This window comes from Diadema antillarum, unplaced genomic scaffold (assembly GCF_040938485.1).
Source record: "Diadema antillarum isolate AM-2024a unplaced genomic scaffold, OU_Dant_1.0 seq00000720_RagTag, whole genome shotgun sequence".
Lineage (NCBI taxonomy): Eukaryota > Metazoa > Echinodermata > Echinoidea > Diadematoida > Diadematidae > Diadema > Diadema antillarum.
Window position 1 is genome coordinate 449,796 of NW_027271624.1, and position 72,089 is coordinate 521,884.

The 72,089-nt window shown below is 37.5% G+C and overlaps 2 protein-coding genes and 1 long non-coding RNA gene across 4 annotated transcripts; 1 reads left to right on the top strand and 2 right to left on the bottom strand.

Annotated features, from left to right (window-relative positions):
- Nucleotides 1-11,175: 11,175 nt before the first annotated feature.
- LOC139738071 (uncharacterized) lies at nt 11,176-31,084 on the bottom strand. The gene is made up of 8 exons (XM_071648733.1): nt 31,055-31,084; nt 28,160-28,229; nt 22,191-22,313; nt 19,168-19,518; nt 17,868-18,113; nt 15,818-15,898; nt 12,139-12,498; nt 11,176-11,384 (listed from the first exon to the last, which is right to left on the bottom strand). Exons 1-8 carry the CDS (start codon nt 31,082-31,084, stop codon nt 11,176-11,178), a joined length of 1,470 nt encoding a protein of 489 aa, XP_071504834.1.
- A 423-nt stretch (nt 31,085-31,507) lies between these two features.
- LOC139738094 (uncharacterized) lies at nt 31,508-34,696 on the bottom strand. Of its 2 annotated transcripts, none has more exons than XR_011711416.1 (4): nt 34,593-34,696; nt 32,730-32,819; nt 32,080-32,166; nt 31,508-31,594 (listed from the first exon to the last, which is right to left on the bottom strand). It is a non-coding gene; the product is annotated as an uncharacterized lncRNA (long non-coding RNA). The 2 variants fall into 2 exon arrangements; XR_011711417.1 differs by having other exon boundaries at nt 32,730-32,816; nt 34,593-34,674.
- Nucleotides 34,697-35,314: 618 nt separating this feature from the next.
- LOC139738095 (uncharacterized) lies at nt 35,315-42,880 on the top strand. The gene is made up of 4 exons (XM_071648757.1): nt 35,315-35,442; nt 37,660-37,751; nt 39,944-40,231; nt 42,530-42,880. The coding sequence occupies exons 2-4, from the start codon at nt 37,679-37,681 to the stop codon at nt 42,790-42,792; spliced, it is 624 nt and encodes a 207-aa protein (XP_071504858.1). The 5' UTR covers nt 35,315-35,442; nt 37,660-37,678; the 3' UTR covers nt 42,793-42,880.
- Nucleotides 42,881-72,089: the final 29,209 nt, after the last annotated feature.

A 72,089-nucleotide genomic window follows, 5' to 3' on the forward strand; every position in this document is an offset into this window, starting at 1 on the left:
CTTTTCCATCTCTTGCATCTTCCTTATGGGATTATTTCGACACCCTAGCATTAATTGGTCTATAGTTGGCGCTCTTCATCCTGTCGGTCTCGTGAGCCTCTTTTACTTAGTGTTGGACACTTTCGTGAACTTTGTTTGCGTAAGTATCGGTCTCGTGAGCCTTTTAAGCGTAGCGTCGATCTCGTGAGTCTTTTCTGCATAGTGTCAAACTCATGGGCTATATAACTTGTGGGCTTATTTCACTTGATATCGAACTCGTGGGCTGTATAATTAGCGGACTGTATGACTTGTGAGCTGTACGACTCGAGGGCTGTATGACATGAGGAATGTATAATTCGTGTGATGTATGACTCGTGGGTGTCGGTCTCGTGACCTGCATCCGAAAAATTAAAGGACAATTTCACCTTCATAGACATGTGAGTTGAGTGAATGCAGCAATATTAGTAGAACACATCAGTGAGAGTTTGACGAAAATTGGACAATCCGTTCAAAAGTTATGAATTTTTGAAGTTTCTACTTAGTCACGGCTGGTTGAAAAGACTACTATAACAGCTTGTGATGTCACACATGTGTACAACGATATAACGAAAGAATAAAGAAAATCTATTTTTGTCGCATAACAAAAGAACACTCGACTTCTCTCTTTCAAAAGACAGGGGGAATAATATGACCCTTAATATACGTCTATTACAAATCGACGAAATGTGCACTTTTTTTCAAAAAGGAACACTGTAAAAACATCGGTGTTAGATTTAACACCATGGGTGTTAAATTTAACACCGATCAAGTGTTAATAGAGGACCACACCCACAGGTGTAGAAAATGCACTGTGATGGTGTTTAAAAGTGTTCACCTGACACTTCGTGGTGTTAATTTGACACTATACCTGGTGATATTTCGACACTGTACTGGTGTTAATTAAAAAATGACACCACATGGTGTTGATTTGATATTTGTTGGTGTTAATATCAATGGTTTAAAATCCGTCCAGCTTCAATAAGAGACCACACCAGCTGGTGTTACTGTGGTATAAATTTATTTTCAAATTTTTTTTCAAAAATCTCGTTTTTTAATGTAAAATCCTTGATCGTCTTGTTTAAATTAAAAATCAACAAGAAGTGCAGTTACTAAGAAACTCTTCAAAAAACAGTTTTATATTTGGAAATGAGACCCGGAGGTATTGATTTAACACCATAAATGAGCACCGAAAATTTAACACCAGCTCGGTGTTCACTATTTAACACCGGACTTTTTGCAGTGAAAGTTTTGTAAAATTCTCTTTTTATTTTCCTTAGAATTGTTGTACGCATGTGGTATCACACAATGTAGTAGTCTTCTCATCCAGCAAAGACTGCGTACATACTTAAAAAATTCATAACTTTTGAACGGATTGTCCGATTTTTCTTAAAATTTCAGTAATGTGTTTTACTGATATTGCTGCATTTTCTCAATCCTTATGTATATGGAGGTGGACTTGTCCTTTAATAACAGAAAAAAAATAGTCATGATGATCACACATGAGTTCTGGCATTATCAACAGATATGTTCTGAACGGAGCTATTATTGATGTTTTTTTTTTTTTCAAGATATTTTCAATCTCTGCCCAGGGAGGGGGAGAGGGATTTCTGTCCCACCTCACTCAACTGGTTCGACATTAGAAGGGAACTCTGGCTGACAAACAGTAATTCAGTGAACTCCCGTATTAACGAAGTCCTCGGGACCGACAATTTTCTTTGTTTGTATCGAAATTTCGTTAAAACCAAAAAAAAAAAAAAAAATAAATAAATAAAAATAAAAAAGACACAGAGCGGATAAAGTTGTCGTTTTGATTTTTATTTCGTTGGACCGGAATTTCGTTATAACCGTGTTCGTTATAACGGGAGCACACCGTCATATCAGTTTGTTCTACATTAATATGTTGGGCACAAGATTATTATTATCAGGATTATTGAGGGGCTTATAAACAATGTATGCAATGTACGTGCAATTATTTCTGCCTTTGCATGCATCCAGTCTTTGCTGAGTTAAATGCGAAGGTAATCAGAAAAGCCGAGAGGAAAGTGCAGAGAATGCATAGTGGATGTATGATTCATGGATGTCGACTCATGACGTGCACCCACAAAAAAAAAAAAAAAAAAATGGAACATGCTTGTATGTAAGCCTTTTCACAGAACACCAACAACTATTTGAAAAGAAAATATGCACACACGTGGTGATACATACATCTGACGACTTTGCCATATTATTCTCTGGAACGTCTGGCATGTCTGGCAAGAAAATTGATCGATGCACAGAGTGCGATTGTCACTAAACACTTACTATCGACCTGCTTGTACGTTATCTCATTAGAAGTCCATGATTTCGTGACATCATGACCCCTCACGCGAACGAACAAAGCATAGAAAAAACGATAAACATTTCAGAACAAATATTGTTTCGTTCGATGTGGTGTAAAGTTTGCTAGTGTTTATCAGGGACTTTGTTCTCTCCTGTTCTTTCTCACAACTATCTTTCATATTGCTATCCCCTTCTTCTTTGTTTTTCTTTCTTAGCATCATGACCGTGTGTAATGACCGTGTATGTTTTGTTGCGTGAAATAATTTGTTTTTATTGTAGTTAAGTTAGGCGATAGTTGGCTGAACGACTAATAATGTAAGCGACAAACAGAAGCTCTGCAATTTATTACAATTAACATGATCTCGTATAACACCCCAGCTATAGTTACAACGTCACCAGCGAAAGCGGCGTGTTAGTTTCATCATAACGGTTTAGTCTTGTGTTGTTAAATTTAGGGCGAACATAAGCTGAAGTTTTAAGCAAATTGAACAGTGACAGTAAGTTGATCAAAACCAAAATGTTAATGTAGTATCTTCGACTAAGTGGAGCCAATCAAAGGTCATTTCCAAACCTCATGAGGGAATTATAGCATTAATAACATAATTAGCATTGTTAAAAAACGGCAGAAGTTATCTCGAACCTACCTTTAAAAATATAATAGCATAAAAGAATGTAATGTAATGATGACTCTATGCAAAAGACATTTTTTTTTTTGAATTGAAAAAAAAAAAAAGGCAACGAAAGCTCCTTTTTCTTTGAGGTTGGCGTTCCGGTAAAAATAATTACGAACCAAGATCATCCAAAAGAGAAAGAAGGCATAAATTAACATCTCGACCTGTCAGGAACATTATGAAGAAATCAAAATGTGGCTATGTGGTCTACCTGCTATTCCTATACGTGATTGTTAAATAATATATGTATACAATATAAACATGTTATATGATATGAAGAGTTTGTTCGCAAAAACCAATAAGTCAATTTTTGAAGATTTTGAAGTACGGTCTCTGTCATAAAGTACAAAATAACACCTTTCAAATGATATATTGGTCACTGCATATAAAGGTACATTTTTGAAGTTATGGTCAAAAGAAGCAAAATTTTTCTTATTTTTCTTGTTATTTTTCTTGACCTTTAATCGCAAATATCTCCATTTTGGCAAATATGGACTTATCTTTTTTTGCAAACAAACTCTTCATATATGTATATAGATAACAAGATCATATAGTCATATAAGAAAGGAAACAATTTTTCAAATTTATATTTCTCAAAGAAAATTTTGATGAAAATTAATTACACCATAAAGGTAAATTATGATACTTGGCTATCAACGTACAATGTAGTAGATCAATATAAAAGGTCAATAATTATAAAGGGAAGCTTTACGCATGGGTGAAGACATTCATTTTTGGCCTCCAAAGCATTGATGTACATATATATTTTAGTTTGGGATGAACATGATGTGCTTTAATTAATATTAACATCAGGAAGGTCAAGTGTCATTAGTATACGGCCCTGGTGAAAGTCAGTGCCGTACGGCACGGGTGAAAGTGAGTAGATAGCGCCCTCTGTTGTTATCGAGTTACAGATAACGGATTGCCTTTGACCTGGGGGAAAAACCCTGGGAAAACCCCACTTCGGAGCCTATACTGTGGACTGTGTTGGGGAAAACCACAGAAGGTCAAAGATTACATACTAATCAGTGCTTGGAATCGACATACTTTTACCGTGCTACCAATTCGTTGATTTGGAGAGGGACGGTTTTAACTTTTTCAGATTCCGTTGTAATTGCTAAAGTGATAGGCCCTAATGCTCTTTAGTCTTTTTAGTGAACAATATACACAATCGTGACAATGCGGAATTGAAACAAGCTGTAAAATATATCGTCAAATCAATGTACTGCACTAAACATATTAACTCCATATGAAAACGAGCAGGTGGTTACATAAGATCTAGAGCCAGATTGTGTTAATAGTCTAAAATTGAAGTCTCTCTCTCTCTCTCTCTCTCTCTCTCTCTCTCTCTTAACGAGTTTAGGCAATAAAATGAGATGATGTCAGTGGCTAGTTTATTTCATAATCACGAGATTCTTTTGAGCATTACTTTCAGATGTTGGCGATGTAAGCGGCAATGTTCAATTCCTTTACAACTTTGACTTCCTTATATGAGTTAAGAGGTGGTCAAATACGCATAGCTGAATAGCTGATTATGTGCAAATTAATATAATACGCATAGAAAAGAGGAATGTATGAAAGAGAATAGACTAGGGCGTAGTAGGGGAATTGAATGAGGCTTCCAAATAAAATAATGTACTGAAAAACCTATACAAACAAACTAAAATTGACAAAACTAAACATAAACAGCCTTTTTAGTCGAGTTCATGTGTAGTATACTACCTACACTTACCTAGTAGTCGGTGAGTGTCGTACTAGCGTTTCGTCACTGACTGCTATCAAAATGACAAACACGGAACGTCTGTGAAGGCCTGGGATCGAACAACGCGTTTACTAGCGTATCGATTTAGTTGAGCAAGTTTAGGCTTGCATACAGTCGTTTTATGGCTAAAATCTGAATGTTATTCTCACTCTCCGTCCGTCCCTCCCTCCCTCCGTCCCTCCCTCCTCCCTCACTCCCTCCCTCCCTTCGGTCTCCCTCTCTCTCACCGGTAGAGGATTGTATACATAGTGAAATAATTTGGGCTACTTATTATTGGACATAAAACATGGATTATGAAATCAAATTTCACTCTTCCATAATATTTTACATATTCTGCCCCCCCCCCCCGTTTTAAAGCAAATATCAAGACGCACATCTGTGTTGAATTAACAACAATAACCATCAGACATCCACGTAAAAGGACACAGTTCAGTTGTAGGCCCTACACACACACATACATGTCGGCCTACATAATTATTCCATACACACAATTACAGTCACATCAGAAACATTACTACCTTGGCACTATCCGGACTGCCACATTAATATTTTCTTTTTGACATTTTGACTTCAGGCAGGGCAGAATCATTCTGGTATATTTTATTTCGATGTCACCAAATTGTGGTCTCTTGTATTTTTGCATTCTCCTTAGGCAACATGCACTGACTTTGGTACGAAGTATCTTGATATTCTTGTTATGAAGTCACAAGTCATAACATAAGTTCAGATATAATTACTGCTTTGTCATTAGGTTCTTTCACAACATCAACTTGTAGGTCTGTACCATTTTCATTGTCATATCAAAGTTCTTTTTCCCCCCACAAAATGGAGAAATAGCAAAATAAACAAATCATCAGGAGAAATGGAATCTGAACTGACGATAGATCTGAACATTGATTATCATGAGTATCGTGGAGTGTGTACTTTTTTTAAGTGTTGAAGGGTAGGTGCAATGAAAGTTTTCATCATGAGTATACCTCTCCTTTTTTTGGCAATTTGGGAGTATAGTAGAAAAAAACGTAGGATTAAAGGATAATACACCACAATCACAAATTTCAAAATTGAAACATTTTACATCAATTCATGTGATAATACCTCTCAGATATCGGCAAGTACTACGGCCTATATCACCTGCCTTTGAAATGTTTATCACTGATGAGTGATTTTTGTCAAAATGTCATGAAGATTAAATGGCATTCGACGTGAAATTCCTCTAAATGTCGTCAAGAAATACATGTGTATATTAAGTTTGTATTAGATTTGTAAATACATTTGTATTGCAGTATTATGTCTTTGTGAGCAAATGTTGCATTTCAGCTTTTTGGCTGAGAGAACACTTATCTAATAAAAGATACCATAGCACCTCTTTTCATTCCAGGGAAAATGACTCACAGTAGTCAATGTATTGTAAATACCTAAATTTAATCTGCCTTCAATGGACATGGATCGAATTGGATTCCAGAGGCTTTTGTGTGTGCTCGAACAGTGCTTGCCTGCATAGACCCTTAGTGGCCTGCAAATTATAGCAAGGCTACACAAATGCACTGTATCTCAAATCATTAATTCGAATCGGGATATTTCGCTCTGTTATCATAAATGGGAATCAGTGGCTATTAAAAACATAATTTCTGATTTCTTCGTATCTGAGTGTATTTCATGTGTTGAGGGTTTAGCCATGTTAGCAGTGAGAATAACGCAACCGTTCCGGTTGTACGAGATTTATGTTGTCGTGTGTTTCATACTACACATGCCAAGTATTGCACCCAAGAATGTTAAAAAACAAACAAACAAGACATCGTAACATACAGCAATTTACTCAATAATATTCAATATGCACCGCATCATACATTTATTGATTTACAGCAAAGATAGAGCAGCTATAAGCGTTGTGTACAGACAAAAATGGCAGTACATAACATGAATCATTTCAGTTTTAGAGTAGGTATTTCTTGAAAGCTGCAAACTCAATATTTAGGACTAAATGCTATGCTTTTTTGATATCTCAACAAAGGCAATCACAATCCACAGACTTGTCTTGCTATCATCTAGCGCAATGTAGACAAATGCCCGCGTGACCTATGTAAGAGGTTTCACCTTTTAAAAGCTTTCTTGACAAAATAAAACAGCTCGTTCAAATACGTGAAAATATTTCCAATCTGTATCATATTATCTGAAAGACAATACACCTAGACTCCGCTAGACTGAGAGGTATTTCAGCAAAAGAAAGGAATTGCCGAAGAGCCGATTTCTGATCAGCGTTTTTACGCCAGGGGGCTAACATAAACTCCAGCTTATATTTTGTCTGCTATTATACGATCCAGGATCCCGGCGACATTTTGCTATACAACAATAGATAAGTATCTTTTTTTCATATATGTATGTAAATACAATTGTATTATGATTGAAAATGTACATGTTCAAATGTTGTTGCTAATAAAACTTCAAACTTCAAAAACGTCAAACTTCAATCATGTATGTATGCATTACATTATATTCCATAGACTAACCAACTCAAATTTCGTGTTGTTATAAATAGACTTTGATCAGAAAGTAGAAAGTTGGTGTATAATCACAGTTTATGTTAATCACGGTTGTTCATTATTTGTACACCTCTCATATTGTTGTATGATATATTAAGTGAAATATTAATAAAAAAGTATGAAAACTAAATGGCGCTGGCGCAATGCATGTTGTAGTACACGAATAGGGGATGAGGCTCTACTGCTAAGTGGACTTTCATACCGAAGGACCTCGGTTCGAGTCTTGTCCGGTGCTTTCAGTGCAACCTTGGCCAATATCCTTTGACGACAGTGTCTCTCTCGATCAATATGCATCAATACAGTAGTTGGCTAGTAGAACTCGGATAACATAAAACAATACGAACGACCCTCTGCATGAACAGGCAGTACATATAATAGTAAACGCTCCACGAGGCCATCTGTGCTTGGTGTATACCATGACATTCATTATCAATGTGCCTTGAAAATGTTGACTCATTCGAATACAAAATAAATCAAATATACGTAACAGTCAAGTTAGCATAAATCAAGTACTGCTGAATTCCTTGTTGCATTCAAATTACAATATTATATCAAAATCACATAATACAGTACATACGTAAAGCGCCATTCGTAATATACTCTACGTCATGTACTATGCGCGAGCAGAGATTCAAACTTTCATTCAAGTCGAGTCTAGGCAGTGTTATAAATCAAGTACTATTCTCTGTTGATATTCGATCTTTACGCAACAATATTGCTTCCTATAATGTTAGTTGTCAATACCTTTGCCGACATATGTATTAGCGTTACCACTGAGCCGTGCTGGGTAAAAGTTGTATTCAAACTTTGTTGAAATATAACATCAGTATACCAGGCGTAACTTACAATCCCACTCAAATCAAAATCACAGCTTTCAACATGCAGAGGTGAAAGCGTTTCCCTAGCATTTAGACACTGACGTCATATTATATTGACCGTACTCGAAAACTGCTTCGCTAAAAGTGATCAATTAATCAAACATAATAATTATAGGCCTACCTCATTTGAAGTTTGAGAATAAAATCTGACATCCCGAAGTTAGATTTTACGCCAGATCCATGCCGTTAGCTCTGAGAGAATTCTCGGGTAGATTTTGCACTTTATTGTGTAAATTCGTATGACATAAACCCAAGACGTTGTCAAAGTAGTAGTAATCGGACCGGGAACGTTTTTCAAGGTGAGGGGCAGACTTTATTTTATGAGAACGGGGACTTATATCGACCCGTTTTCAGAATGGGGGGAAAGGGGGTATTTTACTGTCACTTCTCTCCCAAAATCGGCTGACAAACAGGAAAAGAAAAACAATCTGAAATTAGTTTGCTACCACTTTCCTCCTAAAATTGGCTGAGAAGCAATAATAATGAATAGATAAGTAAATAAACTACATAATGAATAAGTAATTAATTGAATGAATAGATAAATGAATAAATTGCCTGCGGCCACTTCTCTTCCAATATTAGCTGACATCAATATATATAATTATATATATATATATATATATATATATATATATATATATATATAAATGATTATATGATCATATATATGATATATATATAAATGATCATACATCATAAAGTCTTCGCGCCGGCCTGAGTTATACATCGCTGACATGACAGAAAGGATTATGCTATGATACACTGTTTCTCAGTAAGCCAATACATTGGTTACATCATTTGAACCTTGCAATTCGATTTCACAGAAAGCCACAGACATGACATTGTCATGTGGATAAGAGCTTCTAAACTAAGTACAACCAAAATCAAATTATTATTTACCAATATTTGTCTGCCTCATAAATGAAAAAAAAAGTGGAAAGACACACTAAACATGATGTTTAAAATATGCTGTGACATAGACATGGTAAAGGATAAACAAGAAACTACTGAAGGCAAAAGAGGATAATAATCTCTCAAACATTAAGTCCTTCTCAGATGTTCCTGTTATTATACCGTATATACCATTGTGTCTACTCTCTCCTCCTTTTATGCCAGCTCTTCTAAATTTCTTACCGGTATATGTACACAATTCTTGCAATATTTTCACGCTAGGTTGCATTTTATTATTACTCTTCCATCATGGAATCCAGTTCTCCATCATCTATCAGAATACCATTTGTGTATACAGTAAGGGTGCACCTTCCAAGCGAGCAAAATTGCCGTATAGCCTATATAGGTGTTATGCGATGCAACTGCTTTGAGGTACATTGTTTTCATTGTTTTTATGTGAAACGAATCGAACGGAATGACTACGTCCACGCTGCGCCGGAAATACCAGCACAGATAAACATAAATGCCCGAATTCACACAAAGGTGGTACCAATGAAACCATGGTTAAAACCATGGACAAAAAACATGGAACGCCAAGTGTTGCACGGAATATTTCGTTACGAAATTGGTCATTTCATCGACTTAATGACCGTTTCGTTAACGAAATATTCATTTAGTCATTTAGTCATATGCCATTTCGTTACAAAATAATCATTTCATCGACGAAATGACTGCTTTCGTAATGAAATATTCCATGTGACACTTGGCGCTCCATGGTTTTTGTCCATGGTTTAAACCATGGTTTCATTTGTACCACCTTTGTGAATTCGGGCCAAAGAGTCAATGTGAATTTCGAATCTTTATTTGTTAGTGAAAGGTGTGTTAGGCTCACTTTGAGCCCTCAACATTTTGCTTTCTTAATACATGTTGTTTAAAATTAAAAAAAGTTGTCCTAAACTGACATAGTCTATATATTAACATGAAGTAACTTTAAGTAATGAAGCATTGTGCACTTGATAGGAATACTAGTACTACAGCTTCACGAATCTCAGAGCAGTCAATTTCCCAAAGCCGAAGGCTGCTATAAACTCATAAACTAATGAAACAGCATGCATGAGGAACACTAATGTGTTTTTATGTTTTACTGGATGTCGTTTGAATGTCGTTTATCTAATAAAATGCATTGTATATTTTTCAGAAAGCATGTGAAAAAACAAATATCCTGATATGGAAAACGAAATAAAAACAATGATTGAATAAGAAGTTGAATTAGCTCTGAGTGAACAATATTCAATTTAGCAATAGGGAAAGTATGCATACCACATGTTATAGAAAATAAACTGTCTTGCTCAATCAAATGATTCCTTATACACATTCTGGGTTAAAGTGCAAGCCTGAGCATTATTTCAGTTATACAATGAAAATCTCGTTGCTCTTATCCGACCAAACACAAATCATGCAGTGTTACACTATTTACTGTCGTGCTCGTATGCCACATACTGACCGATTGGTTACTACATGTATATATATATATATATATATATATATATATATATATAGCGTTATTGTACATCATCATGATTCTGATTACCGTGATATCATTCAGGTGCAACATACAATAGACAGAAATTGATGGTTGGGATTAAAATTCAGCAGTTGACTGCATCCAGTGAAGTTTTTTTAAAAATATCATAAACGTATCTAGATCAAAGGTTGGTACGTAATGAAACAAACAGAGAAATCTATGAAATTAAGTACCAAACAGAAACATTGAGAAATCAAACCAAATACTGTGCCATCATTTTCTCATGGTAATTTTGATAACTGCAGTATGCTAAATGAAAGTCATACGATTTCTGCAAATACCATACTCGCGTTTGTAATGGCAGTCTACTATTCAAATACACTGTATAAACATAAAAGATGAGATGTACGTATTCAATCAAGATGTCATCATTGTACATAGTGTACTTACAACACTGCTTAGATGCCTGTGATGTTTTGTACGTTTGTGCTTTAATCATTAAAGAAAACGTTGATAGTCACAGAAGATACAATATTCCACGAGTGGTATGCAGTGTCAGACTGATAGATAATCATATCTTCTCTAGGTATTCCTGCATGCTCGTCCAGTCTTCATCACTCATCTCAAGGTTTTTGTTGTCTGCTAGACTCCCACACAAGACAACGAGCTTTGAAAGCTTAGACGCGGTCGGCTGGTCTTTCCGAAATCTTGACATCAGTATCTCCCTGGCTTTTATGGGATACGTCATATCATGCACAATCACTGCTATTCTTTCTTTTCCTGCAGAAACGAGGACGCAAAAAATGAAATATAGAAATAAATAAAACAAATCACGGCAAGGTTGACTGCACCCTACTGGAAAGAACACAGTGTCTTCACAGTGTCTTCACAAAGTCGACTATGTGAAAACCCTCGAATTTAACATTGTGTGATGATAATTTCACACACACAGTGGTGTGGTTTTCACAGAGTGTTCACGCAATGCTTTGTTTTACACTGTGAATTAATGACTCACATTGTGTTCACACTGCCAAAACGCTTGAATTTAACAGTGTGAAGAGATTTCACACTGTGTTCACAATGTTTTAACACTGTGTTCACACTGTGTTTCTCGCAGTGTTTGACACTGTGTTCTTCCAGCAGGGCAATATCAATCTACTTTGTTTATTCTTGTTTTTACTTCCTTGCTCTCTTTATCTCTTCATTATTTTTATTTCACTTACTCATGTGTCTATCTCTTGATTGATTGATTGATTGATTGATTGATTGAAAAAAATCATTCACTTACCAAAATATACTACAAGTAAAATACATCTCTATATGCATATCATGTACATGGCAGAAACAGGACACACAGATACACTGTGCTACGATAATCAACTGAAACAATCAAGGAAGAAAGAACCATTGATAAGACCCACATAGTGGCAGGGGACTGTCAATTGGACTCGGATTCCTCTACAATAAAGTTCACAAAGACACAAGTAAGGAACGTTTGAAGCCATGCCAAGGTACTGCAGATAACGTCTCTCACCGAAAAAGCTGGAGCAGTACTCTAGGTATTTGTTGTAGAGAGCATTGCAGACATCAGTAACTGTAAAGCCCCCAGTTTTATGGGAGTGGCAGAGCACCATTCCATGGCTGGATTTAACCGCACTCTTCTCAAACTTGAAGTCGTCCAGTCGGACGTCGGGAATCTTCAAAAAGCGAGCCTCAACTTTCTTATAATTCGACTTGGTCGACGACAGTCTTGCTATCAATCCAGAGACGACTCCCTCTTCTGAAGATGTGCAGACATGGATAATCTTTGGACCGAGGGGAGTACCGCGTCCGCTCCGTGCTGAAGTCGCCTCCTTGTTACTCATCGAGTGTGACAGACTGCAACTAAATGTATCTGTGATCGAGTCAGATTGGAAGAAGCAGAGAGACGTTAGAGAAAGAGAAGTAAAGAATCTCTCCTTTGTACCAATGTTCTGTGTTCCGTGTTGTTTATCGCAGGCGTTGACAAACTGCTGTGAAAACGTACAGCACCTTCGATCAAGAGTACATCATCGTGATCATTCCTCTATCAAAACACACCAGGCGAGGAGCTGTTCGCTGTCCGTTTCAATACTTTCGGCACTAATAATAACAGTGTGCAGAGAAGAGGACACGCGAACAAAGTTTCTTAAGTAAGCCGTCACGCGTACCGTCACCGTGACGATTTATTGAAAAAGAAAATAATCATTCTCCTCGTATTTGCGACTTTATTCAAAAGTTTTGTACGGTAAGGGTGTTTTGTAATGCAGCTGATTTATATGCTTTATATTTGAGAACATCTTTTTAATCACTGTTCCCAATGTCAGTGGCTTTTTTTTTTACATAACGTGGCTATCTATCAGTCCAAACCTTTTCTCAAAACGGAAGAATAACAGGCATATTAAAGATCAATTTCAAGCATTTTACAATCAAAAGAATGTACGAATACACATGCGCATGTCGAACGTCTTCTTGGCGGAATCAATTTTAAGTACGAAACAAAATCGTATAAAACATGGAAAATTCTAGAATATGAAGTCTAGAGTGAGGAACTTCTACTTCGTTTAGTTTGCAGTCAGTATTGGACAAAGAGAACAACTTGTTCCGATTCAAAAAGCAGGCAACTTGAAAGTAGTAATTGCCAGATTGCAGATCGCACTGAGCACTGGTAGAATGAAAAGAAATGGAGGAGGGAGGGTCGACGGATTTTTAAACATGTAAAGAATCAAAATTTTAGAGTGGAGAAGAAAAGAACGGGCTTGAACATGAAAGTAAAATAGATGAGGTTTGTCTTATGTACACCGCGCCTCAGATTTAAATATCAGCCCGAGGACTTAACAAAAAACTATATGAGTAATGCCCGAACCCAAGTTACAATCACTTTGGCTATTATCTCATATTTCCTTTTCTATTGTTAAGCATATAGTATACAGGTTTATTTCGTTTTGCAACTGCTTTGAAATTATGTCAATGGTGCCAAAAATAAATAAATAACTAAATTAAGAAAGAAAGAAAGAAAATATACAGTCCCTGTTTTGTTTGCTACGACCATTTCGACAATATACCCCATTGCCGGATGTGTGTATCCGCTATCGGAAAACATGTCATGAGTAGTAAGAATCTGCTGATATCATCATGCATAATGTTCATCTTTCTTTTGGAAGACCAAGGATTCTTTGCCAGTCTCAGAAGCTTAAAAATTAATCTTATTCAAAGTTCTAGCACGTACACCACGTAGGCTCATTACTCTGTTATGAGCCTCATACATAGACATACACACGCAAATCGCATGCACGCTGAGCAAAAGATTCCGTCATAATTCATTCAGCAATCAGGCATGACTGTAATCACTTTGTAGGAGGGCGAAGATACCTGTATAAGTGGACTTGGATGACAAATCTTCGCTCTTTGATCTCTGAAATACGGTACTCAGGTGAGAACCGGACTTGTCCTTCACTTTTGGTACTGTAGCACACCAAAAAAAAAAAAAAAAAAAAAGAAGAAAAGAAAAGAAGAAAAAAATAATAGAATAAATGAATATATGAATAAATAAATAAATAAATAAATAAACACACTAAAAAGACATTATAATATATAGTATCTTAGTATCAAAGAAACACAACAACACTCAAATACACATGCTATGTACTGGCTCATTCCTGTTTACTTACAATACACGTACTTTCTTTCGTATTTTTTTGTTGTTGGTAGCTTACATACTTTCAGTCAGAAGATTCGGAGTCATCCCGCTAGATCGACACCGACGAGTCACACAGCCCACGAGTTCGACATTGAAGACAGGTCCACGAGTCATACAGCTCACGAGTCATACAGTCCATGAGCTCGACACTAGGCAAATAAAGCCCATGAGTTCGACACTATATTATAGGTAAAACAGCCCCGCATGTGTCTGTCTCGTGGGCCTTGTTAGCTTATAATAGTGTCGAATTAATGGGCTGTATGACTCGTGAGCTGTATAACTCATGGGCTGTATAACTTGTGAGCTGTATGACTCGTTGGCTGTATGACTCGTGGGTGTCGGTCTCGTGACGTGCACCTTGGGGTTGTTTCTTGATGAGCGGTGACTAAACTGGGTAAAGAGATGGACAGGGACTCGTGTAATTGGTATAGGCCTATATTCCGAGGTGAGTTAGTTAGCTCAGGTGGTAGCTCGTCTAGCTGCCTCCCACCCAAGCGATCCGGGTTCGATACCCGAGTCTGGACTGAGTAATGTTGTGTGTAATCATACTGTCCCCTCTAGCAAGAGGCGAAACAATGTGTCCGTCGGATAGGACATAAAAATGGAGGTCCCGTGTGTGTTGGAGAGTCACAACTCATGCACGTAAAGGATCCCGCTTCATTCATTCATCGCAAAGCGCAGGTGAAGTGGCCCCCCTCACTTCCAAATACCAAGGAAGACCGGCTTAGTGTAGCCGAATATGAGCTACCCAACCATCTTCTCGGATGGAAAATAAACAAAACAAAACAAAACGCATTTCCTGACAAATTTGTTAAGACTAGCTTCACAATGTAAGTTCGTTCATTATCCTGTTATGTTATACACACACACACACACACACACAAACAAATATGTGTGTGTGTGTGTGTGTGTGTGTGTGTGTGTGACTGTCATAACAGGATAATGAAATGCATTTCTGTTTTTGTTTTGTACATTTTCCATCTGAAAAGATGACTGAATAGCTCATATTCAGCTACACTAAGCTGGTCTTCCATGGTTCTAGTTAGATGTAAGTCACAGTCAACCCATTTCAACGGGTTAAACATCTTGCTCTATGCGATAAATGAATGAAGCGGGATCTTTTACGAATATGAGTTGTGGCCTAATATACAAACACAAAGACACACACATACACACACACACAAACACACACACGCAAACGCAAACGCACTGATACCCCCAAACACTGTGAGACCGCAGCAGAAGATTTCATCGTAATCATGTAGTAATTTCAGCAGTACATGCACATCAGGGCGGATCCAGGAATTCCTTTAAAAGAAAGGGGGCGCCTTTACAAATCAAAGGGGGATGGCCCATATTTTCTTTTACATTCATTTTGTTTTAATAAACAAATAAACAGGGGAGCGAGTCCGGTAAGCCCCCGTCTGGATCCGCCACTGCACATACTATAATTATACAGGGTTGATCTTTTCCAGGGGAGGGTGAAGATGCAAACCTGTAGACTTGTTGGCATCTGGCTCGTCTTTGCTGATAGATCTCTGAGCTCTCTTTCCGAGCGATCGTGCTGTGTCTTCAACTTTGAAAAGTGTAAAAGAAAAAGAAGAAGAAGAAAAAGAAAAAGAAGAAGAAAATTCATTAGTGGCAACTGGATGCATTACAACATACAGACAGAACTCGCTCATATAGATATCTTGTACATACTACACATAATTATTATTCTGTGCTAAAGCTAAAGTTTCAGAACTCCATTTCAGCCACTGATCTCAGCCACATGGCTTTTTTTTTAATGCGCCTGCACTGTAGCTCAGCCAACGTTAGTCTCGTTTAAGCCGCAACACATGTGTAAATTGCATCCCTGAGAGGCTATGACAAAAGGACTAAACCGAAGAATGATTTCCGACAATGCAATATTGGCCACTATCTAGGCTAAGAAAAGGTTAAGAGGCATGACAGGAAATTGTACGTGTATGTACCTGATAATCATAATCTGAAGTCAAGTACATTCCCGACTGGCAATTGAAAAGAGAGCAGTAAAACAGCAATCGATCCGGGTGTTTAGACTTCCATATCATTGCGAATATCCACATTCTAATCAAAATCATGTTTAAGAAGTTTAAGATCTAGTCAAAATAAACAGTCTACGTCCGAAAGAAAAACCACCTAAACACCGCAGGTGATGTTGATTTGTGCTCGCCCAATTCAAGGAAAACTATGATACAGAATGATGAAACTAATTCCAATAAGATAATAGATTGGTAGGTCACTATAATGGTAAATGGTAAATGCTTCATCAAAACACTCTCCAATTATATAAAATGATAGCAAAATTAATATTAAAAAAATACGAAAGAACTGACGGAAATTCGAACCAGTATAGTGTCCAATAAGAGTCCGTTACATTGAGGGACTTCCCTTTAATAGCTCAAAATGCAAGACAATATCTTTCAGTAGTCAAGAAGACCAACTAATGAGTTTAATTGATCGTTTCAATTATTACAGCAATATTGAAACTAGCAATAAAAGTATAAGAACTTAACATTGCTTCTGTATTAAGCTTCGACCATGGGAAAAAAAGGAAAGAAAGAAATGTAAACGTTAATAAAGGACGAAGGACAAAATGGCCTTTGACGGATAAAGTGGATTATAATATGGCACTGTGATGTATTGATTTTGGCTAAATTCATTTGACAAAACAAAAATAGATCTGATATGAAAATGTGTACATGAAAATAGTGGCAAACTATTAGGTAATGGAGTTATTACTATAATTTGCAGAAATCATGATATGTGATGGTGATCGATATCACAAAACACTGCATGTGAAACGTTGAAACGCCGTATTTCTTTTAATTTTCAGTCCTCATATCATAGTGAAGTTTCATTATGCCCGCAGGTTAACTGTATGGAGAACATTAAAGGGAAGGTAAACCCCAAGAGCAATGTGGATTGAGTGAAAGCAGCAGCATTAGTAGAACACATCAGTGAAAGTTTGAGGAAAATCGGACAATCGATGCAAAAGTTATGAATTTTTAAAGTTTTGATGTTGGAACCGCTGGATGAGGAGACTACTAGAGGTTATGACGTATGAGTGGACAACAATACCAAGAAAATATAAAGAAAATTCTGCAAAAATCCATTTTTCATGAAAATTACAAATTCCATCAACTTGATATTGACATATGTTAAGGGTAGCAATTATTCCCCCTGCTTTCTGAAAGCGGTTGGTCCATTGCTCTTTCATAATTCTAGAAAAGCGAATTTTTGTTGAATTTCCTTTATATTTTCTTTGTATTGTTGTCCACTCATACGTCATATCCTCTAGTAGTCTCCTCATCCAGCGGTTCCAACACCAAAACTTTAAAAATTCATAACTTTTGCATCGATTGTCCGATTTTCCTCAAACTTGCACTGATGTGTTCTACTAATGTTGCTGCTTTCATTCAATCCACATTGTTCTTTGGGTTTACCTTCCCTTTAAACGTAATAATTTGACCTGTTATGAGAAGTTGCCTGTGCGTGCTAATATAATTCTAATGTACTCTTACTTGATTTTCCGGTGACCGATGTGTGAGTCGAGGGAGTACACACATGAACCTGTAAATATTGCACCAAACGATCCCAATCTGCGTTCTCGATGTCGCACGTTTTCTCAAGATCGCCAGCAATAAAGACAAGACCAGCAGTTGAGAAGGTGAGAGGTTGCCGTGTCTTGAAACTACGACGTCTGATTTGTCGAATATTGGTGGACTCCTTGGGGCAGTCGTGAGTAATGACTACCAGCTTGTTTTTACCTTTATGCGGAAGAATGAATTTTGATGAAATTGAATCAAAGTCCATTAAAACACTATCTATAATGCTCCTTTTTTTCACCGTATAGACAGCTGTAGAACGAGCGTTGACAGAATGACAGTTTTAGAGACAGTGTCACACTATAGTCATTAGGGGACAGAGCTTTACATTTTCTTTTTATAATCTAAAAAAAAAGAGGAAAATCTCACTCATCAGCCAGACAGCGGCTGCTTGAAAGCATAGCGTATGGGGCGATTCACACGCAGCATTGATAAAGTCTTATCACGTCATATACAAAAAAATTCTTTTTCGTTCAGCACGGGGGGGGGGGGGGGGGGGGGGAGGGAGGCTCCCTCGGATCTTCAATTCACCTGAAACTGAAGTCACCAAAGTACTCTTGTTCTAACTTAGCCCTATCGCTACTGGTTCTTTAAAAAAAAAGACTTTTAAAGATTCCTTACTCTGAGGGCTTTGGGGAGGTATTTAGAACCCCACATGGGGGGGGGGGGGAGGGGCGCTAGGGGTATGGTTTGAAGAAGTTTCATAAAGAATTAAGCTGATAATATGAAAGTCGTGAAGCATAAACAAAGATCTTGGACTCTCTCGATTCGTTTAAAAAAATGCCTGTCGTGGTTTCTGTTGCCTTGGAGGTTATACATTTGGAAAACGGATAGAGAGCTAGAGAGAGAGAGAGAGAGAGGGGGGGGGGAGGGAGAGAGAGAGATTTGTGATAGTTGAAAGAGCTCAGGGTGTCTATCAAATTCAAACTTTTTCTTTCAGTCAATTTATCATGTTCACTTCAACACTGCTGTTAGTCAGTGGAGGCTATCAAAGAACACAGCAGCGAGATATTATTCAGAAATAACGAAGCTGATGTTACATTGCTCACGAAAGGAAAATAAAATATGACATATTTCTGCACCCTCTAGGCGTCCATATTGTCATTCTAATCGTGAAATTCCTGGTGTTTGCAGGCGGCTCTTTCTTTTTGCACAACTGTATTGCCTGGAGAACCAAAAACTAAACAACAACGACAACAACAAAATACAGACTTACCACCGACCCACTGTTGACATTTTGGCAAGAACTCGTCATAGAGGGAGTCCGCAACATTGGTAATAGATAGGCGCCTGTCCCGGATGGAGTGGCATACTATTGCGATATCTGCAGTGCCTTTGAACTCGTACCTTTCCAACGCGCTGTATGGCAGTTGGTCAAAAGTGATCTCTGCATGTCGGAATTCTACCTTTAACTTCGAAAATAACCCGTCTATCCTTTGTTGGTCTGATATTGCCAATATTGTCACACGCGGTTTCCGCGTACGGCGCTCGACGGCATCGTCGCTTACGGGGTTGTCATAACGGGCAGAGTGGCCAGGCTTCGAACGAATAACTTTCTCTTCAATGTCTGTGAATAAAATCATAGTACACTGTACACAAATGCGTATTTACATCCACACAGGTTGAGACCGTACAAGTTTCATAAATTATAAAGATGTAAGTGAAGTTCAAATGACTTACTACTAGAGTGATATTATCGAAAGTACCAACTGATAGGCCTATGCCAAACTAGAAAAAGAACGTCACCACTAGCAGAGCAAAATAAGATTTGAATATCTCGTTGGATAATACATACATCTTGATAATGAAACAAACATATTATAAAACTTCAACCATTGCCATGCAGATACACGAGTGATAATACATGTACATTATTGACAACTGCGAACTGTACATTCACACAGGAATTCGCATACAGATACGCATACACACAAGCATTGACAAGTATGATACAAGTATCACGTATAGGCCTATATACGTGAATTTCATTGGTACTTTAAATACTTCTAGTCACTCAATACAAGATTTGTGTGTGTATGTGTGTGTGTGTGTGTGTGATATTAATACCAATTAACATTATAAGTAAAGAGACAGAACATAAGAAAAGATGCAGCGCTGAGGGAGATGTATGCCCTACACATCTTATAAATTACTGTCGAGAGAATCATTTGTGTGTGTGTGTGTGTTGCGTGTGTTGCGTGTGTGTGTGTGCGTGTGCGTGTGTGTGCAGTTTGAATGTACAAGCACTCTTCTTCATTTATTTAATGAAATCCTTCGGGAAGGCTAACGGTAAACATTTCTTACACATGCACACAATGTAGTGTGTAACCTTTTTGACTGAAGCGCAGCACATGAGATGAAAAGAAGGATAGAAAGAATAGAAAGACGAACTAAAGAGAGAGTATGCCTGAGCAAGTGGCTGAGCTGCAGCCACTTGCTGGCTCATATTCGCACATTGTCCACTTATCTATATAGGTGTCACAAAAAACATTTCCCACTTTTGATCCTTAATGCAGGGCTCGACACTAACGGTGGCCCGGTGGCCCGGGGCCACCAAAATTGAAAGTCGGGCCACCAAATTTCCAAAAAGGGCAAATTTGGTGGCCCGCCTCGGGCCACCAATTTTTTTTTTTTGGAAAAGTACGTCAATTAATTCGTAACTTTTTGCGTCGGAAATTAGCAGTTATATTTGTTTAAAGGATAGATGAAAAGGACTGAATGAGTGCCTGAGAGTGAGTGTTGCGAGTTTGTTGAGGTTTATTTATGAGTAGATGTATGTCCAACTTCCAATTCTTACTATGACTGGATAAAACTTAGATATTTGACTCATTAAAAAAAACCAGGACTTTTAATGTTTTTTATTGTTTTTTTTTTCGGGGCCACCAAATTTTTCTCTCGGGCCACCAACAATTTGAAATTGCGGATTTTGGTGACCCCATCGGGCCACCAAACAAAAAAGTTAGTGTCGAGCCCTGCTTAATGGTTCAAAAACTATACGTCATAATGATATTGATATGAGCAATAGCTGAAAAGTGTACAATTTTGTTGAACGTAATTTACAAATGATAGCATAAATCAGTTTTATTAAATTCAAGATTTATTTGTAAGTTAGGTTTCAGATTTCCCTCTGTTTTCAACCCTCTGCACATAATTTTAATTTTGCACGGGGGTCAATGTATTTGTGTGTATGGGAGAGTGTGGTGAACAATGGCCAGGATAGGAATGCTCTATTACATATTCATGAGAAATTCCACTAACACAGCTAGTATTTATTCATCCTGAAGTGTAGTGTATACAAGCACATGAAAACATGTGCTTATTTTTTCATGTGCATGCATTTTACCCTTTACCATGAATTTAGACTAGCAGTGCCCAGGGCAATCCATCATGACTTATTAATAAAGCATTCATGTGCCTTGGAGCAAGAGTCCAGAAGCCTAGTCAGCATAAAGGTGGTATTCCTGACCAGTATTAATGTCTATTGTTTCGGCGTCCGGGTCATTGTAAGCACACACTCCATACACATCATTGGTTCTTGTGTAAAGTTCAATTTTGTACAGAGCCCGGAGGGCTCAAATTTTACCACAATCTTTAACTTAACTTTGAAATTACTGTAATCATGGTCTTAACGAAACCGATTCATGCTCTCATATTCAAATCACCTCCAACTAAATTGTACACTATTCAGTTATTACTCATATAAATGACATCATTATTTGACGTATAGTTTTCGAAATATTAAGGATCAAAAGTGGGAAATGTTTTTGTAACACCTAGTACATCTAGGCCTACGAGTTAGAAATCAATTTCACCCACGTGGCGCTTTATCTAATACTTGTTATACCTCAACCAACATATTGGTGTATTGATAAGCTGTGCCTAAGAGGTAAATTTCATCCATGTAAAAGAGCTGAGCCTGAGAATGACTGCTGATTGGAAAATATTTGCTTTATTACATTCTTCTTACTTTGGTCAGTGTGATTATGTGCCATTCTGCGGCTAACTATACACAGCCCTTTCGCTGTACACGACGTCTGGTCGGAGTACTCTGCAGTATGCTTCTACTAATATTACATTTCAATGGAACATACAAGAAATGCATTTTGTGTTTGCTTCCACGACTAATTACCTTGAGGAATTCCACAGAGAGAGTTTAGCAGAACATCCCGCCATCATTACATATTCATTTTAGTACTTCAATAATTCAATGACATAGGCCGATAAGTTTATAGCCCTTACCACCATCTAAGGTAGAGGTGGAGATACCAGTAGGAATATTAATGGGCTGGTGGGCAGTGGGCCTATTCTCCGTGGTAGAACTCTTAGAACTGGTTTTCCGATGGGTCCGTGTTCTTTCTTCCTCTGATTACGTTGGCGAAAATTAAACACACAGAAAAAAAATACATAACAACTGTTCACAATACAAACAGGAACCCACACATGCATGGACACACGTACACGTACACACTCACACACACACACACACACACACACACACACACACACACACACACACACAAACATATCATTTGTAATTACACGCCTACATCATTTTGCCGTTGTTATGCTAGGTGTTACAAAAATATTTTTCACTTTTGATTCTTGATAGTTTAAAAAAACTATATATCAGATAACACTTACATTGATAGGAGCAATAGCTGAATACTGTACAATTTAGTTGGAGGTAATTTAAAAACGATAGCATGAATAAGTTTCATTGAATTCAGGATCTATCTTTAAGCTTTGTTCCAGATTTTGTTCTGTTTTCAACACTGTGTACAGAGTTTTAATTTTACACAGGGGTCAATTCGTGTGTATGGGGATGTGTGGTTAACACCCTGACAATGGTCCTGAACAATGGCCTGGATTGGAATGCTCTATTTAATATTCATGAAAGATTCTACTATTACTAGCTAGTCTTTATTCATTCCGAAATGTAGTGGATGCAAACACGTGAAATATGTGCTTATTTTTTTTTTCATGTGCATGCAATTTACCCTTTACACTTGTACCATGAATTCAGAATAGCAATGCCCAGGGCAATCCGTTATAAATTATTAATAAAGCATTAATGTGCCTTGGAGTAAGAGTCCAGAAGCCTTGAAAAGGTGGTATATTGTGGTATTCATGATTATTGCTCAGCGTCATTATAAGGGGGTCTAGGAACACTACCCCCTGGAAAACCACCCTCCGGACAACTACCACCCGGATAATTACCCCCTAGGAAAATTCCCCCCTAGGGCAACTACCCCCCGGACAACTACCCTCCAAGGGCAATTACCCTCCAGGGTAATTACCCCCTAGGACAACTACCCCCCGGACAACTACCCTCCTAGGGCAATCACCCCCAGGGCAATTCCCCCTTAGGAAAACCCCCTGGATAACTACCCCTCGGATAACTACCCCTGGATAACTACCCCTCGGATAACTACCCCCTGGATAACTACCCCCCGGAGAACTACCCCCTGGGTAACTACCCCCCGGAGAACTACCCTCTGGATAACTACCCCCGGAGGCGTTTTTTTTTTTTTTAAGACGACACAAATTGGGGCATGGCGCGTGTTAAACCTATGGGAAAAACGTTGGGTTAGGGTTTTTGGTTATGGTTATGGTTATGGTTATGGTTATGGTTAGGGTTGGGGTTAGGGTTAGGGTTAGGGTTAGGGTTAGGGTTAGGGTTAGGGTTAGGGTTAGGGTTTGATGGTTAGGGTTAGGATTAGGATTAGGGTTAGGTTTAGGGATAGGGTCCCCGATAGATTTTTAGTTTCCCCAATCTGTGCCGTCTAAAAAAAAACACGCCCCCGGAGTACTACCCCCTGGGTAACTACCCCCCGGAGAACTACCCCCGGATAATTACCCCCCGGATAATTACCCCCCGGATGATTACCCTCCGGATAACTACCCCCCGGATAATTACCACCAGGATAATTATCCCCAGTTAACTACCCCCTCCTCCGATAACTAGACCCCAGATAACTTTCACCCGATAACTACCCACTCCGATAACTTCCCATGGATGATTACCACGGATGAGTAGGCCTACAATTCCCCCTCCCCTATATAACTATCAAAAGGAAAATTACCCCCAGGACAGTGCACCACGTCAATTACCCCAACGTCAATTACTACCTCCCGGGTCATTGCCCCCCCCCCCCCAACTCTTACTTTTAATAAAAAGAATATTATTACTACAGGAAACGAAGTTCTTTGTATCATTTGCCAGGAATCACGGAGATGCCATACTGATACTTCATCTAATGAAAACAACATCTTAAGGATTTACGATTTGTATCGTTTGCATTTAGGACGAGCTTAATTTCTCCCTTCTGTATGTGTTCTTAAAAAACCCCCCGAAACTGTCCCTGCATATCCTACCCGGTAATCGAGTACATGTCAATGCCTTTAACCAAAACTATTTTCGCTAAATCTGTATTTTCTTTTACTGTTCCGAAATTTCGGATTTCTCTTGATAGCAGTATAAAAGAAGTTTTAAGTTTGAATGCCTTTACCATTGAACTAAAGACATTTTGAAGAAATGTTACACTTCACTTTTTGCAATATTTTTTTTAACCACAATCGTCTATCGTTTACCACAATTCCATGTAACACTTCTTTATTTTGAGGAGCTTATATCTCATGCCTCACGTGCCCTAGTTTTGACCCATATCTTCCTCTTCCCTCTCGCTTTTCTCTGTCCATGTACCGTGAAGGTAGTCTATTCCTGTCATTCATTACTCACCTTTCCTCTTTCTCTCATTACAAGGGATTTATCTCGTGTGTGTTCATGTGCAGTGCACTCCCGTTAGGACGAAATGTTACATTTTAAAAAGAGCATAAAGTTGTTTGTGTTGTCACTCTTGTCATGTTTAGAAAATGACGGTGTAGGATTTGGTTACAGTTCGCTATTCCAAAGGTTCTTTTTACTTAACTACGTTACTCCGAAGGCTCCTTATTCCGAAGTTTCACCATTCCCGGGATTCCGATGGTTTGTTTATCTGAAGGTTCGCATTTCCGAAGAATCATTATTCCGAAAGTTCATAATTTAGATTAAAATAATATATTGTTCATTTTCCGAAGGTTCGTTGATCTGAAAATGAAATTAGGTTCGTCATTCTGAAGGTTAATTATAAATCAAAAAAATGAGAAAGGTTCACTATTCAGAAAGTCCTTTGTTCCGAAGGCTTTTTTCATCCGAAAATGAAATAAGGTTCGTTATTCCGAAGAAAGTTTGTTAATGAAAAAAAAAAATGAGAAAGGTTAGTTATTTCGAAGATTTATTTATCTTAAGACGATTATAAGGATTGCAATCCTTAAGATTTGTTAGTGTACTCACCTTTTTCCACCATGGATTAACGATTCTTTTTGTAATGTTCCGATTAACGAACGTTTTGAATTCCTATCATTTTCGGACTAACGAGCCGTATAAGAATAAGAATAAGAACCATATTTTATTATCGGATTAACTAACCTTTGGAATAACGCCAAAATGTGCTTAATATTTCATTTCCGAACTATTACGGACATTTAGTTGTATCAGAATATGTGTGTTTTGTATTAAAGGACTTCGGAACAAGAAACAAACCTTATCTGAATTCAGATTATTGTATTACAATAACGCAAGTTCCCCTCGGAAACTGTGCGTGATACACGGAGTGAACGTACAATGATGTGAAGCGTTCGCTCATGCATGCAGAGACGCTATAAAAATGCTTGTTCCGCTACGCATTTTCGAATGCGATCCGCATTTCGTTGTAACGGAGTACATTTCTTTTGTTTTTCTTTGTCAGTGGCGCTCAGAAAAGACTTCGTGGTTACGAAATTTTGTTATAACCGTCTTCGTTATAAGCGAATTTTGTACCATAGACTTTAATGGCGATGATTTTGGGACCAGAAGTTTTGCTTCGTTATAACGAAATTTCGTTATAACCGTGTTCGTTGTAACGGGAGTACACTGTATCTTTATTTGTGTACTTCGTCTCTGTCTTAATTTGCTTTCTTTGCATTGTTTCATCAATTTTGTAACTGTTTTACTATCATACCGTTAACGCTCATTTCAGAATTGCCCTATCATTGGGCATTAACAACTAGTATATCAAGGATGCGGGAAGAGATTGTCACATCCTTGGTATGATCACCGCAGAGCATTACCTCCCTTGACAATTACTCCTTATTAAAATTAGGCTCCAAACAATCACCCCTCTTGCAATAACTTCCCCCCCCCCAGAAAATTACGTCTCTCATTGTCATTTTCGAACAACGTTTGCTATTTGAATTGAAAAAAAAAAACATTTTTCATATCGTCTGGTTTTGGTCGAGACCTAACTTCAGGTTTTTAACATCTTTTGGGTGAGGTGATTAGAAACCCCTTACGAAATATTAAAGAGCATGCTATTCCAAGAAGGATTCAAGTTTTTGTGAAAAAAAATAGTCTTAAAATGGCCGGGATAAAACAGAGCAGCCCTAATGTAAAAAGGATTCTGTCAACTACAACTCTTTAGATCTATTCAAAAAGAGGGTGCAGGACAAAAGACTTCGTTAACAACTAGGGGTGTTTTGTACAAAAAAAGAAAAACAATACCGTTAAACTCGTAATATTTTACTCTTTCTAATCAGACTAGAGAACTGGATTTCCCCTTAAAGTGTCGACAACATTTAATTTGAAAACTAGCACAATTCTACTTGTATGTAAAATAAGCTGTAATTTCACTCAAATGACAGATTAGGGCACCGTTTGATAAAAGTTGCCAGTTATGACATCTTGTTAGTCTCTAATAATTTCAATAAAACCATGGATTCTGCTTGATTGATAAGCTCGAGTCACTGACTTGTTACCATGGACCTGCTTTGCTCGACCTACAACGATTGGTAATTGTGTGGAACTGACAGCTTGTCAGGACTGATAACTTCCATAAAACCGTGCCCGGATCCTATCAGAAACTATGGCTTTATATCGAAGGGTCCGTCGCTAATGTTAAGGGAATATGAATTGCAGTGAAATCAACTCTCCTTTTCTTATGTTTATCGTCTAATGTGTTATAATGGTAGAAAATGACAAGCCAAAAGAGTAAATGATGACAGTGTAAGAGAAAGGTGCATTAATGTAGGGCCTACATGAGCTTAGTCTTCTGATATGGTATTATGAACTTATGGAAAAATTACAACGGGTGTATGGTAACTTGGGGGGGGGGGGGGAGGGTTTTCCAGTGGGTAAGTATCAGGAGGGGGCGGGGGGGGGGGGGCGGTTCGGGGTATGGTTATGGGGGGGGGGGGGTATCTCGGGGTGGTAATCCGAGTGGTATATTTATCCTGGAGGTAGTTATCCGGGGGGTAGTTATCCGGGTGGTAGTTATCCTGGGGTAGTTATCCGGGGGGTAGTTACCCAGGGGGTAGTTCTCCGGGGGGTAGTTATCCAGGGGGTAGTTATCCGGGGGGTAGTTATCCGGGGGGTAGTTATCCGGGGGTAGTTATCCGGGGGGTAGTTATCCAGGGGTAGTTATCCGGGTGGTAGTTATCTGGGGGGTAGTTATCCGGGGGGTAGTCATCCAGGGGGTAATTACCCAGGGGGTAGTTATCCGGGGGGTAGATGTCCTAGGGGTAATTACCCTTGGGGGTAGTTGCCCTAGGAGGGTAGATGACCGGGTGGTAGTTGTCCTAGGGGGTAGTTGCCCTAGGAGGGTAGATGACCGGGTGGTAGTTGTCCTAGGGGGTAATGGCCCTGGAGGGTGATTGCCCTAGGAGGGTAGTTGTCCGGGGGATAGCTGCCCTAGGGGGGAATAGACTTGGGGGGTAATTATCCGGGTGGTAGTTATCCGGAGGGTAGTTGCCCAGGGGGTAAGTGCCCGGATACGTTATAAGGACACCTTTATATAGGCAATACATATCAATGGTTCTTGTGTAAAGTTCAATATTGTACAGAGGGTTAAAAAAAAATGATCAAACCTGGAACTTAACTTTAAAATTAATCATTGATTTAACAAAACTGATTCATGCTTCTATGTTAGTCAAATCATCCCCAACTATTCATTGTACTCTATTCAGCTTTACTCGTATGGATATCAATGGCGGTATTATCTGATGTATGATTTTAGAACTATTAAGGATTAAAAGTGGGTTTTTTTTTCTGAAACTTGGTATCTACATTACTTTAGCTGTCTAGTCACATACTCCTATTTATAGGTTTGACTTATACCATATGTAGTTTAGTTTACCTGTGCATTTTGGCAGAGGTTTGATTTTTGATGGTAAGAGGTCTTTGGAGGTAGTACTGTGTCTTCCACCCTGAGTAAGGTGGTTAGAAATAAAGATACAAAGGTATAATGAATACATTTGTGACAACTGTGTACAATTCATACAGACAATACTCGCAGAGAGGCACACAATGACAATGACAATTTCTTTCTTATGCCACCAAAATGTATGGGTATTGAAGGAAATTAATTTGAGGAAACATCGTGCTGAACAAATAAAAATGAGGTATTTCATAATATGAATTATGAATATATATATATATATATATATATATATATATATATATATATATATATGGTGTCTAAAAAAACAACAACTATACACTTTTGCAATGGCTGCCGAATAAGAAATATATGCTACTGGGGGAAAAGGTTTATACGTATGCAGGGGCGGATCCAGGAATTCCGTAAAGAGGGGGCGCGTTTACAAAATTAAAGGGGGGTCGCACGCACCCCTCCCCCCATTTTTTTCTTTTTATTTCTTTTGTTTCAACAAAAAATAAAGGGGGGGGGGGCGTGCGCCGGTTGCGGTCCTCCCTGGATCCGCCCCTGCGTATGGATAGCTTTTGGACTCAACTTTCATATGACACCAAAAAGTCTAAAAATAATTTATGCTTGAATGAGCACTGCTCACTTTTGTAAAAGGTATGAAAATTAGGCTGCGCAGGAATTGGCCTTTTAAATTTGCGACAGAAGAGTCCGTTGGAGCTTACAAAACTGAAGTTGATATGACAAATTTGTGATCAATTGCGATCAGTTTTGGTTTGCTGAGTAAATAATAAACCAAACTTTCATGCATGAGTAAACAGCAGTTGCATTTATTTTATTGTAGCATTGCAAATTTTCCTGGTAGACTCAGTTGTGTGTTCATGTGAGTCAGGATGAGGTGATGGTATATCTTGCAATTTCCATGCTACACACTCCTATATTTTTTTTTTTTACATCTGTGACTTGAATGAAAACCTTCGCCCCACATTGAAATTGTTTTCAGATTAGTAGAATAGCTAATTAATTTACTTAATAACAAGTGGGGATTATGCAAATTCTTTATTTAAATACATTTTGTTGAAAAAGGAATGTCACAGCCAGTGGCGTATCTAGGGGGGGGGGGAGGGGGCAAGGGGGGCACGTGCCCCGGGCGCCACTCCTTGGGAGCGCAAAAACACGAAAAAAAACACGAAAAAAAAACGAAGAAGAAGAAGAAGAAAAAAGAAAAGAAGAAGAAGAAGAAGAAGAAAAAAAAAATCGCCCGGAAGGGTGGGGGGGGGGGGGGAGAATGGTGTGTGTGGGGGGGGGGAGAAAACCAAATCAAAAAAGATAAAAACAAAACATGATGATGACGCGGACAAAATGATAATGTTTATTGTGATGTTCACACAAGAATTCCATGTTCTGTCAGCTGAAATACAAAAATTTTCGGCTCGCTCGCTGCGTTCGCTCGCCAAAATTTATATAAATAAAGAAGGTAAGAACAAAACGAGATGATGACGCGGACAAAATGACAACGTCTATTGTGTTCACACATGTCATTTTATATTTAGCAGGCAAAATGTTTCACGGAGCAGCCAATTGGATCAAAAGAAGGCGCCAACGGTTTCGAACATACGGGGGGGGGGGGGCGCAAAAAAAAATCAAGCAAGATAAGAACAAAACGTAATGATGACGCGGAAATATGCAAATTTCGGCTCACTCGCTCGTACAATTTAGAGTATTTTTCTCAAGTCCACAGTTTGTTGGTATAAATCGTTATCTATAAGGCCGTCACTATATCTTCATTAGGATTGTAAGATCAAATAAGCAAAAAATGACAAGAATTCAATGTTTTGTAAGCTGAAATACAATAATGTTCGGCTCGCTCGCTGCGCTCGCTCGCTAAAATTTATCCAAAAAAAAAAAAGGAGAAGAAGATAAGAACAAAACGTGACGATGAGGCGCACAAAATGACAATGTCTATTGTGTTCACACATGTCATTTTGTATTAAGCAGGAAAAATGTTACACGGAGCAGCGGCTGCAATTTCATTCGTTCTGAAGCGATCGCCGATTGGATCAAGAGAGGACGCAAACGGTTTCGAACATATATGGGGGGGGGGTGCAAAAAAAAAAACCAAATCAAAAAAGATAAGAACAAAACGTAATGATGACGCGGAAATATACAAATTTCGGCTCACTCGCTCGTACCAATATAGAGTACTAGTATTATAAGTCCTCAGTTTGTTGGTATAAATCGTTATCTATAAGGTCGTCACTATATCTTGATTAGAATTGTAAGATTTAATAAGCAAAAAATGACAAGAATTCCATGTTTTGTAAGCTGAAATACAAAAATTTTCGGCTCGCTCGCCGCGCTCGCTCGCCAAAATTTATCAAAAAAAGAAAAGAAAAGAAAAAAGAGATAAGAACAAAACGTGATGATGACGTGGAAATATACAAATTTCGGCTAACTCGCGTGTACCAATTTAGAGTACTTTTTAAATTCCTCATGCAGTTTGCTGGTATAAATCGTTATCTATAAGGCCGTCACTATATCTTGATTGGAATTGTAAGATTTGATTAGCAAAAAATGACAAGAATTCCATGTTTTGCAAGCTGAAATACCAAAATTTTCGGCTCGCTCGCTGCGCTCGCTCGCCAAAATTTATCAAAATTCATTACATTTAAATCACCCTCAAAAGACCCCTTTTAAGTGCTTGAAAAAGCATATCATGTGGACTTTGTTTAAAGTCCCTACCGGGATGGGGTTGGGGTTGAACACTTTTTCAGAAATTAGGGGCGCAATTTTCGCGCTTGCCCCGGGCGCCGTTTTCCCTAGATACGCCACTGGTCACAGCTACTGGCTACTTATTCTTCAGGTTACCCATTGACCTGAAGAATAAATAGCTGACATCTTTCACATTTTTTTTTGACAATCCATAATCAATATATTCAATGTTACATAATCCCTACCTTGGTATTAAGTAAATCAATGAGATGTTCAGTGGGGTGGAGGTTTTTCATTGAAGTCACAGATGTAGATAATAAGAGTGTGTAACATGGAAACTGCAACATGTATATACCATCACCTTATCCTGACTCACATGAACACACCACTGAGTCTACCAGGGAAATTTGCAATGCTACAATAAAATAGATGCAACTGCGGTTTACTCTGTAAAAGTTTGGTTTAATGAACCATAGAATTCACTCAGCAGATTCATATTAGGAATTCCGTTTAGAAAGGGTGTTTTTTATAAGGACAGGTCACACTTTGCTATCGGAATTGGCTTGAATATGCATAATACAGGCCTACATCTAATCTCTGGAACTATACCTGTTGCCATGTTCTTTCCTGTGGTCTTGTTGATGAATTAGCGTATGACATCTTCAGGGGATTGGTTTCGATGCTAGCTCTGCCATACTGCCAAATTCAATACGGATATAAAAACTCAAAAATAAGATACGACATTTTAATTTTACATAAGGTACATAAAAAAAAGAATAAAGAACTAACAAAACCCCTATGAAACAAATTTTCAAAAAGACAATTTAGCACCAAAGTCATGGTTGATCTCTTTAATGTCCAGCAGGTAGACTTTGTGCTATGTATTAGATATCAGAAAAAAAATATTTCCATGCTTTACTAGCACGTATACACAACCTTATAATTTTAAATGCATACACGTACATTGAATTTATTCCTATGTATTCCTATATACAATCGTGTATTCATACCTTTTTGCCATTGTATGGTAGGCTCTAAATGTTGCCCGACATGACGCCAAACTGTATGATGTCTATACTGCCTCCATCTTAATTGGTGTATACAGTATATTATGGAACATTTATAAATAAATATATATATATATATATATATATATATATATATCTTAAAGGAGTCTATACCTGTTGCCATGTTCTTTCCTGTGGTCTTGTTGATGAATTTGTGTATGACATCTTCAGAGGATTGGTTTCGGTGCTATCTCTGCCATGCTGCCAAATTGAATACGCATGTTAAAACTCAATAATAAGATACGCCATTTTAATAAAACATAAGGTACATCAAAAAAAAAAAAAGAATAAAAAAAAGATCAAAACCCCTAAAAAACAAATTTTCAAGAAGACAATTTAGCGCAAAAGTCACGGTTGATCTCTTTTATATCCAGCAGGTAGACTTAGTGCTATATATTAGCTAACAGAAAAAAATATATATATCACGCGTACACACATACTTATAATTTTAAATGCATACACGTAAATTGAATTTATTCTTATGTATTCCTATCGTGTATTCATACCTCTTTGCCATGGTTCTTACTGTCGGCTCTATGTTGCCCAATATGTCTTCAAACTGTATGATGTCTGTACTGCCTCCATCTTAATTGGTGCCAAAATGAAACACTTTTAACATTATTACTGAGCTCACGACTCCAAACCTCACAGCCGAAAAAAAATCCTTTAAGATGTATCATATTAGATTATATATATATATATATATATATATATATACATATATATACATATATATATATATCTATAAGGAGTATCATATATACCTGTTGCAATGTTCTTTCCTGTTGTCTTGTTGATGAATTAGCGTATGACATCTTCAGAGGTTTGGTTTCGATGCTATCTCTGCCCTGCTGCTAAATTGAATACGGATGTAAAAAAAAAAACAATGAGATACGCCATTTTAATGATACATAAGGTGCATAAAAAAAGAAAGGATAAAGAACTAACAAAACCCCTATAAAACAAATTTTCAAGAAGACAATTTAGCGCCAAAGTCATGGTTGATCTCTTTCAGGTAGAGCAGGTAGACTTTGTGCTATAGGCCTATATTAAATAACAAAAAATATTTCCATGCTTACAAATAGTATATACACACATAATAATTATAAATGCATAAATAAATGTACATTGAATTTATTCCTATGTATTCCTATATTGTTTATTGTATATTCTATATTGTAATGTATGCCTATATTACATAGGCCCTACTCCGAATTACGGCCACATTAAACATTAAAAAGCAATATAGCTCTACAAAGCAGGCTCTAAAAACACCAATTGTGACGCAGCATCACAAAACCAACAAAAAGTCGCCAAACATGGATTTTTAGTTAAGGGCAGATTCTGAAAGAGCAGATTCTAAACTTTAAAATGATGTATAACTCAGTCAAAGGACTCCCTTAACCCACCATAAATACTGGAAAGAAAACAAACTCTGGAAAAGTGTAAACTGAGAAAAGAGGCTCTGAAGTACAAGGTCTATTCAAGCGCTTAATCTTTCACCAAGCCGCGCTAGCTGTGAGATGAAAGGGACAAAACACAGGATGTCAACCAACGGAGTAAAAAAATGAAGGGATTATCAGATTAAACTGAAATCAAGCATGTTCTATCAACACATTCTGTTCATGATTAACGCCATCTTACAAAGCAGTAGCATTATCCATTCAAAAGTTATAAGACTTGAAAGTGAAGAAAGTACAAAGGATTTAAAGAAATGAAAAGGAGCCTCTGATACATTCTATCTGATCATTAATGGTCTCCCCAAAAATGGTTTGCAGAAAAACTGTTCAAAACACACTTTCCCATCCGTGTAAACGCTCCAAACTACTTATATATGTAGTGTATAGAAGAAAGATAGCTCTTTCAGAAAATATGAAAACTCATGCAAGATTGACATAGTTGGCCCATTTCACCTGTTTTGAGACCTCATGTAAAATCAAGGGGTGCGACATTTTGTTTGTTTTGTGGTGCACGGTCACAATTAATAAGTCTGGCTTGTACGGATACATTATTATAATTATACATACCATTATGATCACGTACCTGAGACAATGATACATGATACAGTGCCGCGTAAAAAATACAAACGTACTACTTTTCTGCAGATTATTTTGCTATGATAAGAAACCTATGCATTACTGTGTATACCATGACCGCAGCGGAAGACCCATAGAAGCCGGGATTGCTTTAGCTGTGATAGGCCTACCAACACTAAAGTAACTGATACCATGACATTGGGCTCGAGTAAAAGAACTCTGGAAGATTTTTTCTTACTATCCGCAATATCGTAAAATTCCGAAATCTCTATTCTAATTGTCGTTGTTTGCATTAGGCCTAAATAAGATTCAAGCAGAATTTCTGGCAGCAGGTTGCACGTAACTCAGCCTTACAGTACCGTACGTAGGGCCTATAATAATCAAACAACAGTATTCCACCCAAACGCCGTGTTTATTATCTCGTAATGACACAATTTTTTAGGCTCTGTGGACCCTGTGCACGCCATGCACCGATGCTAACCCCGCGTTCGGGCTGGTTGCAGTTACACCGATGCATGCTTTGAGAGAGAAAGCGACTGATATGAAGCTAGTATCACGTGCAAAATCGAAATCACTTAATCCATTACTTACTATGTCTTCAGTGAAATCTGCACGCCCTCCTCTGCCTCTTCGAGTATGGTGACGCGCCAATTCAAGCTTTTCGGAAGACAACTCGGCCTAAGCAAATAACAAACTCGGCCTTGACGTGTAGACTAAGGAGTATAGGTTGAGTTACTTGGAACCTGAATTTGATTATAACTATATAGTACACTGCATGCGTTTGTGCTAGATGTGGTCCATTTTATTTGTGCTTTCATCTTTATAAGCAATAATCCTTGATGACGGTTCGCTTTTATATTTTCGGGACATGCCAGTCTTAAAAAAATAGAGAAATAATATTCTGTGAATAATACTGATCGAGTTCAAGTCTCAGTGTGTCTTTTTTTTTTTTTTTTTTTGAAGGGGGCGGGGAGCGGTTAGATGAAGGGTTAATGGTAACAACACGCCTTGGAAACCCTATGACATATTGACAAGTATATCACAGGTCCTGCATTCGGTCTGAAAAAACAAAACAAAACACAAAATCAAATGTCTGTCTTGAAGAATATATGTATAGCGAACACAAACATCTAAGGTACACTGTGAAACACCGCAGTCTGGGAAAAGACTAAATTTGGGAATACCGAAGCAAAATGGCGTCGTTTGGGGAATCCCCTAACTTTACCGTCAGGTGCACGCACGCACGTCTCTCTCCGCTCGTCGTGCATCAAAACTAGAAAAATAAAACAAGATCTCTACCGTGTTATCGTCTCCGTTTGGTCATGTGGTCTCGGGACTTATCATTGAATGTAGGAACTTATTCTATTTGCGTGCATGTTCGTACATAAAGTGATGAATGCTCGGTGAAATTCTGCATAAGAAACTCACTCGGAGGGAGCAGGTAAATAACCTGGTTTATTGTTACTCGTCTGGGTAGGAATAGAAAAAAGTCATGAATTTCGGGGACGTTGACGGTTTACTGCACCCAGAAAGTAGATGTATTGTTCATGGTATTAAAGTACTGACTGTATTAGACCAGGGAGGTGGCCTCCCTGCTATTGTGTAAGACCCAGAGCGATGTAAATCCTACCTGCGTTAGTGCGATAAAGGAGACTTCATGCTTCACTTATAATGAAGCCAAGCTTTTTCCAGTGATTTGTGAGACGTATCGTGCACGGCAGTACGAATTAAAAACGTAAGAGGAAGCGAATAGTGAATGACAAGACAATGCTGGTGTACTATTCTTGCATTGGCATCGGAGGGTCGCAATTACACCGTGGTGATTTTTACCAAGTGCACATTGAAGCAGTGAAGGTGGGATCCATTTTGACATCCATCGCCCTATAATGTATTCCACTATAGTCAGAGAAAGTGTATTTTTTCACACGTCTGTTTTGCGTTTTCATTCACGCGTACTGTTGCTATCACATACACTATACAGACAAACAGTCTGCGTAAGTTTTAATTCAGGCAGCTTGTGCGACAATTCAATAAGACCCTTCTTTCTTGGATCAGCTACTAGTATAAGCTGTAATCTGCGTCGCGCCCGAAGAAAAATAAAAGATCATCGAGTAAGTCGTCTCAAACAATGTTTGCAAATACTGTGCTTGCATGGCTTGATAATTTGTTTGTTGTCCGTGTGTGTGTTTGGCGATTATGATAGTATGGTATATACGGGCCCTACATGAACATATGAATGTTGTATATATATATATATATATATATATATATATATGTACTCAGCAGAAAAGTAAACACTTTTCAAGGTCATATATTTTCTCGTAGAAAAGTTGGCTAGATATAAATGTGTATGTTGATCGATTTGTTTTCTTTGGCTTCATGCATAGACGATAATCACCGTTAAATACATGCAGGATGTCGGGATTTATGATTACGTTTAACTGAAAGACGGAAATTCCTTCTTTTTTTTTAAAGAAAATTTGTTTTTATTTTGTTTTTATTTCTGTTTTTTGTTTTACTGAAATAGGTGTAGTCGCCTGACAGATATTTAATCATATTCTTGAATTGTTTGGCAAACATGCATCCTCAGCTATAAATACACATGATAAATACACAATTTCTTGTGTATAAACAGACTGGGTGAACAAGGTGAATACAAGTATACATTCTCTTATACATAACAGGTATCTAATGACAATTATTGTGTTCCACTGAAATCAAGAAAACACACTCTCTTTACTGTCAATATTTTGTTATAGTTATATTTTCTATAGAATGAGGAATTCTCTCAGTCTGAGGCACCCCTCCCCCGCCAGAAAAGAGAGATTAAAGTAACAAAAAGAGGAGGCGAGACAAAGAGTGGCCTAGAGGGGAAGGGAGAAGGAAGGAGGGGGAGAAAGGCAATGAATTTTCCCAAACAGACGATCTGCAAGAGTACAGCCATGTGCTGTATTGTGTGAAATGATATCCATTGGTCCATGTGTGTGTGTGTGTGTGTGTGTGTGTGTGTGTGTGTGTGTTCAAGCCACCGCCTGTTCTAGGTAGGCTTCTTAAAGGACAAGTTCACCTTCATATAGGATTGAGCGAATGCAGCAATATTAGTAGAACACATCAGTGAAAGTTTGAGGAAAATAGGACAATCCTGTCAAAAGTTACGAATATTCCAATCAGTCACTGCCGGAAGAGAAGACTACTACAGTTTATGATGTCACATGCATACAACTATAAGAAGGAAAATAAAAGGAGAATTAATTCACAAAACTTTACTTTTTGAATAAAGTGCATATTTCTTCGACTTGCTACTGATGTATGTTAAGGGTAATATTATTCCCCCTGCCTTCTGAAAGAGAGAAGTCAAGTGTTCTTTTGTTATGCGAGAGAAATAGAAATGTGTTGAATTTTCTTTATTCTTTCTTTATATCGTTGTACTCATGTGACATCACCAACTATAGTCGTCTTTTCATCCAGCCGTGACTGAGCAGAAACTTCAAAAGTTCATAACGTTTGAACGGATTGTCCGATTTTGCTCAAACTCTCACTGATGTGTTCTACTAATTTTGCTGCATTCACTCAACCCACATGTCTATGAAAGTGAACTTGTCCTTTAATACTTATTCTGCTTCTGTTGAATTGAAAACTTCTGTTCTGACTCTCTCAGTTGCAGGAACCATTCTGAAATGGCACAGAACGTAGGCCCAGACAGCCCACAAGGTACCGGTTCGACGTACGGCACAATGCATAGCAAAGAAGGTACATTGTACGTTGTCTTCTGCACCATGTTCACGCCACAGAGGTCCCACCGTACTGGGGAGAAATGAACAACATGCCGGTCTTAAAAACAACAAACAAACAAAAAGGATAATTTGATCTGTCCTATATGTATGGCATTTGACTTCAGAGTATATTTTGAAAAGTTTTATCATCAATGATTCATTTTCAAAATCATGAATTGGTATCTCAAACTCCATGTACTGTCACATAAAGTCTGTGTTGTCAATCACAGACCCCTTCTTGTTATTTGTTTTTGTAAGCATTAAGCATTCTTTTCAGTCACCTCCATCGTAAATATATATATATATATATATATATATATATATATATATATATATATACATATACACATATACATATACAGTGCACTCCCGTTATAGCGAACACGGTTATAACGAAATTTCGTTATAACGAAATAAAACTTCTGGTCCCAAAATTATGGCCATCAAAGTCTATGGTACAAAATTCGCTTATAACAAACACGGTTATAGCGAAATTTTCGTTACAACGAAGTCTTTTCCGAGCGCCACTGAAAAGAAAAACAACTAACGAAATGCGGATCGCGTTCGAAAATACGTAGCAGAACACGCATTATTTTGTAGCGTCTCTGCATGGGCGAACGCTTCATATCACTGTGTGTTCGCTCCGTGTGTCACGCACAGTTTCCGAGGGGAACTCGTGTTGTCATCTGAAATTAAATAACTATTCGTTTTATTATTCCGGAAGTTCTATATTACAAAACACACAGATTCTGTTACACCTTAAATGTGCGTTAGTATGGGAATGGCATTTTCATTTGTCGATCAACGAGCTTTTCGGAAAACGAACAATACATTGCTTATATTTCTATTCATATTATGAACTTTCGGAACAACGAATCTTCGAAAGAGGGATCGAAGCTTTGACAGATGAGCAATCCTTCGGAATCCCGGGAATGGCGAAACTTCGGAATAAGGAGCCTTCGGAGTAACGAATTTTAATAAGAAACGAACCTTTGGAATAGCGAACTGTAACCGAATCCTAAACCATCATTTTCTATACCTGTGTGACAATACAAACAACTTTATGCTCTCTTTTAAATGGAATATTTAAACAAAATTAAAAAGGTACCATCCCATTTTTCACATAGCTTTCCAGTGGATGATGAGTATTCAACAAACAGAATATGATATACATGCAGTAATTTATATGCGTGGCTTCCTTGTTTTCGCTATATATTGTATTTGTTCGGTTATAACGAAATTTCGCTATAACGAAATAAAACTGCCGGTCCCGAGCATTTCGTTATAACGGGAGTGCACTGTATATATATATATATATATATATATATATATATATATACATATATATATATATATATATGTGTGTGTGTGTGTGTGTGTGTGTGTGACCGTGCATCACAAAACAAACAAAAAATCGCACCCCTCGATTTTATATGAGGACTCAAAAAGGGTGAAATGGTTCAACCAAGTCAATCTTGAGTTTTTCTTATTTTCAGAGAGAGTTATCATTCTTCTACATTATTCTTCAGTTTGGGATCTTAACATGAATGGGAAAGTGTGTTTTTAGCAGTTTTTCTACAACCCCCCTTTTTTTTTGGGGGGGGGGGAAGAGTAGAATGATCAGGTATGTCTTACAGGCTGCTTTTCATTTCTTGAAATCCTTTGCACACTCTTCACTTACAAGTCTAATAACTATTGAAAGGATGAGGTAACTGATTTGAAAATTGCGAACATGCTAAATTTCACCTAAATCTGATAATCCCTTCGTTGTTGTTGGTCCGGTGGTTTACAACCTATGTTTTGTCCCTTTTATGGCACAGCTAGCACGGCTTGGTAAAGATTAAGCGCTTGAATAGACCCTGTAACTTCAGAGCCTCTTTTCTCAGTTCACACTTTTCCAGAGTGTGTGCTTTCTTTCCAATATTTAGATAGGTTAGAAGAGTCCTTTTGAATTGAGTTATACATCATTTTAAAGCTTAGAGTCTGCTCTTTCAGAACCTGTCCTCAACTAAAAATCCATGTATTGCGACTTTTTGTTGGTTTTGTGATGCAGGGTCACATATAATACAATGAATAGCAGGGATAGGACCAAGGGGGTGATACTTGTCACACTGAAAATATCATTTAACGTGGTCTTTTGAATCTCTTGAATTTCTGTACTACATCCAGGTCCTCAACGTCGCATCAGGATATCCGTATGCTCGTCTTCAAAAGAGGAGAGTGCGTCAGGCTTTCTTCACTACCTCCAGACACTGAGGGACAGGCGGCAAGACTTGATCGAGAGTGTAGAGTTCCATCCACTGCCTTACAACAATATCGACAAGTACAAATTTCCTAAAGACAAAAAAGTCGACGTCATGCTGCTATGCCACTCTATTCACAACAGGAGGTTCGCCATTACGGATGTTGATGATGCCCTCTACAACAAATACTTGTGCTACTGCACGAAAAAGCTAGGTAATCTGATTTTTGCATGTCCAACATCGACATTGTAATTGCTTTGTTTGACTCAATTGTAACGCGGGAGTATAAGATATCATTGAATAGATTGAATTGCCGAGATGAACATTTTCTTGCACTGACGTGTATGTCGTCATGACTTTGGAATGATTAAACTCCTTTTTATTGTATAGAAGAACTAGAAATGTCGCTATGGCGACTGATATGCCTCCCCCATAATGTATGGTTCTCCGACTAGGTCTATAGCACAATGTTTTGAGAATGTGTGATGACAGCTTCACATAAGTGGCAAAATATTAAAATAACATGTTTATCACAAATGCATTGAGTGTTCACTATCCTTGAACTAGGTTTATTTGGATGAATGGCTATACTGTCTAAGAGTGCAGGTATTTGGGGATTTGAGGATTTGTACCCAACTTTTGACCCTTTTATAAGTTTAAATAAGAAGTGACATTTAGCACTTTCACTTGACCTTTGACCTTTAGGCAATAAACTTCCAAGAGAATCTGTATTGGGTTGCGTCATATACGTGTATGCATACACTAAGTTTCAAGAAAAAAATCCTGCGGGCATTGCATAATTGTAGATAAAAGAAAAATAATGACAGTCTGATGAGTTGACCTTGACCTTTCACCCCTGACCTTTGACAGATGACCCCTAAATTCCGAACATGATCACTGCCAGTCAGTTCATGCATACATACTAAGTTCCATGAAGAGACCTTGAAATATTTGTGAGATATGGAGAAAAAAAGTGAAATTTTAACATTTTCACTTGACCTTTGACCCTTGACCTTTGACCTCATGACCCGAAGCTCTCTCTGGGGAATCTTTCTATGGTAGTTCATGTGTACACCAAGTATCGAGAAAATACCTCCAGGCATTGCATAGATATAGGGGAAATAGTGAAATTTTGAGCATTTGACCTTGACCTTTTGAGCATGTGCGCCAAATAGTTGATAGGCACAGCTTCACCCACTCATACATCAACATGCCAAGTTTCATTAGGATACCTCAAACAGTTTTTTTAGATACGCTGTCCACAAAATTGATGACGGACGGACGGACGGATCAAGGACGGACGGACGGACAACCCGTAAACATACTAAGTAATGCCTCCGGTGACACTTGGTGGCGGAGGCATAAAAAAAAAGAATCACTTGCGTATTCCATATAACTTCAGGCAAAGTCTAGAATACTAGCACTTGTAAGGTACCAGAATTGATAATCTTGAAATGTGTAGAATGTTTCATTAATCGTGTATCATTCTATGGATTTTTTGCTGCTGATGGGACCTGTAATTTGAAGGACCGTCACCATCTCTGTATGGGAATAGAGTCTATGTGAAGACTGTATCACTCTGAATGTTTTGAATATTCTATATGTAAATGGAAATGAATGAAAAAAAAATGTGGTAATGGTGATCTATTGAGAGCTACGTAGTGGATTCGTAAAAGCGTTCACAATTTTCTGAAAAAACGGCCCACTTTCTAAATTTAACCCACGACTTTCCAGCGTCATTTTTTTTTTAGTACTTCGAGACGGGGATGGGGTGTTTCGATGTAATTTCTATTCAAATTGAGGAAGAGATTTGGTGCAATGATGATGTCACGGTCTATAACCATACCATCTTCATGAGGGTTGGTGCTGTGGCTTTGCCTTTGGCTCAGTCCGGTAGCGCGTCTGTCTCCAGATCCGGAGAACCCGGATTCGAGTCCTGAGTCTGACTGAGCAATGTGTGATATCATACCGTCCCATCATGATCTAGTAATATAAAGAGGCGACACACTTTGTCATGTGAATTAAATATAAAAATGGAGTTTCTGTATGTCATAGAGTCAGAACTCATGCATGCAAGTTTAAAGCCACTGCCCTGCTTCATTCATTCATTGCTATAGGCCTATGAGAGCAAGGTGCATAACGCGGTGAAATGGTCCTGCCTTATATCCAACTGGATCCCATAGAAGACCAGCAAGTGCATCTGAATATGGGCTATCGAGCCATCTTCTCAGATGCACAAAAATTAAACAAACATGTCATATACTTTTCAAATGCCATGATATCTGAAGTCCAGGTATATGTTGATGGTTCGTACATGCTTATGTACAAAATTAATGTCGAAAACAGTGCCTCACGCACGAACCTAAATTCGAAAATTTCGTATTATTTGTTGGCAAAAAAAAAAAGAGAGAAAATATAAGATGCTCAAAACACTGCAGTACTTCCCGTGCACAGTACAATGTAAAAAACGAAAGTTTACATTCTTATTCACGTGTTTGATTTTGCATGATAGGTCAGGAGAGAGCTGCTGTGATTGCGCACGATTTTGAGGACTTGGGCGAAGAAGCTGAGAAGAGTCGCATGGAGTTGTTCAGAAAGGGACAACCAACGACTTTCAAGCTGGCCGCCCTCGCCTTTACTGCCGGAAGGCTGGATGGTTCTCAGCCGGAGATTTCGGAGGAAAACTTACAGAAACTGGAGCTCTTCTTTAACAATGCAGCGTCTCAAAGAAACTCAAATACGTCGCATCCGCGTAACTGTTGTGTAATAGTGTAGCAGTGTACAATACCGAAGTTGGTGACAATGAGATTTGGGATATCGCAAACTGTATGCATGCAATAACCGCAAGAGGAGAGTCAAGAAATCTGATGTGTGTATCACTTCAATAGTGATTGTGTGTGAGTGAGTGTGTGTGTGTGTGTGTGGGGGGGGGGGGTGTATGTGTATTGTGTGTGATTTGCAAAAGTGCAGAAGGTAAGATGGGGTAATTTTTCTGTTTTGATTAAAAAATAACACGTTGACTGCAATAATGCAGCTAACTACATCTCACAATGCACTATATATGTGTATTGACAACGTGAGGGAAAAGAAGTAATGTTGGTTCACTATCAAATTGTATCCCACTAATTCTAAGCCTATTCTTGCTCATCTCATATGCCGTTTTTCTGGTTATACTAAAGTCATTTAAGGTAAAATTTAAAATTATTGATTCTTTGGAAAAGAAAACACGAACTTCTTCCGCAGCACACATCACGAAACCGCTATCATATTGATATCAAAGAATCGCAATAACTCACTGATGCTTGAATTACAACAACCATTTAGTCGACCGATTGCTAGACGAAAATGATACGAACAATACGAAAAATGATCATTGAATGTACTTGCTGTGGTTGCACTCATTTCAGGTTCAACATTATCTTAATTGTCAATGTTGAAACCTGCTCGGTTGTCTTTCGTGAACCAACTATATGTATTCAAGGCTTACTTCATATTACGTGTTCATGTTTTCTTTTTCATTATGGTACATTGTAATTGTTATCCGTGTTCATAGATTTATCAATTTATTCCTATCGTTTTTGCAATGGAAAATCGTGAAGGAAAGATTCTGCCCTATTTCATAATGGTTCTACATGTATCTCTACCGTTTCTATTCATTGCACTCTCGCTGTATATTTTTCAAGTCATGTAACATGAACTCTGATTTGAAAGAAGAAGGAGAAAAGATGTGACATGATGGTGAAGCAGATTTTGTGAGCTTTCTTCTCCCAGAACAACCACCACAACAACAAAATCGAATAAGTTTTCGATACATTATATAGAAAACTGTAAATCTGTAAATCACTGCAGGAGGAAGATATTGCAAATTGTGCCGCAATCGAACACTTAGTGAAATGATCAATGATCGTGCCTGATGTGTTAGAATTAGCGTTCACAAGAACCTGTTATGAGTATCACTAACAATATGTATTGATTCTACAGCTTGGAATTTTGCTGGTTGTAAGCCTTGACTCAGTTATGATTGTTATGATATGATTGATATCTCGAAACACCGCCTCTTAAGCGGAATTAAATAAGATGTTTGCTCATACAAACGTAAGGCACAAACAAAATACCCGACAAGACATTCAGCAGGGCGAATATAGATTAATGCATATTCTGATATAAAAAACCCGAAATACACAACACATTCTTAAGTGGGGGATGTTATTTCTAAACGTACTCAGCATTTACCTCAGTAAGTCGATAAAACTTCGATTAAAATGACACCATTTCTTTAGACAGACCGATTTACTCTATACAAGAAAGTATTATTTCTTACGTCTGAAAGATAATGTAAGCATATATCAAGACCAAGGATTAATTAATGCGATTAAAAGAGCGGTGTCATAATACGGTCAGTAGGATTTTCGAAACACTTCCACTGATCATCTAAAACATCCATTTTTAATTGGACACATTAAGTATTTTTCTCATTCTTTTAAGTTCCAGAGTGACAGATAACCAAAGAAAAACTGCATAAATCAAGTGCATTAGTTTCGTAATAAATATATTCATTTATGGTTTTGTACGAGTATGAAATGCATAAATGTATTTTCTTTGTTTAGCCTATATTTGTATGTGTTTGTGTGTATATGTTTGAGTATCCTAATCTACTTTCGGTTGTTTATTTGTGTGTTTCTTTTTCATGTATGTTATACACGTAATAGTATGTTTCAAATCAATTCAGTTACAATATAAACTGAACGTCATACATGTACATGTCATACGGTTATTCGATGAGTCAAGCTATTTAGGCGCATTTGTCATGTGTAAATCGAATGTATTGCTGTACGGTGTATGTGGACGATTTTCTTTGTTTTGATGGAAGCAGATCATCCAACCCAACACAAGTCAAAGGGGGACAAAACACGCAACATTATCCGGCTTATATCAACCAGTTTCAACACTATGGAATAATCCAATCCGTGTAGTTATTTGTTTCGCTTTTCTTCATCTTAAGATTTCAGTTGATATATAGTGTGTGATATGTATATATATATATATATATATATATATATATACATATAATATATCATATATCTATAACTTATATATATATATATATATATATATATAGCGTGAAGCTGATATTTCGCATATATCTTTGTGCAAAATGCAAGCATTATTATTCTAACAATGTTTGACAGATATTTTAGGATTGAAATTAATAGATACATGTATTACTTTTTTTTTGTATTTTTGTGATCCGAGATTCTGGTAAAATCATCTTTCTATCGATTGAGTGGTTGAGATTACTTTGTAACGGATAATGTACGTTTATAGCAGTATGGAAAAGAAAAAAGAAATTTACCCGTGGATATGAACTTGCATCACAGCATTGCAAAAAGTAACACGAAAATTATACGATGCATTAGACTGTCGACAAGAACGTCTATGTGAATGAATACGTCTATAAAAAAACATAATTACAATAGTGAATTCCATTTATGTGTTTAAAATGAGCATATTTATTGCAATAATGAATACGTGTATGAAAATGAACATATCTACGATAATGAATACATTTCCATTGTGCAAGTACATTGCAAAAGGCTTATATAACAAAAAAAAGTAAAAATTCACCCTAAAATACTAATATTGTTGCGTTTAACTCATATTGTAAAACGCACTGGTTGTTTAACTACCATGCCACTTCCCGTATAGTTAGGTCTAAATTCACTGTGGTAACTGTACTATCATCGAGAAACCCTCATCAATTAATGATTAAAAAAAGTACAATATTACTGCTCTAATGTACTGTAGTTGACATTTTTGTGTTTCGCTCCTTTTACTTACACTAAACAATTTACCCATTTGATAAGCACAAGGTCTAATAGAATAATCTTTTGATATGCAGGTGGCCTTTTCAAGTTCAAAAATTCAAGTTCGAATTTATTCGTTTTTCCACAATAAAATCATACAGACATAAATCTCACTTTCTTGAGTGACAGAAACAATGTATGTAAATTCATACAAAGAAACCAACAATAATGAAAAAACTAATAATATCAATACATTGTAATTGTTGCAGAAGTAACGAAAATGAAAGAATTATCAATATGCACTGTGTGAAAAAACGGAGGGACCCACTAAAAAGACAATGCTTGTAGAGTGTGGGCCCCTCTTGTATTAAAAACTCGATGCAAAATTTGACTAAATATAGCAACAAAGCAGCACGAAAAGTTTGGCATAAAAAGTTTAGCAGCCCACTAAGAGACAGACGGACAAACAGTTACACACAAAACAATAACAAACGAAATAATGAGCATGAGACAAGACTGGGACAGCAACAAGACTACTTATAGGGAAGAAAACTGACTCGACGACACGACAGGAAACAAGACTACAGCGCGACGAAGAGGTTACAAAATAGACAGGAGTAAGCAACAGACAACGATCATCGGAGGTTAGAGGAAGAAAGAGAAGAAGAAGAAAAGAAGAAACTACAACAAACCCTTCAACTGCGAGGTATAAGTTAAAGAAGATCTTATCATAATCAAAGCTAAGGCAAAGGTAACAATAATGAAAAAAACGGCAATAAAGATTTTGCGGACGGGAAACAAAATAAGCCTATGAACTAATCTGATTCAGGGGGTCGTCATTATAGGATTGCAAAAGAAAAAACTTCAATCTCCTTTTAAAGGAGTATATAGAGGGAGCAGATTTTATATCGTGGTTCAGGGAATTCCAATAATTAGGTCCAGTGTAAATAAGTGTATTCTTTGCTAAAATCGTTCGAAGAAGTGGTAAATGAAACTCGTTAGAGCGTCGGGTGGGGTAATTATGGAATGATTGATTTTTTTGGAACATAGAACCAAAGATATGTGGCAGTAAACTGTTATCATACATATACATAAATTGGCCTAAGTTGTATAAAAATAATTCGTTAATTTTTAGTAGCTTATTACAGTTAAACAATACATTTGTATGTGAACGAGTGGGAGAATTGGAAATGATACGGAGGGCTTTCTTTTGCAATAATAACACTCTATTCAGCAGCGTCTGATGTGTATTGCCCCAAGCTAAAATTCCATAATGAAGGTAAGGGAGTATCAAAGAGGAGTATAACACAAGTAATGTCTTTTCAGGAATATAAAATTTTAGTCTGTTCATAACACCTATATTTCGAGAGATGATTTTGCAAATGTGATCAATATGTATTTTCCAAGAAAGTTTATTATCTACAAAAATACCAAGAAATTTGAAATATGACACACTTTCTAAATTACAATCATCCAGAACTATTTCTGAATTCAAAGAATCAACAGTATTGCTGAAAAGCATATATTTTGTTTTTTGAACATTCAATGACAACTTGTTAGCTCTGACCCAGTTGGTCACTTTTTTCAATTCTATATTAGCTTGATGAACAAGAACATCGATATCGTTATGGGCAAGAAAAACACTGGTGTCATCAGCATAATGTATAAAGGAAAGTACCTCTGAAACAGAGGAAATATCATTGATATATATTATGAATAGCAGCGGCCCTAAAAGACTTCCCTGTGGAACACCACACTTTACATCTCTTATAACTGAATTATTATCTTTAATTGAAACAAACTGTTTTCTGTCAGCTAAATAAGTCTTGAACCACTCCAAGGCCTTCCCACGTATTCCGTAGTGCGATAACTTGTGGAGTAAAATGTTGTGATTAATTGTATCGAAGGCCTTGGAGAAGTCCAAGAATATACTAATTAAATGGGAATGATTGTCAGTTGCATTAACGACTTTATCAATAAAATGAAGAACTGCATGGATGGTACTATGTTTTTCTCGGAAACCAAACTGGGAATTTGTGAATATTTTGTGCACATTTAAAAATTTGATAATTCTGGTGTATATTATTTTTTCTAAAACTTTCGATAATGAAGATAATAAAGAGATTGGACGATAATTACTGACATCCAGATTATTACCTTTTTTAAATATTGGAATTACTTTAGCCAATTTCAGTTTATCAGGAAACATACCATTAGAAATTGACAGATTAAAAATGTGAGCCAAGGGATCTGCGACTGATGATATAACACCCTTAAAGGGGAAGGCTAGTAACTGATCAGTGGGAATCAGTGGAAATGCTGGGAGATGATTGTTCCCATCCTTATGGGATTTATTCAAGAGTACATTGTATATCTATTGTTGTGTGAAAATGATTTGCTTCAGAACGGTCTCATATTCAAGTAATGTGCAGATTAATGCTCCGTCACTGACCAGGGACGCTAACCTGGAAGCATTAAACTGCACATTACTTGAATATGAGACCATTCTGAAGCAAATCATTTTCACACAACAATAGATATACAATTAACTCTTGAATAAATCCCATAAGGATTGGAACAATCATCTCCCAGCATTTCCACTGATTCCCACTGATCAGTTACTAGCCTTCCCCTTTAAGGATACAATTATCTATATCATCATAACCGGAGCTACGTTTGTTTTTTAAAGAGGATACAATATCGATAATCTCATATCTGTTTGTTGGAGTTAAAAAAAATAGAGTTGGGGTTACACTGGCCTAAGAATTCAGTAAAATTCTGTTCTGTAGCCGTAATACCATGAGCAAGCGTTTCACCTATTTTTGAAAAATAAGAATTAAAAACATTTGCAATATCAACAGGGTCATCAATTATTTCATCATCCCACTTTATTTCATCTATTTCTGCTTTTTTGTTCGGAATATTCATTGCCTGCTTTAAAACTTTCCAGGTATTTTTAATATCAAACTTAAATTTCAACAACTGCTGAGAATAATACCTTTTCTTTTCCAAACGTAAAATCCTAGTTAATGTGTTTTTATATAATGTATATTTGTTCTTTGATCGTTCAGTTTTTTCCATTTTATATTTATAATACAATCGATTTTTTCTATTAATTGAACGAAGAATTGATTTTGAAATCCACGGTAACCTAGGCGTCTTTTTATAATCCTTTTTACTTTTTTTGCTTTGGAATGATATCATCCAAAAGAGAATTAAATATTTCCATAAAATTATCAAAAGACAGATTAACTTCATCATTTTCATAAACTCGTGACCAATCAGCATTATCAAGAGCGGCATCAAAACTGGCTAACTTTTCACATGAGACTCTACGTTTGCATAAAGGAGCCGAAGGTTTAGCATCATTAGCCAAAGTTTTCAAAGTAAAATGAGTCATGATTGGGAAATGGTCGGTCACATCTGAGAGAATTATAAAAGAATCGGGAAGAGGTAAGATATTGCAAAACAGATTGTCAATTAAAGTAGCAGAGTGATCCGTGACGCGAGTCGGTTTAGTAATGAGTGGCAAAAAGGATGAAGACAAAAATGTCTCAAGAAACTCGCTTGAGATACAATCATTTCCAGATTTCAGCAAATCAATATTATAATCACCAAGTAGAAAGCAATCCTTATTTCTAAAAACTGGGTTTTTTACCAGGTCTGAAAGATATGTCACAAAATCTAAAGTATTCGAATTAGGAATCTGTATATTATACCCAATAACACATTCCTATATCCTGGGATAGAAATTTCTACAAAAAGAGATTCAACAGTGTTGTCCATTCTACAAATGTCGTTGTGAACAATACATTTGTAAATACTTGATACATAAAATGCAACACCGCCTCCACTTCTGTCCGATCTATTACTGACATACATATTGTATCCGTCGATTGCAAAGGAATCTTCCGTAGTGGAAGTCAACCAGGTTTCGCTAAGTCCAATGATAGAGAGTGATTGGCTCGCATCGGATTCTAATAAAAATTTTAACTCATCAAAATGTTTATTCAGACTTCTTATGTTAAAATGCAACAGAGAAAACGTGTCTTTAGAGAAATTAAAATACATATCTTTGAATTGATTAACTGTTATGTAATTACATGACGTGTTCAGATTTAAATCATTACTAAGATCATAAGGCAGTTCATTTACTGCTGAATTAAGATTATCGGCAACGAAGTTGTCATAAGGAGTTGCTTGTGTTACTGGTGCCTCATCAACTGAGTCAGATTCGGATGTTGTGAGCCTATACAGTTCAAAAAAATCGTCATTTGGCACGGAATGAAAGGGTGCATTCGAGAGATCAGCCATAACGAAAGATGAAATTGTCTAAGATATGAACCTGCATAAACAGTAGCGCTGTAACGAAGGAATACCAGGTTATTATGCAATGGGAGAATAGCCAGCAGACACGGCAGAAGGAATGTGACAAGGCGCGGGAAATAATCGATGCACATAACAGTGTGCATGGGTTGCGTAAAGACTTGAGTAGATAGAGGATCGTTGCGAAGGAAGGGAACTGGGAGTAAAAGAATGCAGAATGAAGTGGGCTAGAAGGGTCAATAACGATGAGAGAGAAGAACAAGGAACACACACAACAGGTGAACGAAGATACAACGAGTGTCTCGGTGGGCTTCCAAAATAAAATAAAAAAACATGCATACACAAGATGATCGGCGGAGAGTATAGACAAAAGAAGAAGGAATGCACATGATCTTATCAGCAGAGAGCATTGCCCTACCGCTGCAATAATACAAAAAATCCGCCTCAGAAAGTACATAATTATACGCTATAACAGAAAGCATCGGTGCACATCTTCCTGCCAGCAACCACCATACACCGTTTAGAATTTGGCAGACAGGAAGGGAAAAAAAAAGTAAAATGAAAATCCAAATCAAAAGAAAATGCAAAGGGAATTTGAATTATCTAGATTTCAATAAGTAACAGATTTTATGTATAGGAATATACTTAAAGGCAAATACATGAGTACTGCTAATACAATATGATCTCATATTGTTTGAATCGGCTGAGTAAGTGTTATGTAAATATCGATACTTTTTTGTTTGATTAACAAAATGGTAAGATAAAATGCAGTGCAAAGAAGGACAAGGAAGGACGGTGCCCTTTACAAATGATAACAACATAGTTAACTGCGGGAAACTTGAATAAACCACAACACATGCCTGTTCCAGGCCTCGCCCGTGCGTTGCTAAACAGCTTCACGCCGCGGGCTCTATATCCGGATATAATTTAAAAAGTTTTACATTTGTTGTTGAAAGGGTGAACATTGTGTTGTACTTTAAAGCAGAATATCAGATAAGATGGCCAGAACCTTTGCATGGTTAATCATGAGACAACTTGGTTGTAAAGGATAAGTATAAATACAAATATTTCAAATAAACGAATGCTCATTATCATAAATGTAGCCTACTTGAAATCAGTTTAATAATCAAATATATGGGTATGAAATAGTAAAATTAACGAATGAGGTACAGAGCGCCCTGAGTAAACACGATAAGTTTCACAATGGCTGAAATCTGTCATGAGTGTGGTAAAGTCGGAAATGTTTGTGGATATAGTAAAGTACCAGCCTCACTAAATTGTAGTAGAGCAACCCCCCCCCCCGAAAAAAAAGATATATATATATATATATATATATATATATATATATATATATAAGTATACACGTTTATATTGTAAATAAGTGGAAAGACTGCAAAAATATACAACCGAGCCTTTACTGGCTATTATAGCTTACAATACAAATACATTTCCAGCATTCCTACACAGTTGGAAATCAGGAGTACGCATACGAAGATCCGCCAAGTGAGAGGCCTTTGGACAAGGCCTCTCAGCAGTGTCTGAAAATAGACTAACCATGTTCGTTGCTGTATAGCAATTAGTCTCGATTCAGACACGCAGGGGATATAAGCCCAGACTGCATTGGCTAAAGGCTAGTATGCAGCTGGTATATGTATTGTCTTTTATCACTAAAGAAAGAGCACAGAAATAAATGAATAATGAAAGGCATCTCCAACCTTTTTTGGCGGACATGATGTACATAAATCATCATTCACTGAATCTCAAGAAAATTGGTCGATATTAACGGGTCATTATTATGAGACCTGCATCTGAGTTTACACAATGTATAGTTGCATCAGTGCCACTTATCATTAAGAAATACGTTTCAAAAGCCAAGTCCATTTTATTAATCTTATAACTTAAACAAATACGATTTGACCATGTTGCTGCATGCCCATCTTGTTCTGACATATATCCCTTAAACGCATCGTCAAGGCTTTTCGAAACCAAACAATCAAAATGCCCTTCCCTTGGGATAATGAATATACATGTATTTGCAAAACCTGCTTTCTTTAGTATATCTTCAACGCAAGTCATCCATTTTGACGTGAACTGTATACATGTAGTTGGATCTTTCTGCACACTAAAGCCAAGCTATAAATCAAGAAAATGTCTTTCTCCTCCTCATCTTGTATTCTGAGCAAAAATCCAATCATTCTACGTCTATATGACCTTATAAAGTGGAGCGCCCAGTTTCTCCATAAGTACAATTTCATATTTTGAAATAAATGAGCACCGGAAATTTAGCACCATCTCGATGTATCATATTTAACACCGGACTTTAATAATAATAGTATCTTCAGCATAGAACAATAGTGTCCTTTTCATACAAAAAAAATTAACAAAAGTATCCAAAAACCTTACTGCACATCTCTCTGGTCAGAAACTTCAGGCCTTCATAACATGTACAGCCAATATAGTTTTCAAAATCATTCGAATAAATGTCAAACAATAATGGTCATGGGTGTTCTCTTTGCCTTACACCAACTCTGTAAATAAAATACTCTGAACATTTACGCATGACTCTGCATGCGGGTATATGTTCTTAATGACATTAAACATTTTACCACTAACTCCACCCTTCAACAGTTTCTGCCATTATGAGCATCCATCACTAAAAGCCAAGGCTTTTTTATAATCAATAAATCCACACAAAAAGAGACGCTAGTTCTGTTGCAAAAATGAATATCAATTACGCACTTCAATACGAATACATGGTTATTTGTGGAGTAGATTGCACGGAAACCTGCTTGCTTCTTTCTAATCTATCAATTAGAACGGGAAAAAGTGGTTAACCTTGAATTTAATACAAGAGTAAATGATATTCCCGATAATGACACCCATGTAGTTTATCTGGGTTGGCAGCTTCACTTGTTTTTATGTAAATAAGAATATTTTTCTTGCACAAAAATCTGTGTGTATACAACATGCATGTATCTAACACGATATTAACCATTAACAAAAGCGGACTATTATCATGATCATATTCCTGTGCCAATCCTTTAAAAATTCATTACGTATTTCATCTATACCACACGCTTATCATATTTAAATTTCTTTCTCGTGGATTCAACTTCATCTTCCGAGAATGGATCATATAAAACATGCTTACCATCAAAACATCTTCAGCCTGTATGAGGTCACAGATAATTGATAATGATCAGCGTTGCTGTTGCCAATCTTCCAAAAGTGGTCAGGAAATCAAAACAATACAACTGGGGCCTCAATCGTATCATTGTGTTCGCCAGACTTCAAACGGACCAATATGGAGCTGTATTATTCTTTCTAAATTTCCGCAATGAGTCATTTCGCTGTTCAAAACACAACTTCTTTTCGACTCAAAAATCTTTTATTACTCGCTGCTGGGTTCATAAATATCATCCTCTTTTTGTCACTTTGGCATCAACTTGCAGGTAATCAACGTAGACCTGAAAAAAAAAAAACACTACATGATTTACTGAAATGCTGACTTAAAAACCCTTCCAGAATCTGAAGACGTGTTACAAATGAAGTAACCAAGTTCTAAATTTAATTGGTGGCACGGCAAGTATATATACGCAAAGCAATCCACACGGATTTCCTGCAGCACGTTAGTAACGCTTTTCGTCAATTTTGAGTTGATTTTGACAAGACATCATTATTTCATCTTGTTCGCATCTGGGAAAAGTCTGACGTTTATTCAAATATTTCATTCCTTTTTATTTTATTTTATTTTATTTTATTTCATTTATTTCATTTTGTTTTATTCTATTATTTTATTATTATTATTATTGTTATTTTTTTTTACAAGGGAAGTTAAAAAAAAGTGCAATGGTGCTTGGCTTAGTGTTCGGAAATGTATACAGAATTTTGTTCCATACGGCAACAGCATCATTTTGCCCCCCGAATTCGGTACTGCAATCGTCATGCATATATATGACACGGAATATACACCAACAGCTTAATTGATGATGGTGCAGACAAAATGAATTTTAAATAACAAATAATTGGTACCTTTGTAAAGAGTAATGACACACCTTTTTAACTGAAGGCGTTCGCATTAAAAGAATTTTAGAAAGCCTAATATAGCCTAGCAAGGATTAGTTGCACCTGTAGTATGTCTCGTGAATATGTTTGAAGTTGATGGATACACACAGCTTTAAGCTGTAAGATAGACAAGTGTGATAGAAGCAGGCCTGTTTGACTCCCTTATCAAATCACCGCTAATATTGATATCGTACCCCTTAGTAAATCACCTTTTATGGTAAACTGACACATATAGCATGTATCCTCGCTACTTCATTTGCCGCTTTAACTTTGAAAATGCAATTGCAAGTGTTTCCTTTCCATCATGCTAGAGTACACGCGTCCATTGGACCTTAAAGCTTTTACAACAGATGGCAAGGATTTTCCATGGTGTGTGTGGTATTTCTACAAATTATGATAGCTAAAGTGTACTGAGACCGATAGAAATAAGCGGCACGTATACTGTCCATCAGGGTATACTAGATGGATGCGATGTCAAGTATTCCATGGTCAACGCTGGAAAATATATAATTACAAATTGTAGATGGAAATCGACACAGGTGAGATGAAGCAGGCTGCGACAATACTGACAATGACTGACTAATCAAAACATACCAACAAGAAGAAAACGAAAAGAATGGTATAAGATGAAGGTTCGTAAACAAACTTCTGTCATGGGGCGCAGTGGCGTATCTAGGGGAAACGGCGCCCGGGGCAAGCGCGAAAATTGCGCCCCTAATTTCTGAAAAAGTGTTGAACCCCAACCCCATCCCGGTAGGGACTTTAAACAAAGTCTATAACATGATATGCTTTTTTCAAGCACTTAAAAGGGGTCTTTTGAGGGTGATTCAAATGTAGCGAATTTTGATAAATTTTAGCGAGCGAGCGCAGCGAGCGAGCCGAAAATGTTTGTATTTCAGCTTACAAAACATGGAATTTTTTTCCATTTTTTGCTTATCAAATCTTACAATTCTAATCAAGATATAGTGACGGCCTTATAGATAACGATTTATACCAACAAACTGAGGACTTTAAAAAAATACTCTAAATTAGTGCGCGCGAGTGAGCCGAAATTTGTATATTTCTGCGTCGTCATCACGTTTTGTTCTTATCTCTCTTTTATATATATATATATATATATATATATATATGTATATATATAGTAAACGAATCAGTAGAAAAAGAACGCCGTAAAAAATAATAATAAATCCTAGATCTTGAAGATCTTAAAAACGGAGCATAGCTCTCAAATACTGAAAGGCAAGGTCACACTCTTCATCAGTGCCCATGGTGTGACAAAAGATCTTAATCAAACCCGTTTCTGAAACAGACATGAAAACACGTCTGATCATGGGCAGACGGATTTTGAAACACTTACTCACCTTTCAAAGAAGTCACTGCGCTAAACAGATGGGCCCGTATTCTACTGTAGACCAAGGTTTAAACCCATTTTAGACTCACCTATGGTTTAGCTAGACCCAAGGTTTAATTTTGTATTCTGCTAGCGAGGTTTAGTTAAACCCAAGTCTATTTCGGGTTTAAATTAAACCCGAAATAGTCCTGGGTCAAGCCACCATGGTGCCCTCTATGGAAGAAGAAATTCTCCCTCTCTGAGTACTTTTCTCTCCACATATCCACTTAAATTTATTATTGGCAGTGTATCTGCCACATGAGCGTGACTTTCTTGGATTTTGAATAGTTTTTACGGGTATTCATGTCGAATAAGGGCATGCTGTATTTTTGCTTGCGACGACTCGTGAAGCACTGTGCATATACTGTACAGTTTGTGTACGTGTGCGACGCACATCACAGGATACATGGTAAGCGTATAGCGTAGTGCTATTATATTCTCGGCTAGCTAGCTTTAAATGCTCAGTACCAGCAGATCCATCGCGCCGCGCCGGCCGGCGGCACGGTTGCTGTGTGCGCTGGATGGGACATGGCTTTTTATGTCGATTGAATCGTGAATTCGGAATGGACTGGCAATTGATCAAACCAGGACTTTGAGGTAGGAAATTGAATAAAAGCTTTTCTCTTAAGGGGCTGTACACTTAAACCACTTTCTTTTATTGTCAGTTAATAAAAATGGAAACCATTCTAAAATTTAGAAATAGATCTAGATCTACTATCAACCCTGTCTCGATATTAGAAGTAACGTTAGATTTTACCTACCGTACCACACTAACCTAACTTTTAATAGATCTAACGTTAGTCCTAACGTTACAATAATGTACTCTAGCTATTCGAATAGGTTCTACTAACGTTAGTAGGACCCTACTCCTACTAACTAGTCCTAACGTTAGTCCTACGATCGATCTAGGTTCTCGATCTAACAGTTAGTCTATCTATGCCAAATCGACCTCGGGCTCTACCCTCTATTAGTCCTACATTGAGTTCTTGGTCTAGTCTTCCGGTTATTTTCATCGTAAAGCTTATCTAGACTAACGTATTAGTACAGGTAGTACTAGGTAGTAGTATTGCTACCATTTACTAATAGATCTCGAGTCTCCTCTAAGTGTACAATTTGCTACAAGTAGGGCCTACTATAGATCAAGTACATAGTAGTAGGCGTTTCTCGTGTGTACTCGCGTGTGGCCGGCAAGCTAGCTGCTGTATCCAGCCAGCCACTCGTTTTGTGCCATTGGCATTGATCTGTGTGCTGGTACCCTTACCAGTCATCGTTAGACTCGATTTAAACTCGAAATAAACCTCCTCCAGGGTAGGTTTCAATTTAAACCCAATTTAGACCACAGCTGGACTTAGTAGAATACAAATTAAACCTGGGTTTAAACCTGGGTCTAAACTGGAGGTTTAAACTCAGGTTTAAACCCCAAAAACCCACTTTAGACCCAGGCGTGGGTTTAAACTCGGGTCTAAGTTTTTAGCAGAATACGGGCCCAGGAGGTAGCGCACAGTGTCCATAGTGACGCATCCAATGACGCGTAGTCATGACTGCAAGATGACATGGCAAGATGACATGACTGTTGGCGATGAGGCCCTTTTCAGATTCACTGTTTTGGAGCCGGAGATTTGCCATGTCATCTTGCAGTCATGACTACGCGTCATTGGATGCGTCACTATGGACACTGTGCGCTACCTCCATCTGTTTAGCGCAGTGACTTCTTTGAAAGGTGAGTAAGTGTTTCAAAATCCGTCTGCCCATGATCAGACGTGTTTTCATGTCTGTTTCAGAAACGGGTTTGATTAAGATCTTTTGTCACACCATGGGCACTGATGAAGAGTGTGACCTTGCCTTTCAGTATTTGAGAGCTATGCTCCGTTTTTAAGATCTTCAAGATCTAGGATTTATTATTATTTTTTACGGCGTTCTTTTTCTACTGATTCGTTTACTTATTATCATCAAGATGCCGAGCAGACCAATTTTCTTATTACGTTTCTGTACTGTATATATATATATATATATATATATATAAATTTTGGCGAGCGAGCGCAGCGAGCGAGCCGAAAATTTTTGTATTTCAGCTTACAAAACATGGAATTCTTGTCATTTTTTGCTTATTAAATCTTACAATTCTAATCAAGATATAGTGACGGCCTTATAGATCACGATTTATACCAAGAAACTGAGGACTTTAAAAAAATACTCTAAATTAGTGCGCGCGAGTGAGCCGAAATTTGTATATTTCTCCGTCATCATCACGTTTTGTTCTTATCTCTCTTTATATATATATATATATATATATATATAAATTTTGGCGAGCGCAGCGAGCGAGCCGAAAATTTTTGTATTTCAGCTTACAAAACATGGAATTTTTGCCATTTTTTTTGCTTATTAAATCTTACAATTCTAATCAAGATATAGTGATGACCTTATAGATAACGATTTATACCAACAAACTGAAGCCGAAATTTGTATATTTCCGCGTCATCATTACGTTTTGTTCTTATCTTTTTTGTTTTTTTTTTGCGCCCCCCCCCCCCCCCCCCGTATGTTCGAAACCGTTGGCGTCCTCTTTTGATCCAATCGGCGATCGCCTTCAGAATGAAAGAAATTGCAGCCGCTGCTCAGTGAAACATTTTGCCTGCTAAATATTAAATGTCATGTGTGAACACAATAGACATTGTCATTTTGTCCGCATCGTCACGTTTTGTTCTTATCTTCTTCTTCCTTTTTTTGATACATTTTGGCGAGTGAGCGCAGCGAGCGAGCCGAAAATTTTTATGTTTCAGCTTACTAAACATGGAACTCGTGTCATTTTTTGCGTATTGAATTTTACAACTCTAATCAAGATATAGGCCTAGTGACGGCCTTATAGATAACGATTTATACCACCAAACTGAGGACTTGAAAAAAATACTCTAAATTAGTATGAGCGAGTGAGCTGAAATTTGTATATTTCCGCGTCATCATTGCGTTTTGCTCTTATCTTGTTTGATTTGGGGTTTTTTTGCGCCCCCCCCCCCGTATGTTCGAAACCGTTGGCGCCTTTTGATCCAATTGGTGATCGCTTCAGAACGAAAGAAATTGCAGCCGCTGCTCAGTGAAACGTTTTGCCTGCTAAATATTAAATGACATGTGTGAACACAATAGACATTGTCATTTTGTCCGCGTCATCATCAAGTTTTGTTCTTACCTTCTTTTTTATATATATTTGGCGAGCGAGCGCAGCGAGCGCGCCGAAAATTTTTGTATTTCAGCTTACGGAATATGGAATTCTTGTGTGAACACGATAAACATTGTCATTTTGTCCGCGTCATCATCATGTTTTGTTTTTATCTTGTTTGATTTGGTTTTCTGCCCCCCCCCCCCACCATTCTCCCTCCCCCCCCCCCCCCTTTCCGGGCGAGTTTTTTTTTTCTTCTTCTTCTTCTTCTTTTTTCTTTTCTTCTTCTTCTTCTTCGTTTTTTTTTTTCTTTTCTTCGCTTTTTTTTCGTTTTTTTGCGCCCCCAAGGAGTGGCGCCCGGGGCACGTGCCCCCCTTGCCCCCCCCCCCCCCCTAGATACGCCACTGATGGGGCGTCCGGGCAAAATGAATAATCCAAGGGTGTTATGAAAGATGTATCTTTCCTCTTCGGTGAGCTATCACCGTAAAAAAAAGGGGGAAAAAAAGAAGATGTTGAATGTGCTATACAGAGTTCAACGCCTTGCATAAGGAATATGAATTACTAATAATGTAGTAATAATCGTAATCAAATCTCGCGTTGAAGTTAAATATTTTATGCCTACAATGGCTGCAGGGCCTATCTGTGACAATGATACATTCTTATCAAAGAGTATTTGGAAACGTTATTTCATAACAGGGTGCGTCATTAACTCGACAAGTCACCCTGTTTTAAGAGAGAGAGAAAAAAAAATAGATGACTTTGAAAATCTGGTCCAGTTGATATTGAAATGTCCACCAATTTTTTTTTTCTTGGTCCTTTCAGAAAGAAGGCTGGCCAAAGCCTGGGAACCACTTTGCACACCATGATCATTCGGCAAAAGACAGAGTATTTTTCAGCTAAAACACCATTACATGATTGAATCAAACCAGGAAAAAAAAAACCACAAAAACAAAACGGAGAACGAAACAAACTAAACAGGGAAATTCTAATACAGTCAGATGAAGGGAAAGTTCGGAACTTCATGATTTCACGTAACAGTGCTATCGTCCACATTTACATAGGAAAATAAAATGAGGTGATGATGCCGTAAGCTTCTATTTAATTGTTCTCTGCACGAAAATAACTCGCACAATCATTATTTAAAAAGAAGAGCAAACAATATAACAACTCCACTGTTAAAAGTTGTTACATGCCTAGCCAATATCCACCTAAACTAATTCAACATTGACAACATTGAACTAGTCAATAGTTTCTTCTCGTATAAATGAATAAAATGGAACAATTTGAGCAGCATTTTGTATTGAACTTAAGAAACGTGAAATGTCATATGAAATCATGTCATCCAATTTACATGCACTCTCATACATTTACATGTGATTTTGATTGATATTCCTATCTTTGTGAGAACCTGTGAAATTTGAAAATTCAATATTTCTAACTTAATGTCTATTTCTATGTCTGATGGCATCGGACGGAGTATCGTCTCAGTGGAATGGAAGCTTTGATGCGTTGATAATAAAATCTTCGAGTTGGAGCCAATCTGCAACATCCATGTCAAGTTGTGTACCTAGGTCACTGCACAATGCACATCATGACAAGCGAGGCTGCCTCGAAAATACTCGGCTGCTTAATCTTGAAGTTGGCCATTCGGAGTCTTTGCGCTTCTGCTGCCACCGGAGGAAAGTCGTGAGCAATTACAGCGATTTTCTCTCGACCTATGACAAGAGAAGTAAACGGAGAGAATAAGAACTAAACGAAAAAGAAGAAATAAATCGCATTAACCACAGACCCCCCCCCCCCCCCCCCGATTCCACTCACCGCAGCACCTGGAAATACAAAATACGCAAGATAATTTACCAGCAAATCCGTGCAAATGCAGCAATTTATGATGAGAACAGCACATTACACGGTCCCCAAATTATCTGTATCAGGTTTCATTGAACACATATAAGATAGAAGCTTGTAAATGACTGAATTCATGAAGTCGTGAATACACTTTGCATGGCTTTATATCTTTTACCTTCACTCCTCTCGATGTCGCCTCGACTGATATATCTCGGCGACTATTGAGCATTTTTCGACAGTTCTGAAATTGTCCAAAATGATATCGTCCAATCTCTTATGCTCTGTAGCTATAGTATGTAACAAGTAACACTGAGATGATATCATGTTAATATCATTATAATATTATTGTGTGGAATTTGGCCTATGTCTAAATACAGCTGTAATAATAACAATTATGGCAGTGATACAGTGGTTCAATCATTCTGTTTTAGCACTACGTACAAGTGTACAAGTGCTCTGGTCACTAGTATCAAATCCACACTTACAGTGCGCTCAAGCTCCATTCTTTGGGAGAATCCATGTCTTGCTGTTGAGTATTATGAAGCTCATAATGTTAAATTCAACTCCATTTACAATAACCTTCCCAGTACAGGGTCCCCCTTCATGAGAGTCTTATGAAAGACCTTTCTCTTATAATATAAGACTCTCTAATGAAGGACTCAAGAAATGGATTTGAAAGTTTCTCGTTTAGCTACATAATATGAGCGGCTTTGACCATTATGTGATTTATGTAATTTTTTTTTCATGTGATGGCTTCATGAAACGGACCCCATGAGGAGCAGTTGAAATAATATTTCTTGTTTAAAGACAGAGTTGTTGTGGCAGAGCTCAAGCCATGCGCCAACAAGGCCTTTATGCCTATACCTGGACTACCTACTTACCGAAAATCCTTCTGGCATTCGCCAAAAATAAGCCGTACAAAGCGTCATCCACGTCAGTGATGGCGCACCGCCGGTATTTGAAGGAACTACACAGGATCATGACGTCGATTGTTTGCTGAGGGAAAGTGAATGAGTCCAGGCCGTGTTCTGGTAGCTGAAGAAACTTGACATCTCGTAACGGGAGTGACTTTTTGGTTTGAGCAGCTCGCAACTTCTTCATCAGCTCGTCTACGGTGGATTCACGGGATTGCGTCATGACAGTAACGGAGACTGGACGGCAGGAGGAGCCAGGAACTTTGGGCTGTCGTGAAATTTAAATGACAGATATCTTCGGGCTAAAAACTAATAAACAGTAGTCTCCATCTACCAACTTTCTGCTGTCTTGCTATTCAGTGTTATTCATGGGATATTTAATGTTATGCATCATGTATACCACACATTGTAAAGTCACCATGATTTTTACAATGTATTTTGCTGTCGTTGCACATGTTTTATGCCAAAACATTCCATGCCATAACAGCAGTTTTATTTTCCTGTATTTTCTTGTGCAATGACGAAGTAAGATTATTTACGATTTACACCTGTCTTAAATACAGAGATGACCTGTTGCCATTAATGAGTATCGACAAGGGCTACGGCCGGTACCCCCCATAATCATTTAATTGATTTTATTGAATCGTGTGCAAATCTTACCCTCAACAAGGAAATGAAGTACCATACGAAATACAGTGCACTCCCGTTATAACGAATTCGGTTATGATGAAGTTAAATGCAATGTTTTAAGTGCAATGTTTCACGGCATTTAAATCTAGACTGAAATTGTTTCTCTGACGTTCCCATACCGGGTTTTCAGAGAATTATTATCAGCCTTAAAAATTTCAGTCACCTATTGTTATGACTGTGATTTAGACAATTCGTCCAAAACAATACTGATGCCATGTAGCGCGCATATTCTTCTCTTTCCGAGTTTGAGGATTTTTTTTTTGTGAGAATTTGTTACTTTTCATCTGCTATATCCTTTCCCAGTCCAAATTGATCCGTTCTGAATTCGAACTCATGACTCCTTTTAACACCCCCACACATTCTCATCCACAAAGGGCTTTGTAGGGTAGGGTTTTAGTTCTGTCGTCGCTATTTCATGTGTTTTACTCATTTTATACGTTCTCTGCCCGTACATGGTTATATTTTTATACTTTATCGATAATGGCTGTGAACTGAATGCATATTACAAGTTGTGCATTATTTTTACAGTAGCTTTCCCTTCATTTTCGACAATTTCGATATAACGCAGCAAATGGCACGTATCTATTTATTCCTCAAGTTATAGTGTCTATATCATATTTCGATGCATGTAAAGTATTAATATTATTATTTTTCTTTATGACACGTTTTGTACACTGACACTCTTTGTTGAAAATGAAAATGAATGAAGGGAAAACGCGAAATGATGTTTGTTTAATTTTGCAAGATTCTACGTACTGTATTCCTTGCCAGATTTCTGATCCAAGATGGCATAAAGAAGTTCCACCAGACACTAGCTGCTGGTGGTGACAGATTCCCAGCTTCCTGATCGACGTCACTCGTGGAAGCTCGTGTTCCTTCGTCACGGTGTTCAACATCATTTCTCTCGTTCTCTCTCTGAACTCCTTCCTCATCTGGTGATGTCCTTTCCCAATCAGTAGTGTGTCCACCTCCACTCGGAAGCGTTTCTACGGCATCGTAAAATACATCCTGAGAGTCAACACATCTGTTGTTCCTTAACCGCTCGCGGTGACTGTTTGATGAGCAAATGGGTTCTTGGGGAGCATCGTAGTGTGAAGTGCTTGGCTTACGACCCATCTTCCGCCAAAATGGCTCCTTCTTGCCTCTGGGTTCTTGGGGTGCATTGTGTATTTGCGAAGGGCTTGGCTTACGACCCATCTTTCGCGAAAATGACTCCCTCTTGCCTCTAGGTTCTTGGGGTGCATTGTGTATCTGTGAAGGGCTTGGCTTACGATCCATCTTTTGCCAAAATGGCCACCTATCGCCTTTGGATTTCTTTTCCTTCTGGGACTTCGGCATGTTTTACTGAATGGATTTTGTGAGAAGAGAGACAGACAGAGACAGTCCCTGTGATTTCAGCGAAGAAACATACATGCAACATTAAAGAAACATTGATTAAATTTACTATAATGCAGTACTAATCATGCGCCGATATCACTTTTCAATAAAGTGTTACCTTGCATAATTCTGCTTAAAGCTACATGCGGTAAATTGAGCAAAGACAAGATAACTTGTTTATCATCGTTCAATCAAAATATTTCAATCCCCTAATGGCTAATGTACATTACTTGCATTAATTTCTAGTGATTCCCTTTTAGCATTGAACGATACATGGGAAGATGAATAGGTCTATGCTCCAGAAGCATTGGACAAAGCTCATCTTGTATCAGCATGAATGATTCCAATTTTATTTCTTTTTGTGGGCATAACCATATCCTGCGGATAGTCAATGCACTTTTGTATCGCTCATTGTCTTTCTCAGCATTTCTGTTAAACATTTTCAGCAAAGTAACGTTCATGTATAGTTTGCATAACAAAGCCACTTTCTGCATTCATTAGAATGTTCCTGGGTTTAAAAGCTTTGGCAGTTTGTTAAAAAGGTTATAAACTGCTACCTAGTGGCACCCCAAAATGCACAAATGAGCTACAATTAATAAATGGTTACTGGCATTCATGAACTTACCACAAAATGAGTCAACATTAAGTGTGTGTTCTGCATTATCCAACTGAAATAGTAAAGCTTGATAAAATAAGAAAATGCATGAGAGAAGGATTGTACAGCTCTTCCTGCCATTCGGGTGCAACATCCAAATGCATAATATATATTAAATGAACTTGGCGTTGCCATATATATAATATTGTACATCGTTTCCCATGATCCATTTGACAAGCACTCTGAACATTCTGAAATTATATGAGAACACTAGTTTTAGATTACATTGTCTTCATCCACATTTTTACTGTGCATAAGTATTTCAATATATAACTTTTCCTTCGTTACAAATGAATAGCTCTTAATGGAGGTATTCATTTTTTTTTTCTCCCAGGGACTTTATAATTTCTTAGATTACAAAACAGATGGAAGCTGATATCATGTTTCACAAAAAAACTTGGCATTGAAGACATGGATATCAAACCCTGTTCCGCCCTGTTTCTTTGGCTGTATTGATATCTACTTGAGCATGTACAATTAAACAGCACATGAAATGAAAGTCAGTGCTATGGGGTGCCAAGATACATGGTAATTGACGAAGTCTTACCTTTTCTTAAATGCAATGAATTAGTGCAGTGACTTCGGCACAAAGCAATTTCCCCTGGGAATGATTGCAAAGATTTGGCTAAGACAAACTTGTGAAAGTAATAAAGGGAGAAAACACACCAATTAAACGTTCCACGAGTTAACTTTAAAGATTATTTTCTTTACCATGTTGGCTATTGTTTCATGTTGATTAAAATGTGAAAGAGTTTCCTCCATTTTTGTGTGTGTATCTTTTGTCATACGAGATCTAGACCAGAGTGGCTCCTTGTACGTTGTAGACCTATACACTCGTCTACAGTGCACCCCCGTTATATATGATGAATTTTTCCCCTTCTTTTTGTAACAATGAAACCAAACTACAGGTCCCCAAATAACCATCTCTTTATCTTTACCTACTTTACCGTTCGGTAATAATAATAATGAAAAAATGATATACGAAAGAAAACTGCCAGTTCCAAGGACTTCTTTATTACTGGAGTGCACTGCATGCATGTACAAAATAACTCCTAATCAGTGCATACATGGATTTTCTTGCTATTGTACATTATGCCACTGTAACAAAGTCGGCAAATCTACGTAGTCTTTGCAATACTTCTATTTCATCTTCAAGAAGGCTTGCTGTATTTACTCATTTATATGATTATACGTCAAGTATTATTCCATACAATAAAAAAAGCTTCAAATGTATATCACATAATCATCTCACCACTTATTTAGTACCAGAAATTACAGAGGCACCTACAATGTACAAACGCAAGAATAAACGCACATACACACACACGCTTTTTCAACGCATGATCATGCACTATACAAAATGTATCACACAAACGTTTTACATACCAGGTGATAAAGATGAACAAAATTTCTTGTCATAATTTTATTTTCTTTATATTATTCTGATACAGCCATACACACACTCACACGCACACACACACACACACACACACAATAAAACTGTGGTACACATTTTGGTGTATAATGGTGTACTTTGGAGTGCGCAGGACGCGAAACCCAAATCTTTCCAACATAAGTTGAGTGAGTGTAATTGGTTTTGAACACTTTGGAATCTTTAATGTGATTCATGTAAAGAGTTACTCGGCAGTAAGGCCTACTGTTCACCGTTTTCCAGTAAAAATAGAAGTGGAATATCGATAGAGTCACTTGTTGATTGTGGATTGAGAAGTCATGCATTCATGTGATGAACTTGTTTTTCACACGCTTAAACACATCCACTTCAGTTGTATGTGCATACAATATATAGAAAAATCACAACCCCGACCGGTAGACATGCACTATGAAGACACTCATACATGTTTCTGCTACAATTGTGTAGTTTCTAACAGATCTCACAAACTATGCTCAGCCATACTAGATACGCAATCATACACACTACACGATGGAGGCTTATTACTCGGTGCAAGTATCTATCCACGGAACAATCATGACCAACTGGGTCAATGGTTATCCAATCACAATCTATGTACTGTAGCAGGGTAATAGCTAATATCTACCTCAGTTTATGTCTCCTCTAGGATCATTGTTATGAACTGTTTCAAAATGGTCGACTATTTCGTAATCATGATAATGCGAGTTGACCTGCGGGGAATCCCAAACCCGTGTCGGGTTGAACGGGTCAGTTATTGTATTGTTGTTGTAAACGTTCGTCGTTCATACAGGATATATCAATAAATCTTAGTCTTTAGAATTCTCTTGAATTTCGACACTGACAGACAAACGACAATGATTGCTAAAGAAAGTGTCGGGTTTCATCTTTTGTCTTAGAACCATATCGACAATTACAAATTTCCCAAAGGCAGAATGATCGATCATACTAACTATGCAACTCTATTCACGACAGGATTTTCGCAATCACCCATGTTCCTGATGCCCTCAACAACAACAAAAAAGTATATATATGTATTTGAGATACTGCAAGAAAAAGCTAGGCGTAGGATTTTATTTATGTATACCGTCAGAATATCGTTATCTTCAAACAACTCATCAAAATATTATTATAAAGTTTGTTTATACATGTTTGTGTATTTATGTGCTGGAAAAGTGCACTGTATTTTCCTAGTACTAAATATAGGGAGTAAAATAGGATTGTCCATACACATGCTTTGATATACGAAGAAAGTATGTAACGTAACGTCATGGATGTAACGCCTTAAGCTTCTCTACAAAGAAAAATGTCGGCTCTTCATGGAAACTACGACCTTAATATGTGATAAGTAAATATTTTTCCTGGGAAGAACAAATGTGAACTCATGAAGAACTTAGTGTTGGAAATAACGTGAAGTTTGCGACCTTTTTGTGAAGGACGGCAACATGAATGAATGTGCCATCGTTTACTGAGGAGTCCTGCTAGTCCCACATGCACTAACAACGGCTCCAAGAAAGCAGTGACTCTGTGAGTATCATACATGTGAGACTCTGACATTGTTGTTACGACTTCATTACAACATCAGCCTTCTGCTCCTATTTCTGAGACTCTCATAATTTGCAACCTCATACCGGATATATGCTATACGCACATACTTTATTTGCAACTTTGCTGTACCCCAAGTACCTGGTCACTTTGGAAACTGATGCTCCTTTTGGATAATGCCGACCCCGAAGACAAGTTTCCTGAATAAAATTACACATTCAGCAGTTGTTTCACTATTTGGTGCGTGACCAATAGAAATTTGACAATTCAATTTCAATTAACACTGAAGTGTAACTGTATCCTGTACTGCTTATCAGAGTTCTGTATTTGCATCAATTACATTCGGGAACTCCATTTCCAAAATGGCGACTGACGAATCAACACAAGAATCAACACAAAGGCTGATTGAGGAGATGTTCGCGCGCTTTAAGGCCGAGAACAAGGATATGCTTCGTTCTATTCAAGCAACAATCGAGGATTCAGTCCAAAAGGAATTCTCCAAATTGCACGATCGCCTGGATGAGCAGCAAAGCAAGCTCATGGATTTGGAACGCGAGAACACAACTTTGGCGCAGGAGATCAAGAGTCTCAGGAGTATTGTTGACAGGCAGCAGAGCGAACTCGGCAATCTTCGTCACTCCTCGGATGAGCTCGAGCAATACTCGAGAAGAAACTGCCTCCAGTTCTTCGGGATCGCCGAAAGTACAAAGGAATCCACAGATGACATTGTCTGCGACATTGTCAACAAGCGGCTGGGGGTTACCATGACAGCAAGTGACATAGACCGTTCGCATCGAATTGGGAACCCGAACAAAGCGCCCGCATCCATCAATGGACCGCACGGAATGAAACGGCCACGTCCAATCGTAGTCAAGTTTGTTTCATACAGGACCAGGCAATTAGTCATCTCAAATTGCCGTCGATTGAAAGGCTCTGGTGTCGTCATACAGGAACATCTGACGAAAGTGAACCGCGAACTCCTCAACAATGTACAAAAACACCCGAAAGTGGAAACTGCTTGGACAAGCGATGGTCGAGTGATTGCGAAGGTCAAAGCGACAAACAACAGAACAATAAACAGAATGATTCGCAACGCATCTGACCTTTCTTCCCTCTAAAGCTTTCATGATTTGCATCCATGTGCTGACTTCATGTCGATTTTTGCCTCCAAATAAGTCTGCTGTCTTTTTTTTGACTATCAATACTCGACGTCCTTTTGTAATAATTTTCTGCCTTTTCATATTTAAATGGTTATTTTGTAGTTATTGTATTTGTTTTGTATTCATACAAGGCATGCCCGTAAAATTTCCATGTGTTGTTTGTAGAAAATCGGTAAAAAATAATCAAAACGCTATGAGATGTGTGTACTGTGATAATTGGGGTCATCTGAAATGTTCTAACATGTCATTAGATTTTTTCGCATCAAATGCTGATTGGATATGTGACAACTGTTTGTGGGATCAATTACCACCTCTTGAATCTCCAGATGTACCCACCATAACACAAAACAGAAGGTGCACATCGTTCCATGACACACTCAGTTCACCCGTGCAAGCCAGTCAAAAAGGGGCAAATGCAGATTCTTTCAAGTGTAAATCAAAAGGGATAGGAAACACTGAATGTAAATTCAACAAGGTGAAGGGTTTCAAGATAGCCCATTTAAATTGTGTGTCACTTCTAAAATATTTTGATGAAATTAGAAATTTTATACTGCGAACAAATATTGATATACTGACTCTTAGTGAGACTCATCTGTCCGCGGACATAGATGATGGTGAACTTGTTGTCCCTGGTTACTGTTTACTGAGGCGTGATAGAAATCGCCATGGCGGGGGTGTAGCTTCTTACGTAAAGAATGAGATCAATTTTGTCGCTAGGCAAGATCTCATTGAGCATAATTCAGAACTGGAAATGATTATTATCGAAATCAAACAAAGTAAGAGCAAACCTTTTTTTGTTATCAATTGGTACCGCCCTCCTAATTCCAAAGCGGAGGTATTTAATGATTTTGAAATTGTTATCAATAACATAGATAATCTAAATGTGGATTATATTTTACTTGGAGATCTAAATTGTGATGCATTGAGTGACAGAAAGTCATGGCAAACTACCAGACTGTTTGATATAATGGATTTGTTTAATTGTACTCAGTTAATTTCGCAATATACAAGGGTAACTGCAACCTCTACTCCTGCAGTAGATTTGATATTTACTAATTGTCCGGATAAATGTTCTTCTAGCGGAGTCATTGAAATATCACTGTCCGATCATTACATGATATATTGTATTATTGGTAAAACAACCAGTGAACCTCAAGACAACCATCGATATAAGATAAATCGAGATTTTAGACGTTTTAGCCCTGAAGCATTCATCAGTGATGTAAGTGATATTTGTTGGAACTCTGTGTATGAATGCAATTGCCCTCAGGAAGCATATGACATTTTTATATCTTTGTTGATAGAAGTCATTGATAAACATGCACCAGCACACAAGCGGAGGGTAAGAACAAAAGAATCACCGTGGATGACGAAAGATATTCTAACTTCGATTCGCTCCCGGGATCGCCTTAAAGCTAAAGCTATAAAGAGTAATTCTACGCATGACTGGGATATTTACAAAAGGGCACGCAATGATGTAACTGAGGCCGTTCGGAAAGCTAAAAGGGAATTTATAACCAAGAAGATTAACTCAGCTAAACACAGTTCCAAAGAAATATGGAACTCGCTGAAGTATATAACGCCAAATAAGAAAAATAGTCAGCCTATAAATAGTATTATGATCGATAATGTGCCTACTCACGGCAAAGAGCTGGCGAATGCTTTCAATGAGTTCTTCATAAACATTGGTACTAGTGTTCAGAACGGAAGTCATGAATCAAAGGCAGCTGATCATTTTGAAAAAGTAACATCAAATTTTGTTTTTGATACCGTTTCAGTTATTGATGTCATGAAACTTTTGACCGCTCTGCCATGTGATAAGGCGACCGGACCCGATGGTGTACCAGCCAAAGTTATCCCATAGCACACATTATTGCGTCACCACTTACTCATGTTATAAATCGATCCTTTGATGAAGGCATTTTACCACATCAATGGAAAATAGCTCGAGTGACCCCCATATTCAAAGGTGGTGACAAAAGTATTTTGGGTAATTACCGGCCAATATCGGTTATCTCTGTAATTGGAAAAATAATGGAGAAAATTGTTTGTAACCAGGTACAACATTATTTATTACTGAATAATATACTTTCCAACTGCCAGTCCGGCTTTAGACGAAATTTTTCTACACAGACTGCTCTTCTTAATGTAACAGAAAATTGGTTCTCAGTGATAGATAAAGGGGAATTAGTTGGTGTTGTTATGATAGACCTGAAAAAGGCGTTTGACACTGTGGATCACGCAATATTATTGCATAAATTGAAACTGTATGGTTTTGATGATAAAGAAGTAAAGTGGTTCGAAAATTATTTGTGCCGTCAAAGAAAACAATTTACATGTATAAATGGCATTTCATCCTCTGTGAGAAATGTAACCTGTGGTGTACCCCAAGGCTCGCTCCTCGGGCCGCTGTTATTTCTATTATATACAAATGACCTCCCTATCAAAGTACAAAAGTGTAAACTGTCTTTATATGCAGATGACACGTGTTTGTTTTATTCAAATAAGGACCCAAACGTAATATATGACATGATGAATTATGATTTGAAGATTATTTCAGAGTGGTTGAACGTTAACAAGTTGGTTTTAAATGTTGCAAAGTGTGAAAATATGTTAATTGGTAGTAAACAAAGATTGAAGAAATGGAACAATATAAGTGGTGATTCTTGTATGTATATAAATGACACACCTATTATGAAAGTGAATGTTTGTAAATATTTGGGAGTTTATATTGATGAGAATTTATCATGGAATAGACATATTGAATATCTGAAATCAAAAGTAGTGAAGAATCTGTATCTATTAAAAAGAATACGATATTTCATAACTCAGAAAACAGCTGAATTATTTTACAAATCTGTCATTCAAGCTCATTTTGATTATTGTTCTGTGGTGTGGGGAAACACCAACAAAACAAATTTAGATAAGTTGCAATCTCTACAAAACCGATCTTTGAGGGCAGTGTTGAAGGTGAACAAGCTATTCCCAAGTAGATTATTGTATTCTTCATTGAAATTAGATCGATTGCACATTCGCAGATCAAAGCATTTAGCTCAAGTTATGTATCGATGTGTTCATCATACTGCCCCACCGTATTTGAATCAACTTTTTAGAGTACGTCAATCACATTATGCCACAAGGTCGGGCGACATGCAATTGAATATTACACGCCCTAAAACAGATTATGGTAAAAGATGTTTTGTATATAAAGGTGCTTCTTTATGGAATGATTTAGTTCGACATGTTTCTTCTGATGTTTCCATTGATACATTCAAAAAACAATTACATAAATATATAAAATAAGTATAAATATAGGATGCTTAACCGGATGGAGTTTAAGCCATTCCCTTTTTTTACTCATCAATTCACAGTCAAAATATCTCAGCAATACCGATTCTCTTCTGTATTTGAAATTCAGTGTCACATGCCCTTATTTTTTTTTCTTCTTCTTTTTCTTTAAGTTGTAATCTAAGGCCTTGTAGATAATGTTTTTTTTTCCTTTGCTACTTTTGTGTCTGAAACAAGCGATCATGGTGCATATACCTTGTTTCTTGCTCTTTGCATATTATGTGATGTATATCCTTGTCATACTGTACGTATAATGTTTGTATTTTTAATCAATGTGTGGACCCCTCTGAAAACCAGCCTTTGGCTGACGAGGGTGTTCCACCCCATGAGTGGAAAATAAAAATTGAATTGAATTGAAAATTGAAAGTAT

What these genes read in the sequence shown, in the direction of transcription:
- LOC139738071 (XM_071648733.1), bottom strand. Translation starts at nt 31,084, where the DNA reads ATGTCAGCTATTTATTCTTCAGGTCAATGG. An exon ending in TTTATTCTTCAGGTCAATGG is followed by an intron (nt 28,230 to 31,054) that starts GTAACCTGAAGA and finishes CACCTTACTCAG; the next exon opens with GGTGGAAGACACAGTACTAC. An exon ending in GTACTGCTCCAGCTTTTTCG is followed by an intron (nt 11,385 to 12,138) that starts GTGAGAGACGTT and finishes TCGTTTCTGCAG; the next exon opens with GAAAAGAAAGAATAGCAGTG.
- LOC139738095 (XM_071648757.1), top strand. Translation starts at nt 37,679, where the DNA reads ATGGCACAGAACGTAGGCCCAGACAGCCCACAAGGTACCGGTTCGACG. An exon ending in CACAATGCATAGCAAAGAAG is followed by an intron (nt 37,752 to 39,943) that starts GTACATTGTACG and finishes TACTACATCCAG; the next exon opens with GTCCTCAACGTCGCATCAGG. An exon ending in CTACTGCACGAAAAAGCTAG is followed by an intron (nt 40,232 to 42,529) that starts GTAATCTGATTT and finishes TTTGCATGATAG; the next exon opens with GTCAGGAGAGAGCTGCTGTG.